The following is a 68,196-nucleotide window of genomic DNA, read 5'->3' as shown; positions in this document are numbered from 1 at the left end:
GGATGCGGTGCCTGGGCTTATTTCAGCATCTCAGAGCCCAGCAGAAGCCAAGCAGGGGATAAATGAACAACAACATGGAGTAATAATAGCCAGGCTCCCCCTCCTCCGGCATGCTTCTTCAGCGCGTTGCGGAAGGAAGCGTGGCTGGCAAGATGAAACAGCGTCCTCATTTACGAAGGAGCCAGCAGGCTTGTTGCTACTCACAGCTCAGGCCCTGCCCTGCTCAGCTGCATAGAGGCCCTGGACAGGGATGGGAGGTGGCGGGGAGAGAGCCGCAGAGCACCCCTGACCCTGGCACACTGCGTGGCCTGTGAAGCAATGATGTTCAGGTGCAAGAAGGACTTGTTTAGTTAGGAGCAATCAAAAAGGACTTCCTGGAAGAAAGCAGACACGGAGGCCCCTCAGCAGCCAGGCCTCTTTCTCATGATACATCCTCGCTGAGAAGGTCCTGGGGCCCTGGGCATCGGCCTTGGACAGCCCAGGGATCTGTGGGTGCAGAGCGGAGTGCAGATGCTGATCAGAGATGTCTTGCATGGAGCAGGGGAGACTGTTGTTTCTAGCCATGCCCTTGCCAATTGAGTGATTGATTGATAATAGGAAATACTCCCCAGAATGTCAAGTGAACCTGCCAGTGCTGGGGGAGTCCTTCAAGGGAGGACAGAGCATGCCTGCGGAGGCTGGGGGCTTGCGTGCTACTGGGGTGGTTTTCTCTGTGTAGAGGGACGGTTGAGGAGCAGCAGCTGGTGGCTCTGGCTGGTCCTGCCGCCCTGTGTGTCCGTGTCCCCAGCACCATCAAGGCCAGGGGCAACAAGCTTTGGGTGTCTGCTGTTTGCTTCCTCAGACACTGCGAGCTAAGAATGGTTTGTACAATCTCATGCCGTATGAGCATTCTGTGAAATTCAAATGCCAGTGCCTCCCACATAAAGTCGCGATGACTCGCAGCCACACCCTCCCTGGATGGCTTCACTGGAGACTAAGTCACAGTGATGACAGATCCCAAGGCACCAATGTGGCCATAGAGCTTTCTGGCACAGTCTGTCTCCCCAGATGGGTTGTAAAAGCCAGGGCTGTGCCAGGCCAAAGCCAGGAACTCCATCAGGGTCTCCCGCATGAGTGACAGGCGACCAAGAACATGAGCCAATTGGTGCTCTGCAAGATGCCTTAGCAGGGAACTGGCTCAGAACTAGAGCAGCTGGGACTTGAACCAGGACCCAGCCTAATACCCTACACAACAGCAAGCACCTAGGTCTGTATTCTTGAGCCGCCTGTTATCAAAGAGACATCAGCTCTGCCCGCTGTCTGGGGTTGGGAAAAGGGTTTTATGGGTTCATCTGTGCTTAGTACCTGGGAGAGACATGTTCCCAACAACCTCAAGCAATCTGCATGCAGTACGGGAAAAAAAAAATGATGATGGTATGTGTGTGGGCTGGATAGTAGGTTGGTTGGGTTGAACTAGGCTTCAATGCCCATTGACAAGTATGAGAGCTAAATGGATGTGGGACAGACTGAACAAGTCTGTGGTACATGCTGGCATGCATGGGAACCAGGGTGGGGAGTCGGCCTGGTGGGAGTTATGGGGAGTCGCCCCAGCTAGGCTGAAGTTCCCACTGGTTTGCATGAGGACCAAGTATGAAGTCGGTAGGATCGAGCTGGGCTACAACACCCATTGGTTCAAGTAGAGGACAGGGCTGGAAACAGAATTGATCCAGCAATTGCAACCACCAGCATGTGTATAAACTGATTGGGGCGCAACGGACAGTGCTGGACCCTGCACTGGCAAACTCACACAAGGATCAGATTTGGGATCATCTCAGATGAAGTTTCTCTGGAGATCCCTCCAACTGAACTGCTGATCTCAGAACCCCAACCATGAGAGACTATGTCAGACAGTGGATTCTGAATAGGTTTCATCACGATTGGAATGGTGAGATTGGCAGCAATTCAGACCTGTTGAACTATCAAAACTGCTTGAGCAGGACCCTCGGAGTATGCCTCACATCGGGGACCTGGGATGGGTGGGAGGCTGGGTGGGGCTTTTCCGTTTGTTTTCCCCCTGACCCCAGATACAAGGAAAAAAATGATGATATTAGTGTGGAAACAATGGTATTACCCACTTTCACCCTGTAGCCCTTGACCCTTTGTACCCTAATCAACTAAATAAGATTATTTTTAAAAATAATGATGATGTCTCCACTTTTTACCTTGGGCTCTCCCACAACTCCCTCTGCAAACCCCGTACCTGATGCGCAGTCAGCATTTAATCAAAGCCGCTGAGCCAGTGAGTGAGTGAGTCAGGCAGCAAGGGGAGCAGCCAGCACCTCGGAGGGTGCAAGCAGGGCTGAGGACAGAGGGCCAGCAAGCAGCCATTTCCTCAGTTGTCAGCGGCAGGTGGGGGGGGTGGCAGGCTGGTTGCTGCGGGCTCTGAGAGAGGGGGATCTGTTCTAGGTATGAGAGGGCAGATGAGAAAGTGGCTGCTTATGAAACCGAGTGAAGAGTTATCAAGCAGAGGTGGGCTGGAGGAAGAGTGGTGTGAGAGGGTGAGTGGGAGAAGTGCGAGGGCCTAGGCTGACCAGGTGTCCTGGAAGTCCCGAGCGAACACTGAACCTGTTTGCCCCACAAGATGGGAACTTATGTTTTCATGGGACATTATAAATAGAGCTCCGATGCCGCGCAGTGCCTGGCGCATGCTCCAGTGGTGGCCAAGGCAGTCCCAGAAGGCAGGGCTCAGTGCTGGTGGGTGCCTTTGTGGTGACTTGTTTCAAATATTTGTATTCTTTTTTTTTTTTTTAAGATTTATTTATTTTTATTGGAAAGTCAGATATACAGAGAGGAGGAGAGACAGAAAGGAAGATCTTCCGTCCGATGATTCACTCCCCAAGTGATGGCAACAGCCGATGCTATGCCGATCCGAAGCCCGGATCCAGGAACTTCTTCCGGGTCTCCCACACGGGTGCAGGGTCCCAATTCTCTGAGCCATCCTTGACTGCTATCCCAGGACACAAGCAGGGAGCTGGATGGGAAGTGGAGCAGCTGGGATTAGAACCGGCGCCCGTATGGGATCCTGGCGCGTTCAAGGTGAGAACTTTAGCCGCTGTATGCTTCAAGGGTCTCCAGTGACAGCTGGGAGCCTGTCCTCCTCTACAGGGTTCTGTGTGGGCCCCAGAGCCCCCAAGGGGTCCCAGACTGCTATATGAGCCCCCTATAACAGCACCTGGGATTACACGGAGGGCCAGCAAAGAGATGTGGCCACCCATGACTCTGGGTGGGGGGTTACCACGGATGTGGCCATGGCCTTCCACCGGGGACGACCTGGCTGCCAATCACATCCTCTCTCTCTCTCTCCTTGGGGTTCTCGTACATTGGCTCTGTAGAAGTGAATAGTGCTGGGTATGGCACTAACTGTGATCCAAGCTGCCTGCCTTGGTGTCCTACGGGTCAGCTCCATGGCAGAGGGGCTGCTCCTGGGAAGAGAGGCGACAGAGCCACAGCTACGCTTGGGGTTGCTTTTGACAGGGGCTCAGCATCCCCCTTCCTCTCCTCCCACGGCCCCCTTGGCTGCTAAGCCACACGCCGCCTGCCTCCTCTTTCTCCTGCTGGATCCACTTCCCAGCAGAGCTTGATGGGGCGCCTGGCAGTGCTCAGTTATGCAACGACGTGCGTGAGCCAGGGTGCCCTGGGGAGCTGCCGGCCACACCTCCCACATGGGGATGGAGACAGGGGCGACCCATCAAGGAGGCAGAGATGATACCCATCATCACGGATCAAGCCAGGGGTGTATGGCGAGGAGGCCGGGGAGGTGTCCCCAGGGACCAAAGTCACCCTGAATACTCGGGCGTTCGGATGCACGATGAGGCCTGTGATGTGGAAAACTCGCAAAGAAAAAAAAAAAAACCAACCCAGCAGCCTTGGTAATTAACTTCCATTCCCTCCCAGCACCATTTGGAGCTAATGTCTTCTTAATTCCGTGCTCATTTGGTGATTTTAATTTCCAATTAATTTTGCCGATTTCTCCTCTGAGGTGCTCATGGGGTGTGAGAGAATTGTTGCCCTGCTGCAGCCCCACCCTCTCCCCCTCCCTTCTCGCCCAGAATGGCAGGCAGCAGGCCTGAGGCGGATGTCAGGGTCAGGGGTGTGTGGATGCAGGAAGCCCTGGCGGACTCCTGGTAGGAGCAGCTGCAGAGGGCGAGGCTTGCCCTTGACCCTCTTGCCCTTGACTCTGTTTTTTGGAGGGGTGTGGGACAGGAAGGTGACCCCAGGGAAGGGCCAGGACCAGGGACAGCGCCCTCCCTCCATCCTGCCTTGGAGGCAAGCCTAGTGTGTGGGGGGAAGTTGCCAACACCCACGAGCAGCCCAGGTTGGGGCAGGGGAGGGTGGTGACACTGGTAGACTGGAGTGCTATGATGGCTCCCCGTCTTCATCCCCACCTTGCCCTTCCTCCTCTGACCTTAGGTCAGGTCCAAGGGCAGCCCACTTCCACTAGACCAGGGAGGCAGGCCAGGGCAGGGTCACCCAGGGGCAGGTGCCAGTGCACTCCCACTGTCTTGGTCTGGCATTCAGGAATGGCTATGTTTTCAGGGCATGGAGCTCTGCCGCTGGCAGCCCCAGGCAGGGTCTTGGGGTTCATTGTGCTAAGGAAGTTGTGGAGGAGAAGGGGGCCTGGGTAAGGAAGCTAATTCTGTGACCTGTAATGAAGATGACAGTGACAATACAGTGGGCCCACAGCAGGGTCTGTGACATTGAGGTGTTGAACCCCATGCACATGCTCCAGGGTCTGGCTCAGGTGAGTTCAGGGCCATCTGGGTAGTGACCTCACCAAACACACGTCACTGGTCCGGGAAGCGGGGAGGGCCCTGCACTTGGCTCCCACCCCCACTGATGCTTCCACAGAGGGTTATGTGTGTGTGTGTAACACTGTTGGCCGTGGCTCAGGCGCCAAGCAGGGGCTGCGATGGGGCTGCCGCTGAAGCACAAATTAAAGACAATTGGAACACACCTTAAAATTAAACTTGGATTTCAGAGAAACAACAAATCTTTGTGTTGGATATTGCATGGGACATCCAATGCGGCTGGGGCCGACTAGAGACCTGGAGGGGAAGGGAGCAGGCACTGTGCCAGAGACAGGCATGCAGATCTGCAGGACCTCTCGGCTGTGTGTTCACGACATGGGGCACAAGGCTGGGGAGATGCCACAAGGTCCTAGTGCTCCTGCTCTGGTGTACACCTGACTCCACTGCCAGCGGCTACCTCTTGTTCCCACAATGCATCTTGTTTGTGTGTGACTGGGAGAAAGGACGGTGGTGTGGACCCATGTGCCAGACCCAAGGCTCTTCTCTCTCTGCCCCCGTCTCTGTGGCAGAGTGAGGATGGACTTAGGATGGGCCAGGGCTGGAGCTTCTGTTGGGAACAGGAGGAAAGTCCAGTCTGGGACTGGGATCATGCCACCTGCATTTAGGACCATGACTTGAGCTGTGACGAAGATTGCTGGGACCATAAGACTGAATCTGTATTCATTTCTGCTGGGGAGAGGTTAAGCCAACACTGAGGAAGGGCCTGCTTTTGTGAGCTCACCCCAGAGGAGGCTATCACCGCGTGGAAGTTCTGTCTCCCTTTGCATCCCATTTAGCATTCCTGTGGCTCTCAGCTCCACCCAACTTGTAGCTCAGGCCCTCTGTCCCTTTGCAGGGCAGAAAGGAAGCAGACCCAGAGCATTCATCAAGGCCCTGGTTCTCACAGCATGTTCAGAAAGGGCCAGAGCTGGGAGTGAGGCCAGTGGAACATGTGCCCCGTGTGGGGAGGTCTGGTGGACTTACAGCTTCCTATAGTGTTTTAGATGCAAGCCCCAGGTTACCCTGAAGCCAGCAGGCAGGCAGGCGGGCGGGTGGCTGGAGGACTTGGCAGGGGGAAAAGTCTCACATTACAGCCCTGGGCAGAAGCCAAAGCTGTGTGACCAGGTCTCCGGCAAGCCCCATGGGCAGGTGCCAGTGATTGACTAGGCTTGAGTGATGGAGCCTGGGTGGCCCAGGAGGGCAGGGACCAACCCCTTCTTCCCCTAGTCCCTGGCAGCCATGCTTAGCCATGGAAGGAAATCCAACGTGACAGTAAGTAACAAAACCTACTGGTTTATCTCCTAAACACCCAGCAGAGCTGGGGCTGGGTTAGGCTAAAGCTGGGAGTTGGAGACTTTAAAAAGGAAAAGATTTACTGATATATATGAAAGGCAGAGCAACAGAGAGAAAGAGAGGGAGAGGGAGAAAGACATGGGAAGAGAAAGATTCAGCTACTGGTTCATTCCCCAGATGGTTGCAACAGCCAGGGCTAAGGTTGAGGACCAGGACACAATTCAACCTACAGGGTCTGAATGGCCAGCTGGAGACCCTGCATCCTGCTGCTTCTTCCGTGGCTCGGAGCAGGAGGTCTACCACCTAGCGGCTTTCCTGATGGCCCTCGCCATCCCTCCGGAGTCAGTCCTGAGCTGAGAATGCTGGGGCAGTGGACTGGCGACTGTTAGAGGTTGGGGGAGGGGTGGTTAACAGGTCAGACTCCCCACACCTCGCCGAGCTTGGTCCCCACACATCAGTTTTCTTGGACAATTATGGGTTACCACACACCTGCTGGTGTGAACCAACCACAGGTGAATTTTCCTCACCATTTTGGTGTCCAGAGTTTGTCAAGATGTCCCCCAAGTGAATATCTGACACTTTAGGGAGCTGCCCCCCGGCCCAGGTGCCGTTGAGCGTTTGTAATACAGTGTGGCTCTACTGTTGTCCCATACCCCACTGCCCACTTGGAGATTCTATTGATGCGTGGGATGAATCCAAAGCCCCTGCCATCCTGGCCTATGCTCTCCCACTCCCATGGTGTTGCTGTGACACAAATTCATTGGCTTCATGCCGGGGGCCTCGGTTGCCTTTCCCCATAGGCAAGAAGAAATTGTTGTTCCCCCTAGTCCCTGCCACCACGCCTGGCACCTACAAGGGATCCAGGCTCCTACTGGAGACGAGTCTCACAGTGGTTTGCCCAGAGACTGGTGTGTGATGGGGACTTGCCCCTCTCTCTGCCTAGAGCCCCACAGCGCAACCTCTGCTAGATGCAACACAAGAAACCAGGTGGCTGTCATATTAGTCTGTGAACCACAGAGACCCTGTGACTGTGTAGGTGCTCCCGGGAAGCCAGTCTGAGCATCTGTCCCTGGACAGGGATCAATGTAGAGGGAAGGTGTGTCAGAGAGGAAGTGGAGGAGGGGAATTGAGGGATGGCACTCCATCTTGTTCATCTGGTAGACCTCAGGGACTTGCTTCTGGACCAGCAGCCTCAGCACCCCACGCGAGGGCTGGCTCGTCTGGGTTGGGACTCCTAGCAGGAGGCACTGCCCCGGCTCCTGGAGGTCTCATCAGTGTGAACCTATCACCAAACTATACTCAACTGCAGGGAGGCTGGGGACTGAGCAGCCAGGTGGAGGCTGCAGCTGAGCCACAGTGTGGGTCAAGGCTGGAGGACACCTTGCCACAGAAGCACAACCATCCCCACTGTGACTGCCCGGGGCTCATGGTCACACCACCTGTCTTGTTCTGCCCTCGACTTTCTCGCGCTCAGCTCTGGCCTCCATCACCCAGGTCTTCTGCACACCTAGATGCTGGTTGGATGGAACACACACACACACACATACAGAGCCACGATCCTGCCAAGAACATCCTGGCAGTCTCCTCTACTCCCAGGATCGCTCTGCAACCCTCCTGCTGCGCTGGCTCCTGACTGGCTCTGAGCTGATTCACCCAGAGTGCTGGCAGCACCCCCGGAGTGGCCGGAAACAGCCGCTTCGCCCGTCAGCATGTGAATGCCTCCAGGGCCTCCAGCCAACCCCTTCCCTCCACACCACACCACCTGCTCCAAGCCCAGGGGACACCAGCACCAGCCATCTCCCCAGTGTCCCCAGGAAGTCTGGCTCTACTGAAACAGCAACTCTTGCTCAGGCTCCAGCCCCTCCCCAGAGCATCCTCCCCCTGCTGGCAGGTGGCAGGGTGCAAATCCCATCCCCACATTTCCCAACACTGGCCAAGCCAGAAGGGTCAGCTCAGCCATGGAGCTCCTGAGGACCAGTCAGAGGGAGGCCTACCCCAAGGCTGCAATTCTGTCCAACTCCTCCCCACCCAGTCCAACTTCTTGCCCTCCCATCAATTCCACTGAACCTCCTGGGGTCTCTCAAACCCAAGATGAGACCTCCTGCTCACCATCTGGGACCTGGGACCTGCACCCAGGCAGCCGCTGGATGGCTGGATCAGTGTCCCCAGCTCTCCTTGCTCATGCTACTTCCTGGAGCAGCTCTACCACCACTAGCTCAGTGACCCGCTTGTCTATAGCATCTCTCCAAACCAGAAGCCAGGAGCTTCTTTTGGGTCTCTGTTATGGGGGCAGGGTCCCAGGACTTTGGGCCATCCTCCACTGTTTTCTCAGGCCATTAGCAGGGAGCTGAATGGGAAGTGGAGAAGCTGGGACTTGAACTGGTGCCCAAATGGGACACTGACACTGCAGGCAGAGGCTTGACCTACTACATCATGATGCTGGTCCCAGAACAAGCTTTATGAGGTCTGTTGGAATCTTAGGGATCAGGTGAGGAGGCAAAATACTGGCCCAGAGCAGAGCTGGGAGCACAGACTCATGCCCAGCAGGTGCACATTCCTGCACATCATCCTGATGACTTGCTGGTGACTGCTGTGCCATTCAGGGCAGCACTGAGCTTTCACAGGCATGGGGCAGATACCAGCCTCTTGCGAAAGTTCTGAATTGTCTTGGGGGTGGCGCAGGGCCCTCGCTTTCCTCCTCCCTGGATGTGGTGGGTTTGCTTCTACACTTGGAGGAAATCCTTGGCTTCAGGGAAAGCTGTTCATGGAACAAGGAACTGCACGTTTCTGCCCCAAGAGGGAAGGGAAGCCCCCTGGAGCCTCCTCCTTCAGTCCTGGAGGCAGCAAAGGTTCTACGAATCCTTGCACACACCAGCCATCCCCGCCCCTTCCAGGGCAATAGGTGAGGCAGGATGTGAGTAGACCAGCTAGCTGTCTACAACACGTTTTATGCAGGTTACAAGGATGCTTCAGGAACTGAGAGGGTAGTTTAGGGGCCTGTGAATGGTGCAACAGTTAAGATTGGAGACCCAGCTCCACTAGAATTCCAGCTTTCTGCTAATGTGCACCGTGGGAGGCAGTGAATGATACCACACCACAACATGGGAGGCCTGGAAGGAGATTCTGCCTCCTGCCTTTGGCCTGGCTGAGCCCCAGCATTTGGGGAGTGAACCAGAGGAAGGCAGATTGTGTGTGTGTTGCTTTCAAATAAACAAACACACAAAGATTGTCCACTCCTTGCACCACCTCCCTGAGCCCATTCTCCCTGACATGACTCATCCTCTGAGCACACACCCCAGGACTGGGCGTGCAGGGCTGCAGGTTGCCTCCAACTCCTAGCTGGGTCTCCTCTGTCTGCCTTACCCCAGCACACCCCATCCGCTGCTCCAACAGTCCCAGGGCCTGGGCTCAGATGGTGTTGAATTCAGCCCCTGTGAGAGGCCAGCTTGGGGCAGGCAGCTGCTTTTCTGGGGCCTGGTGAGGGCACCGTCCTCTCTTTCTCTCTTTCTCTCTCTCTCCTCCCTTCACCTCCTCTGCTGCGTGGTCTCTTTAGGTTTTTCTGCCTGCGTGTGCATTTCTTTTCATCTCCCAGTTTCTCCGTCTGCCCCCCTCTCTGCCGCAGAATCTCATGTCGGAGCTCTCCCCTTAAAGCGATGTCACAGACGTGTCGCAGCCTGGCCCTTCCTGCACCTTGCCTGGGCTCTGAGCGAGCAGCTGAGTGCTGGCTCCCAGGCAGGGGGAGGGCCTGGGCGTCAGATAGGGCTCCTTTCACCTCCAACCCCTGCATCCCTAGGGGAGGGGCCACATTCCACACCCCCCACCCCCTTGAGTGTCAAGGCTTCTCTTCTCCGGGATCCTGGTTCCCAAGGCAAAGCAGGGGCTGGGGTTTCCCAGGTGACGGAGGCAGCAGCAGCCCAGGACCGGGTCTTTCCCTCCATCCCAGCCTAGAGCCTGCAGCCCACAACTGTTTTCAGTTAAAAAGCAGAGACTTGTGGGCCCGGCGCGGTGGCGCAAGTGGTTAAAGGTCCTCGCCTTGCACGCCCAGGATCCCATATGGGCGCCAGTTCTAATCCCGGCAGCCCCGCTTCCCTTCCAGCTCCCTGCCTGTGGCCTGGGAAAGCAGTTGAGGATGGCCCAAAGCTTTGGGACCCTGCACCCGCGTGGGAGACCCGGAAGAGGCTCCTGGCTTCGGATCGGCATAGTATCGGCCCGTTGCGCTCACTTGGGGAGTGAATCATCGGATGGAAGATCTTCCTCTCTGTCTCTCCTCTCTGTATATCCGCCTTTCCAATGAAAAAATAATAAAAATAAATCTTTAAAAAGCAGAGACTTGTAAAACACATTATAATTCTAAGACCCTGTGCTACTCGGAAAGGGGGCGGCAGGGCAGAGAAGTCTTCCATCTCCTTAGAATATGTGAGGATGACGTGAAGTATAACCTATCGGGAACGTAACAGGTAACTCATAGACAACAGACTCGAACTAGGTGGGATACAGAGATTGGCTACTCCTCACTGGGGAATGGAAGATTTCTCTGCACACCCCTGCTAAACAGTTCTACACCTCAACTGTTGACATATGCCTTGCTAGAGTTGTAAGCCAATTTAGACTATCCTAAAATCTGCCAAGTTCAGTAGAATTAGGCTTCAACGCTATGGAACTTGCATCTCATAACATGTTGGTTACTCAGTGCCATGACAATTAATTCCATAATGTTGTAAATTGTTGATGTTGTGTTGTGCCTTTTAATTGACCAGGATGATATTCTGCCAGCTCTACCTTCAGACCAGAGATGATCTCCCCAAGAAACCGATGGATTTATCTGGACAATAAGATGCTGGACTCTATGCTTGGTATATGTTTGCAATGAAAGAATTTCAACTGAATTTGATCTGTAATACTGCACCAAGGTGGAGGAATCCACCATGGGGGGAGGAGAGGGGGAGGGGTTGGGAGAATCCCAGAGCCTATAAAACTGTGTCACATAATGCAATGTAATTAATAATAATTAAAAAAAAAAAGCAGAAAGAGAGAGTCTGCCATCTGCAGTTTCACTCCCTAAAAGCCTGCATCCACCAGGGCTGGACCAGGCCAAAGCCAGGAGTTTCTTCCAGGTCTCCCACATGGCTGCAGGAGCCCAAGGGTTGGAGTCATCCTCTGCTGCTTTCCTAGGTGAATTAGAACGGAGCTGGCTGGGAAGTGGAACAACCAGGACTTGAAGTGGCACCCAAATGGAACACTGGCATTGCAGGTTTTGGCTTTACCTGCTATGCCACAGTACTGGCCCCCAAAAGAACGACTTACAGTTACCTTTGAAAAGTCATATCCGCTTGCTGAAGGACATGTTCTTGAAGACAGAGCTTGTCCTGTTGATGTTGAGTTCCAATCCCTAGGCCTAGACATGGCCTAAAGCACGGCCATGGCCATCAAACTTTGATTAACTCAAGTTAGGAAAACTAAACTCGAAATCATCAGTACCGCTTAGAAGCTTGATTAGTTTTGCCTCTTTAAACATCTGAGATGTCTGATTTTCCTGTGTAGCTGAAATAAATGTGTCATTGAGACAAGCAACGCCTCCTCATAAGGCATCGGAACACTGCCGTAAACCCAATACAGTAACATTATAAATGAGGATTTTTCACAATCCCTTAAACATTGCACTTTGGGGCAGTGCCACAGCTCGGTGGGTTAAGCTGCTGTCAGGGACACAGCATCCCATCTGGACACTGGTTCCAGCCCCAGCAGCTTCCCCTTCGGATGCAGCTCCTTGCTACATGCTGATCCCCAAAGCAATTCATCTAGAAGGGTGATGATTTTGCATCAGCATGCCCCCAACACCAGAACATCCAAAGGAAATGGAGAAATCCAATGGTCAGCACAGACCAACATTCACCCCTTCCTGACCGGTGGCAGAGGAGAGACGAGACCAGCATGCCAAACCCTCACAGCGTCAGCAGAAGGTGCCTTCATTACTGCCAGGTGGCTGCAGCTTAGGCTGTGCTCTGGGACATTGAAAACTGGAAGAATGACAAAGTGTGTTCTCTGATCACAATAGGATTAACTTAGAATAACAGAGAGATCTGGAAGTGACCCTTTCCTCCCACCAACACACACACCAGTACTGGAATTTAGCAGCATATGGTTAATTAACCCGTGGGCCAAAGCTTTGGTTGTGAGAGCGTGGAGCTGCTGACTCCAGACACTTGGCTGGGAGCCTCTTCCTCCCTGAACTCCCAGACCATGAAGGAGATTACTGGAGTCTTGGGTGAGGAGGCCGAGAGCTTTGAAATTTGCAGTGCACTGAAGGGCTTCCCCACAGAGGGCAGGACACTGCTTGTGAACAGGTGGAGCTGGAGTTGTGTGTGTGTGTGCGTGGGGGGTGTGGCAATGGGAATGGGCAAGATACATGTGCACTGATTTTGCACCGGAATTTTGCAAGATCTGTGCAAGGGGCTCACCCTACTCTTCCTTTCCTACGGTGGTTGTTGCCAATCTTCCAGGGTAGAATCCGCAGGTGCCAGGTGAGTTGGCGGGAGGAGCTTGTCTCCATCATCAGACAGGGGCCTGTCATCTCATAGAGTGGGTGTGAAGGAGAGGCTGTCATTCCCCTGGGCTTGTGAGGACAGCACCTGGGACCCACTGTCTGGTTGTCCCTGCTGCCTTCGACTCCTGACTGGAAACCTCTGCATGGTACATGCATCTGCCCCCACCTGGGTCAGTCCTGCAGTGCCTGCTGGGAGCTCCGCTGCCTGGAACACAGCATCCAGTATGATGGCCAGATGCCAATGGCCAGACTGCGGTGGGAGGAGACAACTCCTTTGACACCTTGGGATGGCAAGCACGGCACCCATGGTCAGTGACAACGATGAGGTTTGTGCTGATGGCTGCACCTTGTCTCAGGCTGAATTCACAAGCTGCTGACCAGGGCATGGGCGTTTGGGGCTCCTTAGTTTTCCAAAGCTCTGGGCTCCTGTCCCTGGGTCTCTCGTGATTCTGGCGAGAAACACAGGCCAGAGGTCTGAAGCATCCAGCTTGCCAACTGGTCCCCCAGCAGCTTCTGGGATGGCATTAATCACCCCCTATGGTACCCAGTGTGCAGCAAGCCATGTGTGTGTGCTGAGCACCAACAAGGCCAGTGCCAAGGCCTGGGCTCACCTGGCCACAGGTTTGACCCAATGCATACCATCTGTGCTTTTGTTCACGGTCTGTGGCTGAGGGGAGGGCCTGGGCTGCCCCCCAGAGAAGACTGGAAAAGAGAGAAATGCTGGCCATCCGACCTTGAGCTTAAACATGAGCCCAGAGTGCTTAGGGCTCTTTGTGGTCAGGTTGCCTTTGCTCCACTGTGGCCAAGACCCTGTTTGATTTCTTCAGAGGTATCTGTAGGATTCTTTCATCTTTTCTGAAAGTAAAAGCTTCCAGACAAAACAAAACAAAACAAAAAGAGGGCCCGGAATGATAGCATAATGGTTAAGGTCCTCACCTTGAACATGCCGGGATCCCATACGGGCGCCGGATCTAATCTCGGCAGCTCTACTTCCCATCCAGCTCCCTGCTTGTGGCCTGGGAAAGTAGTCGAGGACGGCCCAAAGCCTTGGGACCCTGCACCCACGTGGGAGACCCTGAAAGAAATTCCTGGCTCCCGGCTTCGGATCACTGCAGTACTGGCCATTGTGGCCACTTGGGGAGTGAATCATCAGACGGAAGATCTTCTCTCTGTCTCTCCTTCTCTCCGTACATCTGCCATTCCAATAAAATAAATAAATCTTAAAAACAAACAAACGAACAAATAGAAAAATCAAAAAGAGGGGCTGACCTGGTGTGTGGCCCTGGATAGGCCTCCGTGCCTCTGTGCTCACCCATGTCAGGCCCCAGTCTTGTCTGAACCTTCTGAGAAAATGAATGTCGGGCAGTAGGAGTGCCTGGCTCCTAGAAGCTGCCTTGGTTGAAAACCTTGGTTGAAAGGTGGGGTCGGGGAGCCCCTTCACTTTATGGGAAGAGACATGGACGAAGGCCCCAGTGGCATGGCACGGCGAGACCAGGGCTGACTCCTGCCTCCTGCCCGCCCGCCCGCCCAACTGCCCGCCCGCCACCCCGCCATAGGGGGCAGGCCAGACACATCAAACCTCTCCTGCAGACTTTGATGAGCCCAGATGACACCGGCAGTGTCTGTTCTCTTTGAAGCTGCAGAGACATCAAGCCAGCTTCTTATCTTAGTATCCCCTTACATCTTGTGCTGCAGGGAGTGGGTACGGGGCCAGAGCTAAGTGGGGGAGATACCCACCTTTTCTCTCCCCACCCTCCATCCTGCACCCCCGCCCCAGTGCCCACTGCACCACTCCCCCCCTCAGGGCAGGGGGAGGGAGCCCAGTTGAAGAACAGAACCAGCTGATCTTCATCTCAACGGGACTGGGGAGCCCCCTCACCTGGGTGACCCACCCCCTCTCCTTCCTGCCAAGTCTGGCTTGTTCAGAGATCTGAAGACACTGGGCTGGGCGGGGGAGGCAAGCTGCAGGCTGCCAGCACCAGGTCTGCCTTTGATTTGCTGTGTGACCTTGAGCAGGCTCCCACCCCTCACCCTGTGATGTACAGTTGCTACAAGTGGTCCCCGGGGCTCGGTGATCTCAACTCTGAATGTAGGAGCAGCCTGCGGGAGAAGAATAACCCTCTCGCTTGAGAAAACCCCCAGCGCTGGTGCAGAAATGTGCTCCAACTGGGCTTGGCGTTCCAGCTCGGGGTATGAGCGGAGCACCTACAGACCTCCTTCTGTCCCTGCTGGAGCCCAGCTGCTGGTCACCCGAGGCTCTATTTCACTTCCTTGGTGGGCATCCCCAGGGGAGGTGCAGGGGCAAGTAAGTCCTGGGTACTTGAATCTCCTGGAGGCGCTGCCCGTTCCTTCCCCCGGGACCCAGGTTGTACAAGTAAAATGTTTTCTCGTCTCATGAAAAATTCATTTTGGAGCGTTTGGCCTTCCGAGAGGCAATTAGCCATGACGTCACTTCTCTCCATTAGCGTCCCCGCTGTCTATATTCCAGCTCACTCTCCCACCTGCTTGGCGAGCTGTCCCTTCCCACATGCTCCAGGCTGAGACTGAGGAATAACCTTTGGGGACAGAGCTAAGACAGACTCCCTCACCCCCTCCCGCTGTGAGAGCATAGCTCCCACAGCCAGCAGGAGGCGAAGGGGTGAGCCTGGTGGGCTAATGAGCTTGGGGAGGGTGGTGGCGGGGAAAGCAGGTGCCTGTGGGACGGCTTCCTGTTCCCTATGTCCTGGTGGGGTGGTCCCAGGAAAGGAATTTGGCATCTCTGAGCTACTGCTGTCCAGTGTGTTCACAGCTGACATGCCCACAGGAGGGCACCTCACAGAGCTCAGGATAAACAGAACTCAAAGGTAAGTTTATTTTGATGCAAAAAGAAAACTGGGAGACTCTTACTGCAGTGTAGTACCTTAAGACGCTGTCTGCAATGCCAGTGCTGGTTTGAGTCCTGGTTATTTCATTTCTCATTGACCTTCCTGCTCTTGCATTTGGGATGCAATAGAAAGGGCCCCCAATAGGAGGCCTGGATGGAGTTCCTGGCTGATACAGCCCTGGCTGCTGCAGGTATGTGGGGAGTAACCCATTGGCCGGGAGACCTCTCTCTCCTCTCTCTCTCTGTTCCTCTGCTTTTCAAACATACAAAGAAACAAATTTTATTTTTAAAAAGTCTAAATGGGCCTGGTGGGATGGCTCAATTGGCTAATCCTCGCCTTACATGCACTGGGATCCCATATGGGCTCCAGTTCATGTCCAGACTGTTCCACTTCCCATCCAGCTCCCTGCTTGTGGCCTGGGAAAGCAGTCGAGGACGGCCCAAAGCCTTGGGATCCTGCGACTGTGTGGGAGACCCGGAAGAAGCTCCTGGCTCCTGGCTTTGGATTGGCTCAGCTCCGGCTGTTGTGGCCATTTGGAGAGTGAACCGGCAGACAGACCTTTCTCTCTGTGAATCTTACTTTCCAATAAAAATAAATAAATCTTTTTTTTTTAAAAAAAAATCTAACTTCATTTCTTCTAAATTCACCCCAACCCTGTCCATCCCACCTTTAGGCGAACAAGAGGGTAGAGCCCTAAGCTGCCGGATGTGTGTGTGTGTGTGTGTGTGTGTGAGACCTTTGGGATGCTCCGAGGTTACAAGGCCATTGTGATGAGAGTTCCGGGGATCTTGTGACACACCGCTGACTGACTCGAAGCACTGTGCCAAGTTGGAGAGGCCTGCTTCCTCTTGGGAATTCAGCTCATCCCTACCAACACACACACCGAGGAGCGCCACCGATCACTGAGCCGGAAGCCACCTAGAAGAAGGCCGGCAGCAGCCATGACCACCCTCTCTCCGGAAAACAGCCTCTCTGCCCGGAGCTCAGCCTCCTTTATCCTGGTGAGGGCTCCTGTCCACTGGGAGGAACAGGGGCTGGGACAGGGCTGCTGGGCTTGTCTGCCTGACAGATGCTGCTTTGTGGTGTGGCTAATGATTTGGGTACGCCGCCACCAGGTGGCAGTAATACTTCTGTAAGCAGGTGGTTTCAAACCCAGGATGAAGCAAGGTTTTTCCCTACAGAAAAAGTAAAGTGTGCTTGCTCTTTCCTCCTGTATCAGCAGGCACCCTGGGGCGTGGCACACCTACTAACAATTTGCAAGCCCCAGCACCTTTGTTCATCCCCTTTTACTCCCTGTACAGCATATGACTTTTTTTTTTAAGATTTATTATTTTTATTATTATTATTTTTTTAATTGGAAAGGCGGATAGACAGAGAGGAGGGACAGAGAGGAAGATCTTCCGTCCGATGATTCACTCCCAAGTGAGCGCAATGGCCGATGGTATGCTGGTCCAAAGCCAGGAGCCTCTTCTGGGTCTCCCACGCGGGTGCAGGGTCCCAAAGCTTTGGGCCGTCCTCTACTGCTTTCCCAGGCCACAGGCAGGGAGCTGGAAGGGAAGCGGGGCTGCCGGGATAGAACCGGCACCCATATGGGATCCCGGGCGTGCAAGGCGAGGACCTTAACCACTTGCGCCACCGTGCCGGGCCCACAGCATATGACTTTAAGCAGTGCTTTTCATCTTCAGTGAGGAGGGAGTTATATCTCTCTTCTGCTCATTGGCCATCTCTAGGCCCGCTTATCAGCCCCCCCCACCACCACCTCACCGCCGGAGCCCTCTGACCCCAGCACCCACGAGCACTGGGCCCACAGCTCAGCACTGACATTGGCTGTGTGACCGCCTGGCCTCCATTTATGGATCTGCACAAGGGGTTAGCAGCCATGCCCACCCCACAAATGCCTGTGAAGATCAAAGTGAGATGCACACAGGGACACAAGGTGCTTCAAACAGCACTGCACAGTCATCTGTGCTGTTGACGCTCACTACAAGAAAATACAACACATTGACTTTCAGAACTGAATATCTCTCTCTCTCTCTCCCTTTCTTTCAGATTTATTTGTTTAACTTGAAAACCACAGTTACTGCGCCCAGCGTGGTAACCTAGCAGCTGAAGTCCTCACTTTGCACATACCGAGATCCCATATGGGCGCAGGTTCTAATCCCAGCAGCCCCGCTTCCCATCCAGCTCTCTGTTTGTGGTCTGGGAAAGCAGTCGAGGACGGCCCAAAGCCTTGGGACCCTGCACCTATATGGGAGACCTGGAGGAGGCTCCTGGCTCCTGGCTTTGGATTGGCTCAGCTCCGGTGGTTGTGGCTGCTTGGGGAGTGAACCGACAGATGGAGGATCTTCCTCTCTGTTCCTCCTCCTCTCTGTATATCTGCCTTTCCAATAAAAATAAGTGACAGCAATAATAAAAGAAGAGCAGAGGTGCTGAGAGAGAGAGAGTGACAGAGATCTGTCATCTGTTGGCTCACTCCTCAAATGGCCACAATGGCCAGAGTAGAGCTGATCCAAAGGTGCGAGCTTCGTCTAGGTCACCCGTGTGCGTGTAGAGGCCAAAAACCTGAGCTGTTTCTTCCACTGCTTTTTCTTTCTTTTTTTTTTATTTTTTAAGATTTATTTATTTTTTTATTGGAAAGGAACATTTTATAGAAAGAAGGAGATACAAAGATCTTCCATCCGCTAGTTCACTCCCCAAGTGGCCACGATGGCCAGAGCTGAGCCAATCTGAAGCCAGGAGCCAGGAGCCAGGAGCTTCGTCTGGGTCTCCCGCACAGGTGCAGGGTCCCAAAGGCTTTGGGCCGTCCTCTGTTACTTTCCCAGGCTACATAGCAGGGAGCTGGATGGACATGAATTGGTGCCTTTTTGGGATCCTGGCACATGCAAGGTGTGGCTTTAGCCATTGAGCCGTTTCTCTGGGCTCCCCCCGCTGCTTTCTGAAGCTATAAGCAAGGAGCTAGTCGGCAAGTGGAGCAGTTGGGACTTGAACCAGAGCCCATATGCTGGCAATGCAGGAGGAAGACTAGACTGATACACCACCAAGCTGACCCCTCGGAACTGAAATTCTCCCAATGTCTACCACGTATCATGCTTTAGACTTTTACCAAGGCCTTGTTTTCTATAGCATTTGTTTTTACATGCATTAGATGGGAAAGGTCCTGTTCCTATACATCCCTAATTTTTAGTGCAAAAATAAAATGTTTCCTTTACTGTGTCTTTACATCTAGCAAGTCAAATTGAAGATGAAAAGCAGTGACTAAGCCACTGCCTGCAATGTTGGCACCCAGCAACCCTCTGCTGGTTCAAATCCCGACCACTCTGCTTCTGATTTGGGTTCCTGCTAAGGCACCTTCGGGTCCTGCTACCCACTGGGAGACCCGGATGGAGCTCTGGGCTTCCGGCTGCTGCCTGCTCCACTCCTGATAACACATCTGTTGATGTGGCTTCTTGGGATTCCACTGCAACTCAGCTACACCTGCTCACTAGCTGCTCTGCCCATTAAGTCACCTGTAATTGACCCCACCTGCACAGGCGCACAGGCCTCTTTCTAGCCCTGTTTTTTTTTCTTTCTTTTTTTTTACGGGGTGAGTTGGGTGGGGGAGGCAGTTCTGCTTTGCAGGTCAGCCTGACCCTGTCCTTGCAGGTAAAGAGAAAACCACCCATTGACAAGACTGAATGGAATAGCTTTTTCGACGAGAACGGCCAACTGGCCAAGTCCCGAGACTTCATCTGCATTAACATCCTGGAGCGGGTGTGGTCCCTGCGTGCCTCCCTGCTCCCCATGTGGATTGCCCTGGAGCTGGGGGTGCGGAAGGTAGGGGACAGGGCATGCCTGGACGACCTCGCACCTCCTGACCTGTCCCCTCTCCCCCCACTGTGCCAGGGTCTGCATCCCTTCGTGAGAACAGAAGCCTGGAAGTTTCTCACAGGCTACTACTCGTGGCAGAGCTCCCAGGACGAGCGGCTCACCGTGGACAGCACCAGGAGGTAGGGTGCTGCCACCTGCCCCATATTCCATCTCCTTCTGAGAACACCCCTCACTCACCTATCCCCGGGGGCAGGGAGTGGATGTTGAGCTGGCCCTGCATACAGCAGGTGCAGCCAGCCCCCACCCATGCTTTCTCCTCAGCTCCATTCAGCCCAGGAGAATAATGGAACACAAAACTCCATCTCCCCCAGGACTCTGTTCTGAGCTCTAGCTGCCAGCCTTAGAACCCACTCTCCAGATAAGGAGACAGGATGAGGGCGGGAAGCTGGCACCCCCAGGGCCTGGGCCACCAGGGGGGGCAACTGGGACCCAGTATTGAGCCGTGGGGCCAGGGTGCAGAACCCAGGAGGCTGGGCTGGGCATCTGGACCAATACAGGCAGGGGCATGGCTGGGCTAGGTGTCGCCTTCTCCACTGTGTCCCCCTGGCCCCAGGAGCTGCCCCGAGGGTTCCCCAACTTGGGCAAGGGAGCCACTCCCTTGTTAAGCCTCAGTTCTGTTCTCCCAGGAAAAACTATGAGGCCTTGTGCCAGATGTATGAGAAGCTCCAGCCGCTCCTGGAGAACCTGCACTGCAACTTCGTGGAGACTCGGAATAACATCAGTGAGCGGGCCAGCAGGGAGGGCGCAGTGGCAATGGCGGCAGGGATGGCAGGGACAGCAGGGACGGCAGGGGTGGCAGCTGGCGGCAGAGGTGGCAGCGGGTAGCAGGAGTGGCAGAGGCAGCAGCCAGCAGGAGAAGTGGTCCTATGCCCACCAGCCATGGCACATTTCCAGTGGGATTCCTGGGGTCCCAGGAACTGCCAAGGCTTGGAACCCAGTCCAACCTGAGGCAATTCCCCCACTAGGGGCCACCCCACTAGAGCCCCTAGAGCTCTATTTGGGGGCTGTCTAGACCGTCAATTGCTCTGACTCTCCATCCACCTAGCCTTGACCTTAGCTGGACAGATAGGAAAGGGGTAGTGGGTGTTTCTGGGCAAAAGAAATGTTTAGGGGTGCAGAGAAATGCTGCCAGCTGGGAGAGGGGTGGTGAGGAGCTGAGCCTCAGGGTGCTGGTGTGCCTTCGCCCACCCCTTCCCCATCCTGTGCTCCTGGGATGATGGGAGGGGATCCACTCCTCTGTGGTTCCTGCTACTGCTCGCCTGCCACCCCCTGACCCAGGTTGTGACATCAAGAAGCTCTATGACAAAGACCCCCTGGGTAACGTGCTCATCGACAAGAAGAGGCTGGAGAAGGTCCTGCTCCTGGGCTACGTTTGCAACACACAGGCAGGTGAGCTGACAGCCAGGTGACCTGGGGGTCAGGTTAGTTGGGGATCAGGTGAGCCAGCAGCCAGCTGAGCTGGCAGCCAGGTAAGCCAGTGGGCAGGTGAGCTGGGACGCAGGTGAGCCAGCAGCCAGGTGAGCCAGCAGCCAGGTGAGCCAGCAGCCAGGTGAGCCGACAGGCAGGTGAGCCGGTGGGCAGGTGAGCAGGTAGCCAGGTGAGCCCTGCACTGCCCAGCCCATCCTGAGCCCTGGTCTCCTCCTCCACAGAGTACCAGCAGGGCTTCCACGAGATGGCCATGCTCTTTCAGCTGATGGTGGAGCATGACCATGAGACCTTCTGGCTCTTTCAGTTCTTCCTGCAGAAAACGGTGAGCTCTGGAGCCCTGGTTCGGGCAAACAGGCATTAGCTCCAGCCACACCTCAGCCACACCCTCCAGCTATGCCCAGCCACACCCTCCAGCTATGCCCCAGCCACACCCTCCAGCCATGTCCCCAGCCCCTCTCCCCTTATCTGCCCCGGGAGGTGCCCGGGAGGGCCATGCCAAACCCAGCTGATGTGTTCTAGGGGGAAGCAGGTATGGAGTTGAGAAGGGGGTAAAATGCTGCTGGCCAGCCGCTCTCCCCCAAGGAAGGCACCTACTCTTGCAACTGCTCCCCAGGGCCCCCAGGATGAAATCCAGTAATGTGAGCAGGCCTAACATTACTCGGGGCCTCCTCTTGGGACTTGCCTCTCACTGCTCCTGTCATGGAGCCAGCCCTTCCAGCACACGTTGACTCAGGGATGCCCTGTGTACTCTCTACTACCCAGATTGGGGGGTTTGAAGGCACTGATGCCTGGGGCACCCTCCCTGGAAAACTGCTCCTCACAGCCTCCCTGAGGCTGCCAAGAACCCCCTCACTGCTGTGTCCACACCACAACAAGATGTTCACTGTACCTTCCCCTGTGATGACTGGCTCTGTCCCAGCAGGGTATGTGTGTGTGCGCACGCTGTGACGAGAGCCACGTTGGAGACATTCCTGTACCCCTACCACATGCACAGACACACACACACCTGCACACTCACAAGTACCTACACAGCCACCCAGAGGTGCACACATAGGTGAGCTGCATTCCCACAGTTAATGAGAATGGAATTCAAGGGTTAGGTCAGGGGTGGGTACGTAGCCTGGGACACCTGCATCCCATATCTAAATCTTGAGTTTGAGGCCCGGCTACTCTGCTCCCAATCCAACTTCCTGCTAACGGACACCCTGGGAGGCAGCAGGTGAGGGCTCAGGCGCCTGTTTGTCTGCCAGCCACGTGGGAGATTTGAATGGAGCTTTGGGCTTTGTCCTACCCCTGCCCTGATCACTGTGGCTATTTGGGTAGGAAACCAGCAGATGGAAGAGCTCTCTCTCTCTCTCTCTCTCTCAATAGACAAAAGAAATAAGTAAAAATTCTAAAAACTGTATTTTAAATCATTTAATCTGGCTGTAAAGAAATGTTTGAAATCCATGCATACCCTAGGAATCTTTCAAAAGTTCATGGCAAATGTACGCACAGGGATGCTGAAATACTTCTGCACCAAAATGAGCCGCTGCCTCAGTTCCGTGTCCCGTCTGTGACCTCATTGCCATCCTCTGAGACCACGCTTTCCTCAGCTTCTGCAAAGAACCTGTGGGTCACAGATTCATGGCTAGAGCAAGGGGCCCACACGCACACACCCAGACTGCTGCAGAGACCCTCCCACCCAACCTGGAGATAGAGTGGAAGCTGGCGGGATGCGGCAGGGCTGTTTCTTCTGGCGTCCCCAGCACAGGAAGGGACTTGGTGCCTCTTCCTCCCCCATCACTGCAGGAGCACAGCTGTGTCATCAACATCGGGGTGGGCAGGAACCTGGACATGCTGAGCACCCTCATCAGCTTCCTGGACCCTGTGTACGCCGAGCACCTGAGTCAGTGACTTGCCCCAAGTCGGCCCTCCAGGGCGGGCACTGGGAGTTGGGAGGAAGGATCCGGCTAAGGCCTAGGCTGCCTGGGCGAGGGAGGAAAGATCATGGGAGAGGAGGATGGGCCCAGAGTTGAAAGTGATTCCCAGCCATCTCCAGGGTCGAGGGAGCAGCCGGACAGTAGCACCCTGGACTTCACCCTCCCCGCTGACACCCCACTGCCAACCCGCCTCACATGTCCCTGCCTGTCCCTGACCCTGGCCTGTCTCTGCTGCTCTCCCCACAGAGGGCAAGGGCGCCGGGGCGCTGCAGTCGCTATTCCCCTGGTTCTGCCTCTGTTTCCAGCGTGCCTTCAAGTCTTTTGATGACGTCTGGAGGCTCTGGGAGGTGAGGAGCTTGGGTCCACGCCCCCAGGGGTAACCTCTGGAAGCTCCGAGTCCTTCCTTGCTTTCCAGAGGCTGCGTGTGGCACAGAAATCTGGCTTTCATTCTGTTGGCAACCCTGCCCTCCCCATCCCACACCAGACTGTCAACTTTTCAATCAGTTCATTCATGCCAGGGGGTCCTGGCCTTCTGCAAGGCAGCTGGCAGTCCAACTGCCCACTCTCTACCTCAAGGGTCATATCCCATTCTCATTCCCCTGCTGCTCCATAGAGCTGGCTGCTCTTTCCTGGAGAGGATCAGACTGCACCCCGCCCCCCTTGACACACACACACACACCACCACCACCACCACCACCAAGGACACCTGTAGCCCTTTTAGTGCAATTGCCAGGACCACCAGCAAATGGAGGGGCATAGCTTCCATCACTGCCCTGCCCAGGGCCTGTCTATCATCTGATATACCATCTGTCAGCTCTCACCTGCTGGGCCTCCTGGTCTCCATGCCCAAGTCCACTGCCACCCACAGGCCTTGGTGGCACCCTGGAATGCTGAATTCCCAGCAACCCTTGCTTTGTCTTTTCCTGTCTAGGTCCACACTAGCTAATGCCATGGCTGAGTGAGGCAATGGGTGGGTGGGTAGGTGTATATATGGATGGATGGGTGGGTGGGTGGTGTGTGGATTGATGCGTGGATAGATGGATGAAGGATGGATATATGAGTGGGTGAATGGATGAATGAATGAATAGGTATGTGGGTGGGTGGATGGGTGAATGGGTGAATGGCTGGAAGGGTAGATGTGGCTGGATGTGTGTGTGGCTGGATGTGTGGATGGTGTGTCAATGGATGAATGGGTGTGTGGATCAGTGGATGAATGGAGAGGTGGATGGGTGGATGGGTAGATGGATGGATGCATGGATGGGTGAATGATTGATGGATGGATATATGAATGGTTGGATGGGTGGGTAGATGTGTGTGTGGATAGATGGATGGATGAGTGGATGGATGGGTGGTTGGATGGATGGATGTGTGTGTGTGGATAGATGGACAGATGGATGGGTGGGTGGATGGATGAATGTGTGGATGGATGGATGGGTGGGTGGGTGGGTGGATGGATGGATGAGTGGATGGATGTGTGTGTGTGGATTGATGGGTGGTTGGATGGATGGATGGATGGATGGGTGGGTGGCTGGATGGATGAGTAAGCAGTGAAGCCCTTGCTTGGGCTAGGGGAGCTGGGCACCCCTAGGGCACCCCCAGGCTTGGGCTGCAGGGCCTATTTGAAATACCCACCTACAGGTTCTGCTGGCAGGGAAGCCATGTAGGAACTTTCAGGTGCTGGTGGCCTACAGCATGCTGCAGATGGTGCGTGAGCAGGTCTTGCTGAACAGCATGAGCGGTGACGACATCCTCCTGGTGAGTGCCCGCTGGAGCCCCAGGGAGGATCCACAGGGTCCCCACCATGGAGCTCTACACCCAGGGGCCCTGGGCAGGTGACACGGCTGCAGCGTCTCCAGGAGTCCCATGGCAAAGCACAAGGGAAGCCGAGAGGTTGCCATGCCTCAGTTAACCAGCAGGTGCCCCAGGTGACAGCCCGCGAGTGCACAGAACACCTGCCCTGATCTGCTCCTCTTCCCGCCAGGCCTGCAACAACCTCATTGACCTTGATGCTGATGAGTTGATCTCTGCCGCCTGCATGGTTTATGCTGAGCTCATCCAAAAGGAAGTGAGTTGCCCAGGGAGCTCTCCTCCTGTACCTCCTCTCCTCTTCCCTCTTCTATCTCCTCTGCTTCTTCCTCCTCCATCTCAGCGTCCCCCTGACCTTCCCAGCTAGTCCATGGCAGGTGCACCCAATTAAGGCCTGGCATTTGTGCCAGGTTCTCAGCTACCAACCTGTAGAAATCGATCTGTGTAATCTTCTCGCTGTTGGCTTGTGTGTGTCACGGGCCCGTCCTCCTTCAGCAGGCTGCACTTCCTGGTATTAAGGCCCTTACCCCCTCCCCCATCCCCTGTGCGCATCCAGTGGGGTCTGGGCACCCACGGGGTTCAAGGGGAGGCAGCCAGCTGGGTAGGTGCAGTGAGGAATGAGGACAGCAGGCCAGCATCTCCTGCCTTGCACCTGCTAGAACCCTTCTTTCCTTCCTCCCCTCTCCCTAGATTCCTCAGCCGCTGAAGGATTTCCTTCTCTGAGAAGGAACGGGTCATGGAGGATGGATGCGCTCCGTGGGGACAGAGGAAGGTGCTTCCTCAGCCGTGGGGTCAGGACAAAGTCTGCCAGAGCTCAGGGCAAGGAAATAATACAGCACAAAAGAAGCAGCCTCTGCAGTGGTGGCTCGTGGTGGGCGATGTGGGGCCAAGGCAGCGTGGGACATGAAGAAAGGGTCCCTTGGGAGGCTGGGGGTGGGGGGTCAGAGGCTGGGGGCTGGGCTGAATGGTCAGCTACTTGTCCCCCACTGAGCTCCATGGCTGCAAGGCATCCACAATGACAAGTAAATGTTTAAGGGAAGGACCAGTGCTGGTCCAGGGAGGTGAGTCTGGCTCCTGTTCCACCCCTCCCACCGCTGCTCCCCTAACTCCCCACGTGCCCAACATCCTCTCTTGAGTTTGCCTCCGCCTGCCCCGGCTCCATGGTGGGACAGGGCCCAGACCTCTGCGGTTTCTCCCCAGAGAACTGTCAGCTTCCAAGCCTGCTTCATCATGGCACCTTCTTCTCAGCCCACAAATGGAGCTGAACAGTACCTGTCTCCCCAGGCTAAGGCACAGCCCACACCCCACCCCTGTCCTGCTGCTAGAGGAGCCTCCCAGGGGTGAACGCCAAAACTGCCCCGGGCCTCGGCTACTCAGCACCTCCCACCTGCCGGCTTGTCAGTCCCCAGAGTTCAAGTGAAGAAGTGAGCACTGCTGGCCCCACAGGCCACAATCGAGAGCTCTCATCACGCAACCCTGTGCCACCTGCAGCCAGCCTGAGTCTCTTCCCTTGGAGTACCATCTTAAATACCTCTATTTGTTTAAAAGGCAGAGTTACAGATAGAGATCTTCCATCTGCTGGTTGACTCCCCAGATGGCTGCCATGACAGGGGCTGGGCCAGGCAGAAGCCAGGAGCCAGGAGCTTCTTTTTGGTCTCCCACATGGATGCAGGGGTCCAAGGACTTGAGCCACCCCCAGGCTGCTTTCTCAGCCCATTAGCAGGGAGCTGGACGGAAGTGGAATTGCCAGAACATAGGCTGGGTTATAAACCCCCAGGGTGCACAGGTGTCTGATGAGGGTAAGAGTAGACAGGGCTGGGTTAGGCTGACCATGGCCTCCGTCAAGCAAGGGTCTGAGACCCCCAGGGAAGGGAAGATGAGGGTCTTCCAGCAGGTGGGCCCTGGCCTAGGGGACGGCAGTGACCACACCGGGGAGCACAGCATCCTGAGTGCTCCACTGGGCCCCCCTGCACCCCTCCAGGGCTCACCTCCCCACCTTAGAGCCCTCCCTCCCACTGAGTGAGTTTAGAATTGAGCTTCCAAGTTAATTTCTGAGCCTGTGTAGAAAGGAATCTCTTTAGGGAATTCATAAGCATCCAAGTCCCCAGAGGCCGTGACAGTGATGTCACCTATGAGGGCTGGGGTCAGAGCCAATAAGGTACAAATATATACAACTATAATGCAAATAAGGGCAGCCCCCGCTCACGACCCCCACCCCTCAGCCAGCATTCGTTGCCTCTTCCGAAGCAGGTGTGCCTGAGGGCGAGTTTCCAAGGAAGGGCTCCAAGGTCAATGCCAGGTTCTCAGCTTTGGGGAGAGGCGGGAAAGACACCCCAGGGTGCCCCTATGCCGCAATCACTCTGCAGCTGGCCGGAAGAGGAGCCTGCAGGGTACACAATGGCCTGCAGAGGGCGCGTGCCCCCATGCCAAGCACAGCACCGGCGGTTGGCCAGCAGGGGACTGCAGAGGCTGCAGTGGAGGACAGGGGGTGTCCCAGGGAGAGAACCTCCCGGGTCAGATCTGTTCTAGGGGGGTCACAATGGTGTTGGAGAGGAGAGTTCATACCACGGACGCCCTCAGTGGGGCTGCGATTGCCTCAACCCCGATAAAACATTTAGTGGCCTGCAGGCATGCTCCATTTCCTCTGGAGGCCAGAAGAGATCCAGGATCAGCCGCACCGGGTTGACGTTGCAGTGTGGGCAGGGCTGGCGTCCTCTGGGCACCCTCCACCTCAAGGGTTCTGTCGCTCTGCTTGTCTGTTTCACTCCTTGATGATTGCCCTGTACCTTCCCGCCTCCTCCCTGCAGACCTGTAGGATTGCATCAGGGCCCACCCAGGGCTGAGTCCCATCTCGACACCTGCATCTTCATCACACCTTCCCCTTGGCCCTGGCCCTGGAGAGCAGCGTTCACAGGTGCTGGGATCAGGATGAAGCTCTGAGGAGGGAGGCCACTTCTCAGCCCTCCATAGCCAGGAGCCCAACCTAAGCAACCACCAGCTGCTTACTGTGCCACCTGTTACTGACACCCCTCTCCTGATCCCTCCCATGTCCAGGGGCCACAGAGCCCCCAGGCCTGGAGTGCGTGCTATCAGGGGAGGCCTGGATCAACTAGAAGTTTTCCACACGTGGGGATGCTGGCTTTGCTGGTCATTCTCCCCAGGCAGTGGTGCCCCCTGCTGTTCTCTCTCTCTCTCTTCCTCTCCCTCTCTCTCCCTCTCTCTTTTTCTCTGTCAGATGACTGCCTGCAGAGTTGGGGCATGCCCCAAGCCACATATCCCAAGGACAAAGATAGCCAGCAGGTGCCAGCCCAGTACCCTGGCCCCGGGGCCAAAAGCAGGCAGGCTGGCGTGCACTCCGCTCACTGTGGCCCGGTCCCAGCAGCTCCCCACCATGTATGCCCAGGTCACAGTAGTGTCTTTGTCTTGATTCAGCCTCTTCCCCCAAAAGCCTGCCCCCTCCCCAGGGTCACCCAGGACTCCATGCTGCTCAGACCTAGGGACTTCACTTCAGCCTCTTGATGGCACCCCTGCCAGCACCCTAACCTCCCATGCCACATGGACACCCTGTGGACCTGGTTCAAACCTGCCTTGGAACACACCGAGGGCTCTCTTTCCCTGCCCCCTCCCCACTCCTGCTTCCTGGCAAGGTCCCCCAAACAAATGACACCCCCCAACCCTCGCCCCTGCCCCAGTGCACAGGGGAAAGCAAGCAAACGCTGCAAACCCGATCCCGCCTGCCAGGCCATGGCTGTCAGTGCGTCTGTCTCGCTGATCCTTCTCTGCTTTGCGTCTCTGGTCCCTGCAGCAGGCGAGGGATGCTGTATAAGAAGAGGCTGCTAAAAGCCAGATGCGGGCCCGGCACGGTGGTGCAGTGGTTAAGGTCCTCGCCTTGCATGCCCGGGATCCCATATGGGCGCCGGTTCTAATCCCGGCAGCCCCGCTTCCCTTCCAGCTCCCTGCCTGTGGCCTGGGAGGGCAGTCGAGGACGGCCCAAGGCTTTGGGACCCTGCACCCGCGTGGGAGACCCGGAAGAGGCTCCTGGCTTCGGATCGGCATAGCATCAGCCATTGCGCTCACTTGGGGAGTGAATCATCGGATGGAAGATCTTCCTCTCTGTCTGTCCTCTCTGTCTATCCGCCTTTCCAATAAAAAAAATAATAATAAAAATAAATCTTTAAAAAAAAAAAAAAGCCAGATGCCTGGGGATTGCAGCTTGGCAAGCTGAGGAAAGACAGCATGCGGGAAGCCTAGGGCAGAGGCATCCAGCCCTGGGCTAACACTGTGGTACAGCAGGGAAACCCACTGCCTGCTGCGCCAGCATGCCCTAAAGGGAGCAGGTGCAAGTTCTGGCTACTCCACTTCCCACCCAACTCGGCTGGGAAAGCAGAGGAGGATGGCCTAAGTACTCAGACCCTTGCAAAGAAGCTCCTGCCTCCTGCTTTGGACTGGCCCAGTTCACGCGAGCCCCTGGCATATAGGGCAGCTTCTGTGACCCCAACCCAGCCATCTGTGATGCCCCTGGGGAGAAACCTGTGAGCTAACAAGAGACTCGGGCAAGAGACAGCTTCTTCCAAATTCACAGTAATTCAATCATACTTTGCCCGGTAAGTCACTCAGCAATCAATTGTGAATTTTTTTTAAAGCAATTAAATTGCTAATTGATTTGATTTTCTCTGAAAGGAATTCCCTCTCATCACTCCCTGAAGTTTTTATTTTTTTAATTTTTAAAAATTTTTCCTTCTTAGATCAACATGCTAAGAAGGCAGGTGCAGCCTTACACAGGACAGCACACACACAACACACATGCCACACAGCCTGACGTGCACACACAGCAGGGTGCGTGTGTCCACCGACCCGTGTGCAGGTGCACAGGTCAGAGCCCAGGCCGCAGGAGGAGAAGGGGGCAGCCCCCACGGTTCTCCCTGCTGCCTGGCCCTCGGCCCCCACGGTTGTCCCTGCTGCCTGGCCCTCGGCCCACACTGTTGTCCCTGCTGCCTGGCCCTCGGCCCACACGGTTCTCCCTGCTGCCTGGCCCTCAGCTCCACTGCAGGATCAGGCCCCAGCCCGGGGCTGTGTGGACGGGCTCTGGCGCCCTCTGCTGACCACAGCGCTGCCTGCAGCCACAGCCACCTCGCTCCTGGGAACGGAAGGAAAAGGCAGATGAAAAGGAGAGGTGGGGAAGGAGTGTGTGTGTGTGAAGGAGAGATGGGAAGGATGCCGTGTGTGTGTGTGTGTGTGTGTGTGTGTGAGAGAGAGAGAGAGAGAGAGAGAGAGAGAGATGAAGAGATGAGAGCCAGGGCCACTCTGGCCTCAGAGCTGCCTGGACAGAGGACCCGAGCACATGGCCATCCACTGACCACAGCACAGCCACCCTTGGAGACCTGGCCATGGCCTGCAAGTCCACGTGACTTCCTCCTGTCGAGTCGTGTGATCCTGGGCGTCAGCCTCCCCAAGCCTTCCCCACAGCCCTTGCCACCTTGCCGAACGGGGTGGGAGGACTGGGCTCAGCTACTGTGCCTGCACACAGCAGGTGCATAAGCAGTGTGTGCTGACCTTGTGCCAGGCCCCAGCTGAGCCTCTGCTGCTGAGGAGGGAAGGGGGCTGGTGGGGTGTTGAGAAGGCCCCCCGCTGTGAATGCCTTAAGACCCAGGCAGCCCAAGCACCTCTTTGCTCCCATCTCCAACCCATTCCACAGCTAGCACACCCAAACCCCACCGCATCCCCCCAAAAACACCCTCCACAAACCTTTGGTGCCTAAGAAGATATTTTCAAAGTATCATGTATTGTAGCCTCCGTTGGATAAAGGTCTCAACATGGGGGAGGTTTCCTACCTACACGCACCTCACTTGCTACTCTAGGCAGTGGGGACCCCAATGACATCATAATACACCTCACAGCCCCTTCCTGATCAGCTCATGGAAATAAACAATTTACCTTGGTGCAAAAATTTTGCAAACTCATGCAGTCTTTTCATGATAATGGATCTTCCATACACTTAAAAAAAAAAAATGTGGCTCGACTTGGTGGCCTAGCAGCTAAAGTCCTCGTCCTGAACGTGCTGGGATCCCATACGGGCGCCGGTTCTAATCCCAGCAGCTCCACTTCCCATCCAGCTCCCTGCTTGTGGCCTGGGAAAGCAGTCGAGGACGGCCCAAAGCCTTGGGACCCTGCACCCACGTGAGAGACTTCAAACAATTTCCTGGCTCCTGGCTTCGGATCGGCGCAGCACCGGCTGTTGTGGTCACTTGGGGAGTGAATCATCGGACGGAGGATCTTCCTCTCTGTCTCTTCTCCTCTCTGTATATCTGACTTTGTAATGAAAGTAAAATAGATCTTTTTAAAAAAAAATCTTTTTAAAAAAGAATAGGTATTGATTTATTTGAAAGGATAACAGAGAGAGATAGACTTTTCCATCCACTGGTTCACTTCCCAGAGGTCACACCAGCAAAGTCTGGGCCAGGAGCCAGGAGCTCCTATCCCTCCCCCCGGGGTAGGAGGAACCCAAGCACACTGACCATCCCATCGTCTGCTGCTGTCCCAGGGGCTTGAGCAGGATCTGGATGGGAAGGGGAGCCAGCGGGACTAGAACCGGCGCTTCAGGAGGGGACGCCTGGGCCCCAAGCAGCAGTTTAACCCTCTATACCAAATGCCAGCCTCTCCCATGAACTTCAAGCAAGCAAACAAACAAGCAAAAAGCAAAACATTATCTTGGAACTCTTTCCTGGTCTTCCACATAGTACAAAGTCCCAAGGCTTTGGGCCATCCTCTGCTGCTTTCCCAGGCCACAGCAGGGAGCTGGATGGGAAGTGAGCAGGCAGGATACAAACCAGCATCCGGATACCAGTGTTTGCAGGTGGAGCTAAGGCCAATTGAGCCATTGTGCCAGCCCCTCCCATGAGGCTTTTTGTTTGTTTGTTTGTTTGTTTGTTTTAAGAATTTATTTATCTTCATTGGAAAGGCAGATTCTAGAGAAAAGGAGAGACAGAGAGAAGTATCTTCTGCCGACTGGTTCACTCCCCAAGTGACCACAATGGCCAGAGCTGAGCTGATCCGAAGCCAGAAAACAGGAGTTTCTTCCAGGTCTCCCACGCGGGTGCAGGGTCCCAAGGCTTTGGGCCGTCCTTGGCTGCTTTCCCAGGACACAAGCAGGGAGCTAGAGAGGATATGAAACGGCGCCTGGATGGAATCCCAGCAGATGCGAGGTAAGGATTTAGCCACTGGCTTTTTGTGCCAGGCCCCCTGCCAAGAACTTTTAAAAGATCCCGTACATGTATATAATTCTGAAGGTTTTTTTTTTTTTTCCATCAAAATAAACTTGTCTTTAATTTTCCGTGAACTTTTTGAAGTCCCCTCCTAGGTCATGGGCAACTTGTGTTCACAGCTAAGTGGCGATGTGTTTAAAATAGGACAGGGCGAGCTGAGACTGAGGCAGGCCGTCTCAGACTGGGCCTCGGCACCTGCTGCCAGGCACAAGGCCCAAGGTTATGAGCAGGCCTGGTAGGGGAGCCTTAAGGATTCTCCTGCTGGGCCACCACTTCCTCTGCTGGGCGTGAGAGCCAGGGCTAGGGGCAGGCGGTTCTGGTCAAGGCAGCAGCATCCCTGTGTGGTCCAGGTCTGGGTTCAGGGTGGGCGGAGCCATACTGCGGCCCCATGGGTGTGCACAAGAGGCAGATGGGATGTGAAACAGAGTGGGTTAGGCTGTAGCACATGCTGACACGCACCGAAACTGGGGGTAGACCTGTTGGTGGTTTGGGGGCGTATCCTTGGCTAGGCAGAGGCACCCAGCGGTATGCATGAAGCCTGGGCCTGTGGTAGGCTGGGCTGGACTAGGCTGCAGAAGCTGTCAGTTCCTGTGACAGGTGCGGCACGGCACAGAACTGATCAAACAGCTGCATCCGCCAGTATGTGCACTGGCTGGTGCAGGTCACAGAGCCTGACCCTGCACAGGTCGGGGCACATAAGAGTTAAGTCTGAAGTCACCCCAGCCAGTGTTTCTTGGGGGACTGTCCAGCTAGATGGCTGGACTCAAATCCCAGTCACAGAGAAAGATCACAAGACAGGGGACCCAACCTTGGAGATGCTATACCGGGACCGGGCCTTCTCAGTTGTCGATACGTGTGCAGTGGACAGCATGTCCAGATGTACGTGGGGGGCGGACACGACAGCCAGGTCATCCAGGCCAGCAGGGAACAGCCAGTGCCTCGTCGGAGGATGGAAAAAATAGTTTGGACCACTCTCCTGGCCAAGCTTCATAGCAAGTGCCCAGGCCTGTGGATGCACTAAGACCTTGGGAAGATTTTCTCAACCCTGGTACAATAAAACCGATAATGTTTCAGAATGATCAAAACCACTCAAGTACCAACACCCTCAGAACGCTCTTCCCCGCACCGGGCTCTCTAAGATGTCATCAAATGATGGGCTCCCATCCCTGGGGGCCGATGGAGCTTGACAGTGAGGAACGGCCCCTCCTGCCCCCAGCAAATGAGAATGAACAAAGAACGGAAACATGTACCCCACCCCCTTCATTCCTGCACCCTACCCATCCCCATCAGAGGCGCACATGGGTGTGCATCCCTCAAACTACGTAAATATTAAAAATTAAGTAAAAAAAAATATGACAGGGCAGCAAAGCCACACACACACACACACACACATAAGTACGTGGCATCTTTGGGAAGACCCTTCCTCATAAAAGGAAGAGAACGCGTCCCTCAGACTGGGCACAGAAACAGAACTCACAGGGGCCAGCTTTGTGGTGCAGTGGGTTAGTCCTCCACCTGCGGCACAAGCATCCCATATGAGCGACAGTTCCAGTCCCAGTTACTCTACTTCTGATCCAGCTCCCTGCTTATGGTCCTGGAAAACAGTAGAGGATGGGTCAAATCCTTGGGACCTGCACCCATGTGGGGGACCTGGAAGAAGCTTCTGGCTCCCAGCTTTGGAGTAGCTCAGCCCCTGGTCATTGAGGCCATGTGGAAAGTGAACCAGCTGATGGAAGTTATCTCCCCAGAGCGCCCAGCACGGTAGCCTAGTGGCTGGGGTCCTCGCCTTGCACGGGCCGGGATCTAATATGGGCACTGGTTTGTGTCCTGGCTGCTCCATCTTCATTTCAAGCTCTCTGCTTGTAATCTGGGAAAGCAGATTAACATTTATTTTGTATTTTATACAGAACAACCTGAAGTCTGCGTTATGACTTGACAGTCGCCCAGGGGTTTACAGTGTGCCCATCTGCACAGTGTGGTTCTGGGGTTTGGGGGTCCACACAGACACTGGCAGGCGTCTCGAGGGGAGACGGGCGCACACTGGGAGTGTATCGTAACCCTTCCTTACCGAAAAGGCAGTGGAGCATTCTGAGTCGCTGGAAAGCTGTGCAAGTGAGCCGGGCTTCTACCACAAACACTGTAACGGGAGCACCAGGGGAGGGACAGGGCAAGGACACTGATAAATAAGGGGATGAGGAGGGAGCCTCACACTTTTTAAATGCCCCAGGGCCTGAAACTCAGACAGTCCAGTCTAATCCTGGTTCATTTCCCTGTTCATGAAGAGCTGGTACCCTGGGACAGACCATGAAGATGCCATGCGGCTCCTTCCCGAGCCCCTGATCTAAGCCCCGACATACCAAAGCAAGGGGGAGGTCAGGGGATAGTGGCTTTATAGCCTATGGGAGTAAAAAGTTTAGTTCACGTTATGCACTGATAAAAAGCCAAGTGATTTGGAAAGACCACAGATCTGCTGAAGCAGGTCTCAAGGCCCAAAGCCTTGGGACCCTGCACCCACTTGGGAGACCCAGAAGAGCCTCTGCCGGGTGCTGCCTTGGGGGACTGTACCCCAGGCCTCTGCCCTACAGCCGCGGGCCGCAGCCGGCAACCTTGGATCGCTCCGAGGCAAGCCCCTCCCCCTCAGCGGATCCTTCCATCCTCCCCCGCGCCACACACCCCTCCCCCAAACCGATCCCTCCCCCAAACCGATCCCTTTCCCCTGGGGAGGCCTCCGGGTCTGTCCCCGCCCCCCATCCCCTGCTGCTGACCCCGGAGCTGCGGGGGCGCCAACTGGGAGGAGGGGGAAGGAGGGGAGGAGGGAGAGGGAAGAAGGGGAGGAGGGAGAGAGAAGGGGAGGAGGGAGAGGGAAGGGGAGGAGGGAGGGGAAAAAAGGGGAGGAAAGAGGGGAAAGGGGAAGGAGGAATGCAGTAGGCTCCAAGGGGGGCCCAGAAGGGCCGCCCACCCGCCCCCGAGCTGGTAGCTCCAACCCGAGGTGAGAGGCGCAGGGGAGGAACTAGAGCTGGGAGGAGAAGCAGCGGGGCGGAGAGAGGCCCCCCAGGCTCCCAGGGTCGTACCGAGGGGTGGGCGCCTTCCCTTCCATCCTCTCCGTCGCTGGATAAGGGCCCTGACCTCGCTTCCCTCCCCCTTGCCCGCGCTCTTGCGCCAGATGTGGCTGTGGGGGAGAGGCTGGCGGGGGCCCAGCTGGCAGCGGCGGCTGGTGGTCGTCTCTGCTTGCGTGGTCAGCGCTTTCTGTGCCAGCCAGCCAGCTCACCCGGCCTCGCAGCTCAGCAACCCCTCCAGCGGCTTTGCTGGATCCGAATCAACACAAACTCAGGGCAGGGGGTGCAGGCTGGTTGCAATGGCTGGCTGGGCAGCCCATCCTGGGATGGAGGCTGGGGGACCCAGTGGGCAGAACGACCCACCCAGGCTCCACATCCATCCACAGCTGACCTGGGCAGGGTTGCACCGGCCGGGCTCCACCAGGGGAGCACACAGTAGGTGCTTTAGAGAGCCCTGCAGTCTTCCCTTTTTCTTCCAGCCCCCTTGGGCCACCAGCCCGCCAAGGCTTCCAGGAAGCCTGTCTTGGTGCTGGGAACTGTCAGCTTAGTCTCCTGCTGCTGCGTGCCTGGCCTTTAAAAAATGTGGGTGTGACCCCCAGCTTACGGGGTCAGGGCCCAGAGAGGAGCTGCCCACCCCCACACCCAAAGACACCCTAATCCCCACACAGCACCCTCCGAAGCCTGTCCCCGCCTCTTTGAACTCTGTCAGCTCAGGCAGAGGCTGCTGGGATCCCTGGCCCTCCCACCCCAGCCAGGAAACAGAAAAATGGAAGGAGGGAGGGAGAGAGACCTGGTTAGGGTCACCCTGGGCCGAGGGCACAGGCGACAGATCAAGCCTGGAAAATGCCAGAGAACACCCACCCTGGGCAGATCCCCCCTCCCTGCTTCTCTCTAGAGCCAAGGATCTGGGCTGGCCTGGGGAGTCCCGCTTGTATTCCATCCATCCTCTGCAACAAAGGCACTGCCCACCCCCCATCCCCTTCCCCCGTCCCACCCCAGGCCACAGAGGAAGGCCGGAGGCTCTGATCATCCGCTGGCTTCCCAGGAGGCAGCTGGAAGCTGGCCAGGCATCCCGCAGGCCTGGCACTGGGGTCTCAGTGGGGCCGGTGCCTGGCAGGCAGGCTTTGCAGTCACAGGCCAGGAGTTTTCAGAGCAGAGTTTATTCAAACTCAGCTGGACAGGAAACTTGGCTCCCGCTGACTCACTGGACTGGGATTCGACCTTATTAAGAAAAGAGCAGAGCGGTGGGAGCCGGGGAAGCTGGGTTCCGGGCCAAGAGCTGGCCTGGGTCCTCCCCTCTCATCTCTCCCCCTCCCCATCCCCCAAGCTCCAGGAGGAGAGGGGGCCCTGCTTTCGGCACTACAGGCCACTGGGGTCCCCCAGCCTCCAAGTAATGCCCTCACCTCCTCCTGCCCTTCCCTGGCGGGGGTACCCTCTCCTCTCCCGCTGGCAGGCAGCAGGCAGCAGAACCCCTGGGATTCCAGGCAGCTCAGGCCAGCGCTGTGGGGGGCATAAGGGAGGGGACGCTTAACCCTGTAGGTCCCAGCATTGGCTGGGCCAGCCTGGCTGCATGAGTGTCTGGTTGAGGTCCAAGCCAACGGGTCCTGGGGTGAAACCCCTCTTGGCACTGGGATCAGATACCAGCTAGAGAACTGTGGGTGGGTGCAGGCTGGGGTACCTCCCCCAATTCCCCACCTCCCACTCTCCAGCCACACTAGAAAGATGCATGCTGGAACCCTGAAGTTGAGTGGATGAGGATTCCCCCCTGGCCAGGATGGGGGTGGGGTCCTAGGTCCTTAGGGAGTGCCCAAGTTTGGCAAGATGGAGGGGGCATATGCGGGGACCTAGTAAGAGGCAGGTGTCCCCCAGCTGGTTTGAAAGCCATTTCTGCCTCAGCCCCCAGGGACAGGCTGTGGGCAGCAGGCTGAGCGGAGTCACACGCAGGGTCACTTCCTAGGTAGCTCCTCTTGCCATGTGCCCAGAGGACATCGTCCTCTGGTCAGATGTGGCATGGCAGAGCGAGGACCCCCAGCTGAACTGCCCCCCAGGAGCTGGCCAGTCCTGCTTCTGCCCTCCCTTAGCAGCTGTGCCTGCCACAGGCCTGACAGTTCCTACTCCTGCCTAACTTCTTGGGTCTCACTGACCCCTGTGTGGGTGCCACAGTACTTCCCAGGCTCCTGTGGACTTTGGACATGGGAGGAGCAGCTCGCTCACGGGATTTCACAGTCCTGGTCTTCTAGCCCATTTCACAGACTCAGAAGACGAGGCCCATGAGTGTGCCAAGATCAAGATGCTCGAACTGCAGCATTTTTGTGCTCAGGAATGGGTGTGTGTGTGTGTGAGTCAGGGTTGCCTCTGGGGTCCAGAATTAGGAAGTAAACTTCACACTGGAAGACCCAGAAATAAGTATCTCTGGTGTTGTGGCATAGCAAGTGAAACCTCTGCCTGTGGTAACCTGCTAGCATCCCATATGAGTGCTGGCTGCTCCGCTTCCCATCCAGCTCCTTGCTAATGTGCCTGGCGAAGCATCCACGTGGGATGGGCCCTTGCATCCATGTGCAAGGCCCAAGAGAAGCTCCTGGCCTTTGTGGACATTTTGGAGGGATGATGGAAGAGTCTCTTTTTGTGTGTGTCTCTGCTCCCCTCACTTTGTAACTCTGCCTTTTAAATAAAAAGAAATGAGGCTTCAAAGAAAAGTACCTCTCCAGGGTTGGGGAGGAGGGAGGTATAGAGGGTCAGTGGCCCCTTCCAGCCCAAGCAAGAAGCCAGAGGGGTTGCAGCCAAAGGAGAGAGGGGGCAGACTGGGGGGAGGGTGTAGCTGACACCCCCTTTTCCCTCCTCCTAGCCCTGTTCTGCCAGCCCGGCCAGATGCCTCACTAGCCCCCCCACCTACTCCCGGCCTCTCCTCTTCTTGCGGGCCTGCGGCTTGGCTGGGAGCTCAGAGGACGGAGCGAGCCCGGCAGCTGAGGGGGCAGGCCACATAGCTAAAACCCGGCGGACCATAGGGCCCCGCGGACGAGGCCCCAGCGGGCGGACCCCGCAGCCTCCCCCGCTCGCAGCCCGCTGCTGGTTCATTCAGAGGGGGGAAGCGCCCGCCCAGCGGCCAGCCAGTGCGGGGCCTTGGCCATGTAAGCCCCCCTCGCCTCCCCCGGCGATCCTGCCCGCGCGCGCGTCCTCGAGCGCTCCTTAGTGCGTGCCCTGCAAACCGAACCTCGCGCAGCCCCGGGCACCGCCCCTGCCCTGCCCTGACCCCCTGGCCTCGACATGCTGTCATCGGAGGAGCCGTCCCGCTCGGGACAAGGCCAGAATGGACAGAGATAGAGCCAGGGGCAGGCGAGGAGCCGTCGTGTCGTCGAGCCGGTGCCAAGAGAAGCGCGCTCAGGGACCCGTCGTCCCGTCCTGGTCGGTGCAGCCGGCCTCTGCACGCGGACCATCATGGCTCTGGCCCCCGCCGGCAAGCAACTGGGGGCCCTGGTGTGGGGCGCCTGCCTGTGCGTCCTGGTGCGCGGGCAGCAGGCACAGCCGGAGCAGGGCTCAGACCCGGCGCGTTGGCGGCAGCTGATCCAGTGGGAGAACAACGGGCAGGTGTACAGCCTGCTCAACTCGGGCTCCGAGTACGAGCCGGCCGGACCAAGGCGCGCCCAGAGTGGCTCCCGGGTGCTGCTGGCCGGTGCGCCCCAGGCCCAGCCGCGGCGCAGCCACGGGAGCCCCCGGCGTCGTCAGGCGCCGACCCTGCCCTTGCCCGGGCGCGTGGCCTCAGACACGGTGCGCGGCCAGGCGCGGCACCCGTTCGGCTTCGGCCAGGTGCCCGACAACTGGCGCGAAGTGGCCGTCGGGGACAGCATGGGCATGGCCCGGGCCCGTACTTCGGTTTCCCAGCAACGGCACGGGGGCTCCGCCTCCTCGGTTTCAGCCTCGGCCTCGGCCTTCGCCACTACCTACCGCCAGCCACCCTCCTACCAGCAGCAACAGTTCGGCTACCCGCAGGCGCCCTACGTCAGCCAGTACGAGAACTATGACCCCGCGTCTCGGACTTATGAACAGGGCTACGTGTATTACCGCGGCGCTGGCGGCGGCCTGGGCGCAGGGGCGGCGGCGGTGGCCTCGGCCGGGGTCGTCTACCCCTTCCAGCCGCGAACGCGATACGAGGAGTACGGCGGCGGCGGCGAAGAGCAGCCGGAGTACCCGGCACAGGGCTTCCAGCCGGCGGTGGAGAGGCCGTACGCGCCGCAGCCACAGCCCTCCGACGGCCTGGACCGCCGCTACTCGCACAGCCTCTACAGCGAGGGCAACGGCAACGGAGGAGGAGGCTTCGAGCCCGTCTACCCCGATCCCGGACCAGGACCCGAGGCTGTGCCAAATGGAGCTGGTGGAGGCGGCGGCGACCCCCGCCTGGGTTGGTACCAGCCCTATGCCAACGCGCCACCCGAGGCCTATGCACCGCAGCCGCGCGCCGTGGAGCCTCAGCCGCCTTTCCGCGTGCTGGAGCCGCCCTACCTTCCCGTGAGGAACTCGGACTCGTCAGTGCCCAACGGGGAGCGCGACGGCGCGCAGCAGGGCCGCCTCAGCGTGGGCAGCGTGTACCGTCCTAGCCCGAACGGGCGTGGTGAGTATGGGGACCCCGGGCTTGCCCTGTGCTGCAAAGCTAACACCCTGCCAACCATCCCAGTGAATGGATGCAGGCTCCCACAGTGCGTGCCACCTCCCTGCACATTCATGCTCCTCCAGGGCCAGGCGCTGGCCAGGTCAGCCTGGGGAGGAACACGGGCACTGAGGTGTTGGGAGCCCGAGGGGATGACCAGACTGTGCCAGGAGGTACCTTCCACATCTGGCTCTTGGGTCATCTGGGGTCATCAGAGCACACCCCAACACACACACACACACACACACACGCAAACATTTCCCCGGGTGAGGGGTGAGGCAGAGGGGGCTGCCCCCTCCAGGCCAGAGTTAATACAGAGAGAAGGAGAGACAGAGATATTTCATCCACAGGTTTACTTGCCATGTGGCTAAAAGTCAGGACTGAGAGTGGCGAAAGCCAGGAGCCAGGAGCTTCCTCTGGGTCTCCTATGTGGGTGCAGGGGCCCAAGCACTTGGGCCATCCTCTGCTGTTTTCCCAGGTGCCTTAGCAGGGAGCTGGATCAGAGGTGGAGTAGCCGGGATTTGAACCGACGCCCATGTGGGGTCCCCCGCATTGAAAGCCACAAAACTGGCCCTGTATTTGATTTTTTTTTTTTTTCATATAGTGTCTTTAATACAGCTTTTTTTAGTGGCACTGTTTTTGGGGTGCCTTCTTAAGTGTTCTGCCTGAGACTAGGCAGGCAGTAATGTGGCCTGAAGGGTGGTGGGGCATCAGGCAAGAGGGCCAGTCTGTGGGTGAGGCCTGGGACGCCTGTGCAGAGGTGGACAGCCCACCTCTCGCTGGCTCAGGACTCCCTTCCCGCCCCGCCCCCCCGGGCTGAAACAGGGGTGGCCATGGTGGTGGCTGCTTCATGATCTGTGTCTTCTGCTCGGCTCCGAGTGCACATGCAGTCTCCCCACTCCTTCCCGTGACTCTCTGCTCCCCAGCTTGTCTCGAGCCCAAATGGCCAGGGTTGCGGGGCAGATAGGGCTGTTGAGGGTACCCCAGGATCCTTACAGCTGCTGGACCCCAGGCCAAAAAGAGGTATATCCAGGGGCAGCTACACCAAAGCTGGGTGCTGATCTCACTTGATGAACCCGATGGGCTTCCTGGAGGAGGTGTCCACCCATCTGCAGCTGTGTACTGGTGTGTACTGGCCCTGCAGGCTCAGGAACAGTTCACCCCAAAGGGACTCTGCTTTTGCAGGATTTTTTTTTTTTTCCTTCGAATGCAAGCCCTGGGCCTGAGGCTTGGCTACAAGCGCCGTGCTTTGTGGGCAAAGAGGGAATGAACGCTTCCAAGGTCCTGCGGGAGCTGGCAGAGCCAGGCCTGGGCCTCACGTCCGGGCTCTGGGCCAGCAGGCGTCCCAAGGCCCCTCTTTGGCCCGTCCATACTCAGGTTTCTAGGAGCACCGGGAGAGAGAGCCAGGCTGTGCTGTGGGGGCGCCTGCTTGGGCTCCATCGGACGGACGACGATTGGTGCTCTGGCGCTGGCCCTGGTGGGGGTGGGGGGGTGTTGCTTCCTGGAGGAGGAGGAGATATCCAGGCATTCTTACAGGGACCGTGCTTAGCAGTGTCCCGATGACCTAGTTACGGAGGCACGGGGTGTGGGGTGACAGCAGGACGGGGGTGCGGGGACAGAGGGGGAGCACCCTGGATCCTTAGTGCTAGCTCAATGCCATGGAAAATCCCAGCCCAGAGAAGGCCTAGCCGCTCCCCTCCCCCCCCTTGGGCCAAGTGTGGGAGCCTGGAGTGGGGGGGCTTCTCCTCCCATGGAGAGTGAGTGACTTCATCGCTCCTGGCCGTACACCCAAGGGCCTGAGGCCTGGTTTTTGGCAGCCGGCGTGAGTGTGGGTGTGGGCGCGTCCTCACAACACCAAACACATGCGAACATCGCCCACGCATGTCTGTCTGTCCGGCTAATCCAAATGCCTTTCCCCAGCGAGGCATCCTCCCCTGCAAAGCGGCCTCTCCCGCGGCCCACCGTGCCGTGCCATGCCCTGCTGGGTCAGGAAGGAAAGAGGCCCAGAGAGCCTCAAGTCCTTTGCCTAGTGTTTGCTTAGCAAGATCCTGGCCGTGGGCCCGGGAGGGCCCCCTTCCCCTCAGCTCCAGCCCCTGCCCGCTTCCCACCCCCCTCCCCGGGTCACCCTTGGCTGCCCTGAGCTGGGAGGGTCTTAGTGCTGACAGATTTCCTCAGCCCCCAGAAAACCACCATGTCCCAGCCATGGCCTCCTCCTCCCACCCCTGCCTGACTCACTGGCCTGGCTGTGCTGACCGAGCAGCAGGAGTGGAGTGGGGTGGGCAACTCTGGTAGCTGCTGTGCCAGCCTTGTCCTGACATGGAGGCACCTGCACTTCCTCTCCATCCCAGCCTGCCCCCATAGCTTCTCCATGTTACATGTGAGCATTCCCAAGGGGGCCTATGCTGCCTAGATCTTCTCTGTCTCTGGGGGTGCACCTTCTCCATCCTGCCATCTGTACCAGGATCACGAGTCCCTGAGGGTGGCCCTGTCTGTCCTTCCCCCTGTGGGCCTGGCCTTCCCTGTCACTTGCTCTGGGAATGGTTGTATCACAAGACAAGGGTAGACACATCTAGGGAGCCAACAGTGGCCCGGCCTGAATGCTCTGTGGGGCTCATTGGCTTGTGTGTGTGTGTGTGTGTGTGTGTGTGTGTGTGTGTGTGTGTGTGTGTGTGTGTTTCTTGTGCCCTGTACTGAGGACACCCCGCCTCAGGGTCTCAGTCTCCTTTCACTGGCAGCTGCCGGCTGGAGTCCTGCCTGCTTGCTTGTGGAACCAAGAACATATGGAAACCTGGACAGCAGCAGTGGTGGCTGGACAGGGCCTGCAAGGGCGGAGGCTGCCACACCTGCTTCCACTTCCTGTGCCCGGCATTCCTGCGGGACCACGGGCAGGGCCCAGAGGCCCAAGCAGAGCACCTCCTGACCACAGGCAGCTGGTCTTAGGGGACTTTGGTTGGGATCCAGGATAGTGCAGGATAGGAGCTGAGCCTGGGTCTCTCTCCCTGTCACTGATGGCTGCCCCAGGAAGTACATGTGTGGGTCACCTGGAACGCTGGATTTTCCAAACTCAAACCTAATCCGCTTGCCAAAGAAAGGAGCTTTGAATCACGCTCACCACAGCTTGGTAATGCACTCTGCTGTCACCCAGGCAGAAGGCACCCTGCGAGGGGCATTTGGGCATGTGACCCCAAGCCAGGCACAGGCAATTTGGAGATGCCCTCACTGGGGACTCAGCCCAGCCCCTCGTTCCCTACACCTGCCTGTGGGCAGGGACAGTTCCATGAGACTGGGAACTGTCCCTGCCCACAGGGAAGAACTTCAGGCTGGGCAGGAACATCCTTGAGAGAGAGATGTGCAGAAGTGGTGACAGAGGTCTGGCCTGGCTAGGGTGCTCACATCTCCAAAGGGCAGCCTGGGCCTGCTCCCTGACCGGCCAGCTGCCTCCTGGGCCACCCAGTGAGTGGAGCGGCATGGCCACAGGCCTCCCTGCTGTGTGAGGAGGGGGTGTGGGAGAGTTGGATGTGCAAAGGAGGATGAGAGAGCAGGAGCAGCGTGGGGAGGGGGAGCATGGTGGCGGTGAAGGGGTGGTCAGCACTGACAAGATGGACTCTGAGGCCTGAGTTCTATAGGCACCTAGACCCCATGGAAGGTTCTGGACCTTGCTTTAGTGTCCTGGTAGCTCCACTGCCTAGGCCAGGATTGTACCCTTCCTGTTGGGAGCAAAGCTGCTGACCGCTGGCCGACTCCCCTCTGTGCTCAGGCCCTCTGGGGTGGGGGAATGTCTTGATTTAAGAATACCCCCACTCCCTGCCTCTGGTCTATGTAACACCCACCTATGGGTGGGGGAGTTAAGGTTTTTTTTTTTTTAATTAAAGGTCTGTGTATTTCTGTTGGAAAGGTAGATTTTATAGAAGAGAGACAGAGAGGAAAATCTTCTATCCTCTTGGCTCACTTCCCAAATAGCCACAATGGCTGGAGCTGAGCTGATTCAAAACCAGGAGTCAGGAGCCTCTTCTGGGTCTCCCACGGGGGAGGATGCAGGATCCCAAGGCTTTGAGTCAGCCTCTGTTGCCTTCCCAGGGCACTGGATGGGAAGTGGAGCAGCAGAGAGATGAACTGGTACCCATATGGAATCCTGGCACCTGAAGGAAGAGGGTTGTTAATGGAGCCACTATGCTGGGCCTGGAGTTCAGTGGTGGGGGCGCCAAGGACTCAGGGAGCACCTGGACCCCACTGTGGGAGAGGGGCTGGCTGGGCGCCCACAGGTCTCCAAAGCCAGGTGGGCCTAGGGTCCTGCTGCCTCCAGGGTCCTGCCTTCACCTACCGGGGACAGGGGGCAGTCATGCCGAGGTGGCTAATCCTGCTTGCTGGCTGGCTGTTTAGGGGATAGTGGTCACTTAGGAAGTGAATCATCGGACCGAGATGTACAAGGAAGAAAAACCAAACCACAAGGGCACCTGTGGCTCCCTGCATTCCTGGAACAGTTGTGATTCACCCGTGGCCATTCAAAATCTCACCCAATTGACAGACCTCAAATCTGTGCATTTGATGGGTAGAGATTTTTGCTTTCAAACTCATTATAGTCAACAATGACTTGTGTGTGTATGGGGTACTGGACAGGGGTCTTTGGCCATGGGGTCTTGCAGGACTGCGCAGACTCATGGTGTGTGACCGTGGACAAGTTCAGCACTTCTTCCTACCTCAGTCTCCTGCCCTGTGGCCAGGGAGCAGGGCAGTGTGCCGCAGAGTCCTTGGAAGCTTGAGGCTGCCCGCTGCCCATCACACAGTCGAGGACAAACACTCCTGAGGCCACAGCCTGAGCAGGACCCGCTAGCCCTTAAGGGGAATCCCATCTGCCACAGGGAAACAGACAGGACTGCATATGCTGAGCCTCACTGCCAGTCACTGTGGACTAGGAACACTTCCTTCCCAGCAGGTATTCCTCAAAAGTAACAGACAGAAGATGACCTGGGCCAGCACAGTGTTCTAGTGGGTAAAGTCTTCACCTTGAAGGCACTGGGATCCCATATGGGCGCCAATTCTAATCCTGGCAGTCCCACTTCCCATCCAGCTCCCTGCTTATGGCCTGGGAAAGCAGTCGAGTACGGCCCAAGGCCTTGGGACCCTGTAAGTACCCATGTGAGAGACCTGGAAGAAGTTCCTGGCTCCTGGCTCCAAATCGGTGCAGCACCGGCCGTTGTGGTCACTTGGGGAGTGAATCATCGGACAGAAGATCTTCCTCTCTGTCTCTCCTCCTCTCTGTATATCTGACTTTGCAATAAATATAAATAAATCTTAAAAAAAAAATAGAAGATGACTATGAGCAGGCTCAGGGTTCAGAGTGTGAGCAGAGTTAGTTTCAGGGTATGAGCAGGGTCAGGTCTCAAAAAAGTGTGAGTTGGGTCAGGGCTCAGGGTGTGAGCAGGGACAGGGCTCAGCGTGTGAACAGGCTCTGGGCTCAGGGTGTGAGCAGGCTCAGGGCTCAGTGTGTGAGCAGGCTCAGGGCTCAGTGTGTGAGCAGGCTCAGGGCTCAGGGTGTGAGCAGGCTCAGGGCTCAGGGTGTGAGCAGGGACAGGGCTCAGGGTGTGAGCAGGGACAGGGCTCAGGGTGTGAGCAGGCTCAGGGCTCAGGGTGTGAGCAGGCTCAGGGCTGGGGTGTGAGCAGGGACAGGGCTCAGGGTGTGAGCAGGCTCAGGGCTCAGTGTGTGAGCAGGGACAGGGCTCAGTGTGTGAGCAGGGTCAGGGCTCAGGGTGTGAGCAGGCTCAGGGCTCAGTGTGTGAGCAGGCTGAGGGCTCAGGGTGTGAGCAGGCTCAGGGCTCAGGGTGTGAGCAGGCTCAGGGCTCAGTGTTAGCAGGGACAAGGCTCGGGGTGTGAGCAGGCTCAGGGCTCGGGGTGTGAGCAGGCTCAGGGCTCAGGGTGTGAGCAGGCTCAGGGCTCAGTGTTAGCAGGGACAAGGCTCGGGGTGTGAGCAGGCTCAGGGCTCAGGGTGTGAGCAGGCTCAGGGCTCGGGGTGTGAGCAGGGACAGGGCTCAGGGTGTGAGCAGGCTCAGGGCTCAGTGTGTGAGCAGGGACAGGGCTCAGTGTGTGAGCAGGCTCAGGGCTCGGGGTGTGAGCAGGCTCAGGGCTCAGGGTGTGAGCAGGCTCAGGGCTCAGTGTTAGCAGGGACAAGGCTCGGGGTGTGAGCAGGCTCAGGGCTCAGGGTGTGAGCAGGCTCAGGGCTCGGGGTGTGAGCAGGAACAGCACTATGCTTTGCTAAGCTGCTCTCCTATCCCCCCTGCCCTGTGATCCTGTGAATAAAGCCGCCTGAGGAGAGAGGGTCGGGCAGAGAGCTACATGGAGCCATGTGTGAAGGGTTTGTTGGAGCAGGGCCTGTGGTGGGGGCCGGCGGCTGTCTGTCTGATAGGGATCTTTAGCTGTCCTGCCCCCCTAGAGCGCCAAGAACCAGGCCCTGGAGGACAGGGGAGGGGGACACCTCCTTTCTTCCTCACCCCCATTCCCATGGCTTCTGGGAGCTGAGTGAGCGTGGGCTCCCAGCTGGTTTGGGGGCCTGAGGGTCCCTTAGGAGGGACTGCAGACATTCCTGGGGGCTCAAGTAATGGGGCTGGACTGGCCAAGAGGTCCCCATCTGCCAGAAACCACCTCATCGGCACCCACCCTGTGCTGCAGGCTCCCCCCTCTTCCTAGTAGGTGTGGTCAGCTTGGCTGACTGACCAACTGCCCAGGAGGCCCAGACCCCAGGGCTGTGCGCAGGCTATCCACCAGGAGCCTGTAAGCTTCTGGGGCATTTCCTCAGCCCCTCTGCCCTTCACAGGGTCGGGGGGGATGGGGAGGCTCTGTTGACTGAGCCCCCACCACACACTCATTCCTTCCTTATTCCCAGGCAGGATGCTGCGGTTAAAACACCTGCATCTGGTTTCTGCTGATCTCTTAGGAACTCTGAGCTGGGACCCAAGAATGCACCCACAGGGGAGGGAGGAGGTGGCAGGGGGCTGGTGGGGAGGGCACAGCCACCCCAGAATTCACAAGGATTGGAGCCATTCTTCCAGGCCTGCCCTGTATACTTAAACTCTGGGCTCTGAGGGGCAGAGGGAGGGGCCAGGCCCTCTGGCAAGTTGAACTCCAGATGTGGTCAGGGTTGGAGGCCTGGCAGGTGTACCCCCCACCTCGTGGTGGGGAGGGACACAGGGAAGAGGACCTGGCCTGGCTTGAAAGGCAGTCCCAAAAGGTGAGACTGAGCCTCCAGGCCTAGGACTCTGGCTACAGCGCCTGCTTTCCTGCCCAGCCCTTCCTGCCCACCCCTCCCACCAGCCAGCCCCTGGCGCTACCCCTGAGCCTTCTGGGACCCACTCCAGGCCAGAACCCAGCCTGGAGGTGGCACAGAGGCAGGGAGTAGCTCAGACAGGAAATGGATGGCTTCCAGGGTTCTGCCTCCAGGCCTTTGTTCACACTGCTCCCTGGACAAGAATACCATCTTCTACTTCCGCTCCCCCTTCCATGTTCCTCCTTCATTCTGGCCCTTTTAGGTCTTTGGGGACCCCAGAGATGCTCATTGCTGCCTCCCTTCTCCCAACTACACCTGAATCCCCCTCAAGGGTGCAACGCTGTGGGGGGCTGGGCTGGGCTCTGGGGAGGTGGGATCGGGTGATCTCCCAGCATGCACACGATGGCGGGGGTGGTGACCTCCGGATATGCACACAGCTGGCCTGATGCACATGTTCCTCCTCTTGTCTAACTCTTCCTGCCACCACCCGCCCCCGCCCACTGCAGGCCTCCCTGACCTGGTCCCAGACCCCAACTACGTGCAGGCGTCCACGTACGTGCAGAGAGCACACCTGTACTCGCTGCGCTGCGCCGCTGAAGAGAAGTGTCTGGCCAGGTAAGGCAATGGAGGATGCAGTCTCCACAAGTGCATGTCCCAACCAGGTGGGCCACAGGCTGCACGACCTTGGGCAGCCCAGGGCCTTGGCCTCTTTGTCTCAGAGGGGAGCAAGTGTTCATCACTACACAGCTAGACTGGCAAGTGGAGCAGCTGGGACTGGTAGGTACATGTGGCTGCCAGTGTGAGGGCAGGCAGGGAATACACACCGGAGGGTCACACAACCAGCTGTGTTCTTTGTTGAGAAAAGCCTGACATAGGGACTGGCTCAATTAACTAATCCTCAGCCTTGCAGCATCAGCATCCCATATGGGCGCTGGTTCTAATCCCGGCAGCTCCACTTCCCTTCCAGCTCCCTGCCTGTGGCCTGGGAAAGCAGTCAAGGACAGCCCAAAGCCTTGGGACCCTGCACCAGTGTTGTGGAGACTCGGAAGAGGTTCCCAGCTTTGGATTAGCTTAGCTCTAGCCATGGTGGTCATTTGGGGGAGTGAATCAGTGGATGGAAGATCTTTCTCTTTGTCTCTCCTACTCTGTAAATCTGCCTTTCTGATTTAAAAAAAAAAATCTTAAAAAAGAAAGAAAAATCTGACTTAGAGAAAGAAGCAGCATGTGTAACTGAGCAGGGTGATTGGACCCACTCAGAGGCTGGTCACCTGCAGGTGGCCTGGACGGCTTGCACAGTGCAGTCTGTGTCGGGCTGCCCCCGCGGGTCCATAGCCAAGGCCTGGCTCTGAGGCTGGGCTTTTTCCCACGGTGAGCCTCAGGCAGGGCGCCATGAGCACAGACACGGCTCAGACACAGACAGATTCCCAGACGTGGCCGGCCTTATGCCCTGGCAGACGGGAGCCTGGGGCCTGCTGCCAGACATCCTTCCCGAAGCTAATCCACCATGGCCACCTTCCACTGCTGGTCTCGGGTCCCAGACCCTCCTGACTGCCAGAGACACGCCCCTGAAGCTAGCCACGACAGCTGTCCCTGGTCAGCCGTGGGAGGGAGGTGCAGCTCAGTAGCCCTTCTGTCCCAGTGTGTGTGTCTCTGTGTGTGTGTGTCTCTGTGTGTGTGTCTGTGTGTCTGTGTCTGTTTGGCAGCTCTGTTTGGGACTGAGGACTTGGGCGGTGTGCTGTGAGCAGGCAGTCCACACGAGGCCTGTACTTCCTGGACGGAAATGGGCAGATGGCCCCGGGGAACTGTGCTGGTAGGGCTCACAGGTGATGGGACAATCAGAAATCAGAATGGACTCCCCAGAGGGTGGAGGCTAGCTGAGCTCTGGAGGCCTGGGTCAGGCTGCCTGGGCAGCAGCCGTGTGCGGTACGGAGAGAGCCACTTGTTTGGAGAACAAGACTCTGGTGCTGGAATGGCAAAGGCTGCAGCTCCCCAACTACATGAGTATCTCCCGTCTGAACCCCCAGCACTGCCTATGCCCCCGAGGCCACCGACTATGATGTGCGGGTGCTGCTGCGCTTCCCCCAGCGCGTGAAGAATCAGGGCACTGGGGACTTCCTCCCTAACCGGCCGAAGCACACCTGGGAGTGGCACAGCTGCCACCAGTGAGTGGGGCAGGGCCCCTCCTTCTCTGGGCATCGGGTAGGAGGGGTCCCCTCGTCCCCTGACAGGGGCAGCTTTGCAAAGGGGTTGGGGTCGGGGGAGTGTCGCACAGTGAAGGGGCATCCTGCAGGAGGGCAGAGGGAGAGGTGCTGCCTATTAAGGTCCCGGGGACCCAGGAGCCTAGGTGGCTGTGGCAGGGGCCCACAGAGACCCCTGGGGCTGTCCCCTCTGGGTGGAGACAGGCTCCCAGGCCCTCCTTCCTGCCTCTCCTCCGACCTCGGCCGGCAGACATTACCACAGCATGGACGAGTTCAGCCACTACGACCTGCTGGATGCAGCCACGGGCAAGAAGGTGGCCGAGGGCCACAAGGCGAGCTTCTGCCTGGAAGACAGCACCTGTGACTTCGGCAACCTCAAGCGCTATGCTTGCACCTCTCACACACAGGTTGGGGCTGGAACCGATCGGTCAAGGGGTCTGGGGTACAGGGTGTTGACACTGGGCCCCAGGCCAGGGGTGTAAGGCAGGCCAGCTGGGGCGGGTTGACCGCTCGACTCTCTCTTCTCTCCTGGCCTCAGGCTACCCTGGGGTCCTGTGGGGACAGCCAACCCTTCCTTCCCTCCTAGCCCAACCCCTCTTCTTGCCTCATCTCTGGGGCTGGCGCAGCAGCAGCTGGGTGGCACATGGTGCCTGTCATTTTCTCTTGCCTTACACCAAGACGCAGGGAGCAGTCACACAGGAGGGCAGGGGTTAGTCTCCTCCCCTAGTTTGGAGCTGTCGGCATCCAGTGAGGCTGAAGAACAAACTGAGTCAAGCTCATTCCACTGCCTAAAGCCCCTCACTTTGCTGGGCCTGCCCATCTCTTACACCCTACAACAAGATCAGAGCTCCCCCTTTCACTGTTAACCCCAAACGCCTAAGACTGGGGTGTGCCTGTCTGTATCCATGGGGGAAACCAGGTCCAGGTGAATCTATAGCCTTTCCATTCACATCCAATGCAGCCCACCTGGCCTGTCTGCCTTCTGGCCCCTCCCACCGGCCCCCCTCCTCCTCCCCGCCCCCTCGTTACCCCCTACTCAGTGGCCTGGGGGGGGGGGCAAATCCATGCCCAGCAGCTGCCCCTGACAGCTGGGAAAAGCAGGAGGAGGGGTGCAGATAGCGGGGACGGCTGGCTCGAAGCAGCCCCCAGCCTCCCTCTCCTCTCTTGGCCAGGGTCTGAGCCCAGGCTGCTACGACACCTACAACGCTGACATCGACTGCCAGTGGATCGACATCACCGATGTGCAACCTGGGAACTACATCCTCAAGGTGAGGCGCTGCTGTACCTGCTTTCCCTGCCCAGCACTCCCCACCCACACCCCCTGATCCTCAAGGCAGCTCCAGCCCCTGGGTGTGTGTCCCGTCACCTCCTGGCCCTGCCCACGGGCTGCCCCTCCACAACACTGCCTGTTTCCATGACGACCATGAGGGACTACCTTCAGATACCTGAGGCAGGAGGGCCTGCAGGCCATGTGGTCCATCCCTCCCCCCCCCCCACCTCCACCCCGAGGTCCTCTGGCATGGGACAGACCTTCTGTGCATCACTTAGAAAGGGACATGGGGTGAGCAGCAGCGGCTGCAGGCCTGGAGTTGGCAAGATCCACCTTGCCAGTGCATTCCCTGGGACAGGTTCCTACTTCCTGGGCTCTGAGCTCCCCATGCTGGTCAGGCTGACACAGGCCCTGCTCTTGGATGTGGAAGAGCAGATCTTGCAGTCTTGAACTCTGAACTGCCCTTTTCTCTCGTGTCCCCTTCTCTCGTGTCTGCCTCCATTCGCCTTCTCCTGCATGGCCATTCTGCATGCGTGTGTCTCTCAGTCTGGCAATCAGTCAACTGCCTTGCTAGTGACACGAGGCCTCCAGACTCACATCCCCCTCCCTGCTCTCTCCTGGGTGCAGGTGCACGTGAACCCCAAGTACATCGTCTTGGAGTCTGACTTCACCAACAACGTGGTGAGATGCAACATTCACTACACAGGCCGCTACGTCTCCACCACAAATTGTAAAATCGTCCAGTAAGAGGCCCCCAACCGCCCCCCCTTCCTGTCCTAATCCCTTACGACGAAGTCCCAGAATTCAATTGAACCTCTGGTCCACTGCTGGGGGACATGCAGTGAGAGCCCCCCAAACCTCTGTCCCCCAACTGTGGGCTCATTAATGGATGGTAGGGGAGGAGCATAAGCCTGTGAGCTGGCTTAGGGCTCAGTGTGTGAGCAGGCTCAGGGCTCAGGGTGTGAGCTGGGACAGGGCTCAGGGTGTGAGCTGGGACAGGTCTCAGGGTGTGAGCTGGGACAGAGCTCAGGGTGTGAGCAGGGACAGGGTTCAGGGTGTGAACAGGCTCAGGGCTCAGCATGTGAGCAGGCTCAGGGCTCAGGGTGTGAGCTGGGACAGGGCTCAGGGTGTAAGCAGGCTCAGGGCTCAGGGTGTGAGCAGGATCTGTGCCCATTTACAGGCCATCCTAGCCTTATCTGTCCTCAGAACACTCCCAGTGTTCCCAGGATTCTCTGCCCATTCTAGGGTCCCCCACTGTGCCTCCTCCTCCTGAACCCCTCCTTTCAGCTCCCCTGAGTGTGGCTGTGTCCCGATGGCCCAGTCACTCTAGGCCTCAGCATGTTCACCTCCTGCCCTGTGCCCGGGAGGCGTGGCTGCAGCCCTTCCTCTCCCAGGGCTGTGTGGGGCATCTACCATACCAGATCCCCAGGAGGTTGTGAATATGGAAGAAGAGGAGGAGGAAGAGCAAGGGGGCAGGCAGGAAACCCAGGGGTTTTCTGGCTGCTCAGGGCCTGCAACAGCCACCCTGCAGCTGCTGGGAAAAGGAGCCAGGACCAGTGTCCCCCACCCTCCCACTCCCCGGAGGCCCTCGGCAGGGCCAACGGGAGGAGCAGCAGCTGTGCCTCCTCCTGTCCGTCCCCAGGGGCCTGTGGGCAGTGGCTGGCGGCCCGGGTCCTTCCTCCCAGAGCTCTTTACATAAGTGTTTGGCCAGAACCAGGCCTCATTAGTATGTCCCAGTGACCCTGACCACAGGCGGGCAGGCAAGCTGGACCAACCGGACACAGAGTTCCCAGCAAGGACGCCTGTGGGCTTCCATCACGTTTTTGAGCAGGAAAAATAATAAGGAAGAATTTGTAAAGAATGTGCAGACAGTAGAGCAGTAGTTTTGCTAAAGGCCCCCATGCCTACCCCCACCCTGGGCTAGGGGCTGGGAGCGGGGTGAGGTGGGGTGGGGCGGGGGGAGGCATGGGGAGACCCTGACCTTGCAGCCAGTCCTTGACCTGTATCTTGTTTCTGCAGATCCTGATCCCCACAGGGACCGAAGGCCCATCTCTCCCCATCCCAGGAGGTCTCCACGAGGGGCCCAGCCCCCACCCCAGGTGGGGGTGGGGTAGTGAGAAGGCCACGCCTTCCTGCGGGCCTCAGGGAGTTGTGGTGGGCCCCTGAGGCCATGGGGCCTGTGCCAGCCAGGCGCCTCCTGCCCTCTGCAGCGTTGGGTTGGGTTTTTATTTTCTTTTGGTGTTATTTTTTTGTTTGTTTCTTTTATATTTGGACCACCGTGGAATGAGATTGCCTGGCCATGCTGAATAAAATGAGGGTTTTCTACTCTGGGGCCCTGTGTGTGGTCCTGGGTGGGCTCAGAGACCCTTCTCTCCTTTGGTCTGCAAAATGCGAGGACGGGACCCCCATCATCCAGAGAGACTCCCATCCCACAGCAGGGCCCTGGGGTAGCCAAGCGCATTTCCCTGGGGAAACAGACAGGAGGGGTGTACAGCAACCCCCACCCCACCATGCCCTAGCCCTCATCCACTCCTCATGCCTCCCAGCCTCACCACTGCTGCAGGCCAGGTCGGTCAGGGTCCAGGAGCCCTTAACCCTAACCCTGGGAGGGGCCCCATTCCAGGAAGCAGAGCGGGGTTGGGGATGGCAGAGCCTGCAACAAGGGCAGCATGAAGGAGCAGGGGTCAGCCAAAGCCACATGTTTCAGGGTACCCTGTGAAGTGGAGTTGTGGACCCAACTCCCAGAGGGCAAGAACCAAGAGCACAGGAGCAATGGAGGGGCTGTAGGGGCTGGGCCAAGCTGTCCCCTCCAGACCCAGGGCCCTTCCAGGGACACAGTCCCCAAGAACAACCCCGGGCCAGTGGCTACCTGCTGGCACGACCCTCTGAGATGAGATCTCTGGGGAGGGGCTTCCATCCGGGTACTGGCTGGAGAGGGTAAGACAGCCATAACATGCGGGTGGTGGTTGGGTTGCCACAGCAGCCCCCAGCCTCCTTGGCAGAGCCATCTCAATGGGGCTTCTGGGGGGTTGGCCAGGGTTGGGAGCTCCCCCAGACTCTCCTTGCCCTGCCTCAGCCATGCCGTGCCCCTTCCTCTGGCCCTGGGAGTGGCCTAATATCCCCCACCTGCTCAGAGTACCTCTCCCCCAACAGGCTGGGCAGAAAGCAAAGCCCAGAAAATGCCAGTGAGAGGAAGGATGAGGAAGGGTGCTGACTCCTGGGTTTTGAAGCAAAAACATTTCAACTTTATATGAAAGCTAATTCCAGTGCTTATTGGGGCTAGGAGGCAGTTTTTAAATAATTACATATTTCATTTGAAAGTCAAAGAGAAGGGCCTGGTGCAATAGCATAGCGGCTAAGGTCCTCGCCTTGAAAGGGCCGGGATCCCATATGGGCGCCGGTTCAAATCCCAGCAGCCCCGCTTCCCATCCAGCTCCCTGCTTGTGGCCTGGGAAAGCAATTGAGGATGGCCCAAAGCTTTGGGACCCTGCACCCACGTGGGAGACTCAGAAGAAGCTTCTGGCTCCTGGCTCTGGATTGGCTCAACTCTGGCTGTTGCGCTCACTTGGGGAGTGAACCATCCGACAGAAGATCTTCCTCTCTGTCTCTCCTCCTCTCTGTGTATCTGCCTTTCCAATAAAAATTTTAAAAATCTTTAAAAAAAAAATCAGAGTGAACAAGAAAGCTCCCATCCATTGGTCCACTCCCCCAAATATCCACAATAGTCCGGGCGGGGCCAGGAGCCTAGAACTCCATCCAAGTCTCCCACCACATGGGTGGCAGGGGTCCAGCAACTTGGGCTGCCTTCTGGGGTGCAAATCAGCCTGGAGCTAGATGGAAGCTGAGCAGGGACTCGAATCGGCATCCATGTATGGGACGCTAATAACACTGCAGATGGTGGCTTTAGCCAGCACGTCACAGCGCCGGCCTCCCAAATTTCCAAGACAATCTGAGCGTGAGTTCTCCCAGGCTGAAATGGAAGGTCATTGTAGGATGATTTCAACTACCCAGGCAGACACCGTGGGAGGGTGGGGGACAATGACACCCTCCCCCTGCATCTGACAAAGCCTCACTTGGTGTGGATGTCCAATGTCACTCCTGGCTCTCCTGGGGGGTGGGGACGGGCTCAGGGACCACTCCCTGCTCAAGGTGACGCACCACAGCCCTCTGCATCCCAGAACTGGGCCAGGCCCGCCCTGGAACTAGACAACTGGATGTGTCTGGGCTGTGGGGACACCGTCCCCACTTCATGGGAGTCTCGTGTGTGTGTGTGCGCGCATGCACGTGTGTGTGTGTCCACAACCAAAAAACACAATAAAAAGCCGAGGCCCAGAGCGAGGTATGGCTGCTTGCCTGATTTGCACAGCTGATAATTTGTCATTTCTTTGCCTCTTAGGGGGAGCTGTTGACCTTGCTTTGCTCTGCTCTCAGAGGTCACTCTCCCTGCCTTCCCCCTGCGGGGCGGCTCCAGAACATCCAAGCAAATAAGCCAAAAATCCCACTGTGTGTTTGCTCCAGGCTCAGCGCAGGGGGCCTGCCCTCGCTGAAGGTCCCTGCATGTGGCGGCCACCAGGGGGAGTAGGATGGGACTGTTGCAGGAATAGCGGCTGGTCCAGCAGGGGTGACGTCAGCTTGGTTCAGATCCAAGGCCTCTCTTGGCGTTTCTCAGAGGTGGGTCCAGGGGCAGTTTACATGCAGCGAGAGCCTGAGACGCAGCCATCTGCCCACCCCACGGCGCACATGTGGAACACCACCCCCTCCAAGTACACGACACTGATGTCCCCGCCCCCGTGCCGGGCTCCTCTTGCTGTCCCTAGGCTAATCTCATGCCTTTTGTCCTTTCTCCGCGTGCGTTTCTTAAGTTCATTCCATGATATACGGATGAGTCAGTTGTAGAGCTTGCTAGGATATGTTGATGCTGTAACTCACCCACACGGTGTTCAATGAAAAGACCAAGCTAGCATTCTCATTGCCTCAGATACTGGTGAGAACATCTGAAATTTATTCTTGGTTATTTAAAAATATATATATATATATTTATTTATTTATTTATATCTGAAAGGCAGAGCTACAGAAAGGAGACAGAGAAAGAGTAATCTTTTACCCGCTGGTTCACTCCCCAAATATCCCCACAGCCAGAGGTAGGCTGGTCTGAAGCCAGGAGCCAGGAGCTTCATCCAGATCTCGCATGTGTGGGTGCGAGGGCCCCGGGGCTTGAGCTATTTACCACTGCTTTCCCAGGTGCATTAGCAGGGAGCTGAATGCGAAACGGAGCAGCCGGGATTCGAACTAGTGCTCAGATGGAGTGCTGGTGCTGCGGCTTGAGGCTTAGCCTACTGTGACACAGTGCTGGCCCCTCACATTGGCTTTCATCTTCATCTCCCTAATGACTACCAGTGTGCTTGTTGGCCGTCCCAGCCCCGGCCTGAGGACGCCGGGGCCCAAGTCCTTGGCCCCATGTAACTGCCCTGTCGCCACCGAGTTGGGAGAGAGAGGATTCAGCCCCATCCTGCTATGCTTTGTGTTTGCAAATATTTTCCCACTGCTTGCTGCCTTTCCCATGGTCTTGCTGGAAGTGCCTTGTAGAAAAGGTTTTGATTTCACGGAAAGCCACTTTACCAGCATTTCCTTTTCCTCTTTATTTACGGAGTGTGCCTTTTGTCCTGAGGAATCTCTACCCAGGGGCCAGCGTGTGACACAGCAGGTAAGTCTGCCACCTGGGAGGCTGGCATCTGTATTGTGTCCTGACTGCTCCACTTCTTTTTCTTTTTTTTAAGATTTACTTCTTTTTATTGGAAAGTCAGATATACAGAGAGGAGGAGAGACGAACAGGAAGATCTTCCATCTGATGGTTCACTCCCCAAGCGGCTGCAATGGCTGGAGCTGAGCCAATCCGAAGCCAGGAGCTTCTTCCAGGTCTCCCACGCAGGTGCAGGGTCCCAAGGCTTTGGGCCATCCTCAACATTCCCAGGCCACATGCAGGAAGCTGGATGGAAAACAGGGCTGCTGGGATATGAACAAATGTCCATATGGAATCCCAGGCATGCAAAGTGAGAACCTTAGCCACTAGGCTGCGGCGCTGGGCCCGGCTGCTCCACTTCTGATCCAGCTAGCTCCCTGATAATGCAGCTGGGAAAATAGCGGAGGATGACCAAGTCCCTGGCCCTGAAACCATGTAGGAGACCCAAAGCGGTGCCTGGCTTTGGCCTGCCCAGCCCTAGTCATTGCAGACCTTAGGGGAGTGGGCCATCTGATGGAAGATTTCTCTTTCTCTCTCCCCTTTCTGTGTAACTCGGTCTTTCAAATAAATAATGCTTTAAAAAAAGAAATGAAGCAATTTCCTGAACAAGGTCACAGAGGTTTAATTGCACCCTGTGATTGTTATGTTGCATTTTGCTTTTCACTTAATGAAGATATTTCTAATTGTCCTAACTTCCCTCCTGAACCCCAAAGTGGCTTCACTTGGGGTGTTGTTTGATTTCCAAAGTATCTGGGGATTTTCCAGATGGGCTTATAGTCTCGTGTCATTCCGATGAGAGCACTCTGTGTGATGCCATTGTTTTCCGATCCGTTAAGATTTGATTTAGGGCCCAGAACACAGTTTGTCTTGCTGAAGTCCCACACACCCTGGATGAGGAATGAGAGTCGGCTGGCGCTGGGTGGGGCTGATACAGCTGGGGGTTACACCGAGGGGACCCCGCCTGTCTGCGCCCTGGGCTGGCTCCCAGCCTGCAAGCCCTGCAACCCCTACCCCCAGGAAGGCTGTCCCAGGGTTCACGTCTTCTTATGCAGTTATTGACACTGGAGGGTTTTGTTTTAAGTTGAAAGACTGAGTTACACAGAGACAGGGTCTGAAGGGTGCACCATCTTACGGCTTCCTGGGGTCCCATGGTGTCACTCCTGCAGGTGACAGTTACCCAGCCCCTGCTAGGCTTCAGGTAGTCAGCATGCATCAGCCCCTTCAATACCAGGGGGTTGGTGTTGCGGCATAGCCACTTAGGACACCACATCCCATATCCCTGTGCCGGGATAAACCTCTTTGTTTTTTTTTTTTTTTTAAGATTTATTTATTTATTAGAAAGTCAGATATACAGAGAGGAGGAGAGACAGAGAGGAAGATCTTCCGTCCGATGATTCACTCCCCAAGTGAGCGCAACGGCCAGTGCTATGCTGGTCCGGAGCCAGGAGCCAGGAACTTCTTCTGGGTCTCCTATGCGGGTGCAGGGTTCCAAGGCTTTGGGCCGTCCTCGACTGCTTTCCCGGGCCACAAGCAGGGAGCTGGATGGGAAGTGGAGCTGCCGGGATTAGAACCGGCGCCTCCTGGCACGTTCAAGGTGAGGACTTTAGCCGCTAGGCCACGCTGTCGGGCCTAGGGATAAACTTTTTAAAAAAATCTTGAGAAAAGCAGTAGCCAGTGGGATGTCGACCACAGCAGTGTAGAGCGTAATCTGTAGCCAGCTCTTCCTCCCATTTTCCCTCCCTTGCTTCTTTTCTGAATGACAGATAAGGACAGAGAATCTCCCAGAACCCTCTTGCCAAAACCAGTAGCCATTCAACCCAGGTCTCCCGACTACTCAAGCTACCACCTGTGTCTTCCTGGAGCGCGCATCAGTGAGAAGCAGGGGTGGGCAGTGCAGCCAGGAAAGGAAGCACAGCACTGGAATGTGGGATACAGGTGTCTGGCCAGGATCCTGTGGGGACCCCAGCCCCATGGCCTAGCTTCTGGGGAAGACCCCACCAGCAGAAGCCCCTGGGGAGAGGGGTTGAGCATCGGTGAGACTCTAGGGAGGGCCTCTGTGGTCCCTTCTGACCACGTGCCCATCACCGCCTTGTGCCTCCTGGTCCTGCTCTGTCCGTCTGGAAGATGCTCTGATGTTATCCCTTGAAGCTGGAACCGTGAACCTGGCCAGCAGCGAGTACCCACCCACCCACACAGCCCAACCTCGGCCTCCAGGGCAAACCCGCGTTGCTTTCCCTGCACTGTTTTTCTGGGGAGGCCTGCAGAGAGGGCTTACCTTTAAGACCCCTAGGAGCAGCCCAGTGGTTGGGTTTTATTGTGATGGCTTCCTTCCTTAGGGCCTGGTGCAATGGCTTTCCTCATCTTGTAAGCAGCAGGATCCCCATAAGGGCGCCGGTTCGTATACCGGCTGCTCCACCTCCCTTTCAGCTCCCTGTTTGTGGCCTGTGAGGCAGTAGAGGATTGTTCAAGATCTGGGGACTCTGCACCTACATGGGAGACCCGGAAGAAGCTCCTGGCTCCTGGCTTTGGATTGGCTCAGTTCCAGCCATTGTAGCCATTTGGGGAGTGAATTAGTGGATAATCTTTTCCTCTTTCTTTCTCTCTGTAAATCTGATCTGCCTTTCCAGTAAAAAGAAATCTTAAAAAAGAAAAGAAAAATTGGGCCCAGCAGCATGGCCTAGCAGCTAAAGTCCTCACCTTGAACGCGCTGAGATTCCATATGGGCGCCAGTTCTAATCCCGGCAGCTCCACTTCCCATCCAGCTCCCTGCTTGTGGCCTGGGAAAGCAGTCGAGGACGGGCCAAAGCCTTGGGATCCTGCACCTATGCGGGAGACCTGGAGGAGGTTCCTGGCTCCTGGCTTCAGATCAGCATAGCATCGGCCGTTGCGCTCACTTGGGGAGTGAATCATCGGATGGAAGATCTTCCTCTCTGTCTCTCCTCCTCTCTGTATATCTGACTTTGTAATAAAAATAAGTAAATCTTAAAAAAAAAAAAGAAAAGAAAAATTGTCAGTCAAAAGACATCTGGAGCCTGGGGCAGGGTCCCAAGGCCCCCGCCCCTTGTCACTGTGTCTCTGCCTACTTTCTCTAGTTCCAGGACCCCAATCCCTTCTCCTTTTCCTCTCTCCCGTTTGTCTCAGCTAAGGAGCATCTGACACAACTCCCACTTTCAATACTGGCCAGTGCAATAATAATGTGAATTTTATCTGAAAGGCAGAGAAATATGCACCGATTTTTTTTTCTAGTCTCTGGTGCATTCCTCACATGTCCTCAACAGCTGGGGCTGGGCCAGGAGCCAGGACTTCCATCTGGCTCTCCCGCATGCATGGCAGGAACCCCAGAACTTGAGCCCTTGCTGCTGCCTCCTGGGGTATGCGTGTGCGGGGAGCTGGATCAGGAGCACATGTGGATGTGGGACATGGACGTGGCGGGTGGTGGCCATGCCTGCTGGATTGGATGCAGTTCTACACCTGGGTCCTTGTGAGAACAGAAGCAGGAGTCCACACGGAGATTTGTCCGGTGGCCATCAGAAGAGCTCAGCAGCGCAGACTGCAAACCCCTCGGGTGTCCATCAAGAGTTGCAACCATCTGTCCTATCCTACACCCAGCCGTGACAACCAACAGACTGCTGCCAGTGTGGTGGCACAGTGCATGAAGCCCCCACTTGCCACTCAGATGTTCCAGTACGGAAGTACTGGATCGAGTCCCAGCTGTTCCACTTCCAACCTGACTCCCTGTTAAGGTGTCTGGGGAGAGAGAAGAGGATGGCCCAAATGCTTGGGACCCTGCATCCACATGGAAGACTGGGAAAGACCTGGAAGAAGCTCCTGGCTTCACCCTACTGAGCCATGTGTGAGCTGCATGTGGGTGTGGACCAGCCATGGCTGGGCTGAAACATACAACAGTAAGACCCAGACTGGGTTGAAGGCCAGTCAGGAAAAGCCAATGTTCCTGATGGGAAGGAGGTGGACTAAGCAGGGCTGGCCCATGGATCCACTGGCTATGCACGAGGTCTGGCAATGGGAGAGATTCTGATGGAGGAGCCTGGGCAACTTCTCTGGCAGGACACAGACCCGGCAGGTGAGTGCAAGAAGCATGATAGGAAACAGCCCAGAATAGGCCATGGAAAGTTACCCACTGGCATACAATTGGCAGGGGTTGGGGGCAGACCAGGCTGAATCAGTTCACATCATCCACTGGCAAATCCAAGCACCAGAACAAGAGTGTGGGTCGAGCCAGGTTCGGTCACGACAAAAACCAGTGCACAATACAAAATGCCAAGGTGAGGTGACCTGTACCAGATGTGACCGCAGTGCCCAACCAGCATACGTGAGAACCAGGAAGGGAGGGTGTGGAGCTGGCAGGAGGAATAAGGAAGGCCCCCTGCCGGACGGCTACTCCCACTGGAGAGCATGAGCTGGGATGGGGGCAGACCAGACTAGGCAGGGCTACAACACCTGTGGGCCTCATGTGGACTAGATCAGGGAAAAGCCAGGCTGGGCTGACTGTTCCTACTGGTGCAAGCAAAAATTAGAGTGGGTGAGTGTTGGTTGGGCTTAGCCGCATCATCAGCTGGCAGAAGCTGGCACTGGGGGCTCATTCTGTCAAGTTAAACCACAAAACCACCTGGAGAGTGCATACTCTGGGAGTGGGAGTGGCCTAGGAAATAGTGGGATCCTCCATCTTGAGTTACAACTCCCACTGAAGGGCACGAAAACCAGGACAGGGGGCTGGGCTGGCTAGACAGAAAGGTACGCACCAGTATGTGGGTGGGCTGGATAGTGAGGCAGGTTAGGTTGAACTAGGCTTCAATGTCCATTGACATGTATGAAGGCTGAATGGGATGTGGGACAGACTGGACTAGTTTGCTACACATACTGGCAAACCAGGATAGGGTGGGAGACTAGGCTGCAGCTCCCACTGGTTTATGTGAGGGCCGAGTGTGTGCTGGGCAGAATCGGGCTGCACTGCAACACCCATTGGTTCCAGTGGAAGACAGGTCTGGAAGCAGAACTAACCCAGCAATTGCAACCACCAGCTGATTGGGGTGATGGGTGATGGACTGTGCCGGGCCCTGTACTTGCTAGTACACACAAGAATCTGGTTTGGGAACACATCAGACAAAGTTTCTTTGGGGATCTCCCCAATCGGACTGCTGGACTCAGAACCCTAACCAAGAAAAGACAGAGGACAGAACAAGTCAGTCAACTACCTCAGCCATGTGTTGGCAGCAAAAAACTGGGCAAATGGAGACTCTATGATGGACTATGTCAATCAGTGGATTCTTCAACGACCTCATCGTGCTTGTAGTGGCGAGATTTGCAGCAATTCATAACTGCTGAACTATCAAAACCTCTTGAGCAAGAACCTCGGAGCATGCCCCACATCAGGGACCTGGGATGGGTGGGAGACTGGGTGAGGCTTCCCCCTTTATCTTCCCTTTTACCCAAGATACATGACGTAAACAATGTGAAAATAATAGTCTTACCCACTTTCCTGTAGTCCTTGAACCTTTTTGCCCTAATCAACCTTGTAAAGAATGTCAAAAAATAAATAAAATTAAAAAACAAAGCTCCTGGTTTCAGACTAGTCCATCGGCCATTTGGGGAGTGAATCAGAGGGCAGAAGCTCTCTCTCCCACACTCTCTATAACTCTGCTTTTCAAATAAGTAGATACATAATTCTTTGGTTTTTTTTTTTTAATCATTCATGGCCAATGTGGCTTGTACAAAATTCAGAACTCTTCCCTAGGGAGCCCCGGCGCCAGCTGTCCCTCACAGGAGGAAAGGGAACGGCTCACTGCGGTTTTGGCATTCCCGACTCTGGGAAGCAAGAGCTGTTCTTCACCTGGTGCGTGTTCCCAGCCCCTCTCCTGGCCTGCCTGGGCTGGGCAGGTGTGAAGCTGCTCCTGGCCCCAGACCCTCTTCTGAACATGCCCCCAAGCCCACTCTCCCTTCCTCCTCCTCCCTCCTTGGCCACATGTCGTACAGACCACATTTATTTATCCAAGGTTTCCACAGGAACACAGGGCCTTCCTACATGCTGCCCTGGCCAGCTTGTTGGGCATGCAAAACAGCGCTGGAAGAGGCGTCGGGGTGTCCACTCTGTCCCGTACCCACCCCCAGCTGGGGTCCCCTGGGGCCCCTCAGAGTTCGGGGCCTTAGCCCTGTGTCTCAGATGCCCACACAGGGACAGTTGCCATCAGGCTACGTACTGTGCCTCCCACCTGTCCGGTCAGGTGGCCAGCGGGTGGGCGTGGCTCACCTCCCAGGTCCTGCAGGACAAGAGCTGGCCCTGAGAACCACTGGAGGCTGGTGAGGTGGGCGGGCTGGGCTCAGAGTTCCTGGCGGTCGCCTCTCCAAGGTGCAGAACGATTGGCAGATGCCGTCTCCTCCTGGAGGCCCCCGTGGCTTGCATCCAGACCCAGGGCCTGGGCTGCAGGTCTCAGTGGCTGGGGCTGCTACTTGAGGGCCCTGAGCACGGCCTCCAGTTTCATGGCCACCGCCAGGTCACCCTTCACCTTCAGCCGCCCACTCATGTAAGCCCCCAGGGGCCGTAACTCCCTGCACAAGAGGGCCCGCAGATCTGCCTCAGTGATCTCCACCACCACGTCGGGCACACCATCGGGCACACCGCGCCCCACCTTCCCTGGGCCTGTGGAGGAACGGGAGAGACAGCTCTGGCATATCCCATTGGGCGAGCTGCAGGGCACACATTCTTTGACCACTCAGTGCCTCAGGCTGCCCATCTGTGAAGTGGGAAGGCACCCAGGGTTCGGCACAGAGCCAGCCATGTGCTCTGGGTCCCTGCTAGAAGAGACCTGGCCTGAAGACTGGCCCTGAGCCCGACTACCCAGGATTCACCCCCGGAGTGGGCAGGGACCTGGGTGGGTCCGAAAAGTCTCTGGCAGTGGAGGTGGAGGTGGAGCACCCTACCTGTGCTAAGGTCGAGGAAGTAGATGCTCTGGGTGCCACCCGGCAGGCCGATGTTGAACTGGTAGCAGGCGCCGACCTGGCTGACCAGGGCCTCGGACAGGAAGGGCTGCAGGGCAGCCAGCAACCCCTCAGCCACGGGCAGCTTGGGGCTGGGGCTGGAGCTGGGGGCCTGCGGGGCCTGCGGGGCCTGCGGGGCAGGCGGTTCCACTTCACTCACCATCTCCAGGGTGTCTTCTGGGGAGCAAAGCATGGCGGGGTTGGGTGGGGTCACAGTGTGCTCAAGGCCAGGGTTGCCTTTTGGGCAGGGAGCAGGTTCCTCTTCTATCCCCTCCAAGCCTCGGTGGTACTTCTTCCTGTTCTGCTGCCCTTTACACTTCTGCCTGAACCCTCCCCAAACACTGTGGCTGGCATCCCCCGTCCACCCAGCCTCCCATGCAAAGTTCTTTCCAGTGCCTTTCCTGTAATTGTGGCTGCCCTCCCAGGGGATGCAGTCAGAGCCCTGTAGCCGTGACCTTAGCTCTGGCCAGCTATACCGTGGGTGTGCCTCCCTCCTTCCGAGCCATGTCCTCACCTGGCCCCGGGGGAGGGGTGCCTGCCCCCAGGATGTGCAAGGCCAGCTGCTGGAGGGTGCTGTCTAGGCTGGGCCCGGCTGGGCTGTCCTGTGGCGGCTGGAGCACTGACTCCACTGCCAGCTCCACACGGTCTACCTCCAGCCCCCAGGCTCTGGTCACGTCGTTCATTTCCAGCTACAGGTGGGGAGGTGTGGGGGACAAGGGAGCCACTCGGGTCAGCTGGAGGAGCTGAGGGCAGAGATGGGGGGGGGCCGTGCAGGAGCAGAGGGAGTGGGAAGGGGCCCTGAGTCCTAAAGGGTGAGAGAAGTAGCAGCAGGACCAGGACAGTGACCTGAGAGGGAGGCCAAGGCTGTCCCCAGGGGAGGTGAGGGACCTGTGGGCCAGTGAGACAGAGATCCCTGGGTGGGCTGGCCACGGTGTGAGCTGCCTCGGGTCCACAAATCTGGGAGAGGCAGGGGAACCTTCTAGAAGGACAGGGGAGGGGAGAAAGCCTGCAGGTACCTGGGGAACACATCTCTTCAGGAAGCAGAGAGAATAAGTAGAGGGAGGGAGGGAGCAGCCAGAGGGAGGAGGTGGCGTTGCACCTCCAGTTTCTTGAGCCCCTACTGTAAGCCCAAATGCTGGGAGCCACTGGGACCACAGCTTGGGTCTGCCCAGGAACTGCATCCAGCTGGCCACTGGCCAGTTCATGTGCTTTGAGGCTGCAGGGACCTCCAGGACTGGCACTGACCTCACTCCCTCCCTGTCCTTGAGTTCCAGCACCCCTGGGGAAAGCTTGTCCCTCCACATACCCCTCCACCCCTGGACATGCTGGCAGCAGGGCTGAGTGTGGCTGCCAGGGCTGGGCATGCCGGTGTGTGACCACTTCCACCTGGCCAGCAGCACAGAGTTGCAAGGTGCTTATGGGCCCAGCCCTTCAACACACACACATGGACATACACAGACACACATGCACACAAACAGCAGGCTGAGAAAGAGCTGGACATTCCCCAGGCCCTTTGCCCTGCTCGTCACAGAGGGTAAGACAGTCCCCAGCCGAATGCCTGGCTCCAGTCCTGGTCCCTCCACTTCCAACCCAGCTTCCTGCTGATGCCCGCCGGGGGGAGGCAACAGGTGATGGCTCCTGTCCTTGGGCCGCTGCCACCCATGTGAGAGACCCAGATGGCAATCCTGACTCCGCGGCTCAATCCCAGCTCTTGTCCTCGCAGGGAGTGAAGCAACGGATGGAAGATTCTTTGATTGCCTGTCTCTCTCTCTCTCAAATGCAAGAAAAATCCAAGAAGGGAAATAGAAAAACAGAAAACCACAGAGACGCCCCCTGCCTGCCTGGTACTTCCGGCCTCGGAGGGTAGGGCCCCTGGAGGAATCCTGAGGCATCACAGCAGGGGAGGTGTGTGGGCCTCAGCAGGCAGAGGCATGGCTCTGGGGGTTCCCAGGGGTACAGCCCCCCCCTTCACCTGCCTTGAGCCAGCCATGCCCAGGCTCTGGCCACACTCTGAGGGTGCCACATAAGGAAGCAGACGCCCCAGTATCGCTGCCAGCCCCCGTTCACCCCTTGCCAGGGCGCTGCCTCACCAGGAGCTGGTCACTGATCTTGAGCTTCTCCGTTTGGATCTCCCGCAGCGGCCGCTTGAGCAGGGCCTTGGTCATGGCGCTCTGGGCTGTCATGCGGGTGGCTGTGTTGAGGTCCCTCACGGTCATCACCGACAACACTGGGTCCCGAATGTGGAACTGCACGTCGGAGCCCACGGACAGCAGGGCCCCGTCCTTGGAAGCCAGCTGGTGTTACAGGGTGGGAGTGGACACTAGAGGGCTGCACAGGACCCTCCCACCTCCTCCCCTACCCCACCCTGACCCCACCGCTTCCACCAAGGTTGCTCTCTGGTAAGCCCCTGACCTTGCAGGGAGGGACGCTGAAGGCTCGGGTGCGCAGGTCCACCCTCTGGAAGGAGTCGATGAAGGGCAGCAGCAGGACCATGCCCGGTCCCTGGGGCGTGCGGAGCCGGCCCAGCCGGAAAACAACCATGCGCTCATAGGTGGGCACAATCTGTGCATGGCAGCCAAGTCAGGGACGGGAGGTGATCAGCCCAGACTGGCCAAAGATGCCCATCCACCCATCCATCTATCCAGGGCCCCTCCTCCTGGGCCTGTCCCTTGCCTCGACAACCAACAGGCTCCTGGGAGACACTCTATTTGAAGTTCCACATGACTCATGCCAGGTGACCAGCTGTCCCCGGAGTCAGCCAGGGAAGGGGTTGGGCTCTCCAATGGTACCCCTAGCCCGTCCTCTGTCCTTCCTTCTCCCCTCTGTGCCACCTCTTGGCCTAAGTCAGGCACCACCTACTGGGCCCTGAACAACCCCCCCCAAGAGGGTGACCTAGTCAGGACCTATGGGCATGGCTGGCTCCAGTTGGGGTGGGGAGCCTTCCTGGCTCCCGGGCACTGGAAGTGGGGTCAGGAGGCCTTACCTTCAGGGCAAACCAGCCGGAGATGGGAAAGGTAAACAGCAGCAGGAGGAAGCCCAGCAGGCTGACCAGGCCGTGGCAGAGGCAGGAGGGCCAGCTCTGGGGCACCTCTGGGGGCCAGAGGAGAGGCAGTTAGGGAATGCCAGCAGGTGCCTGGTCCAGAGCCCCTTCAGGGGGTCCTCCCTGCTCAGGGCCACCTGGAAGTGGTTCCTTGCCTGCAGTGTCCCTGTCCTCAGGCAGGTTACAGCTGGGATGCTCTCCTCCCCAGGGTCCAACGACCCCTTATCAAGCCTTATTCTCTACTGACCAATGGTGCTGAGTCTGAGACCCACACACAGGGTGCTGCTCTGCCTGGACCGAGTGGGGGGCTGACCCACTTGCCCAAGGCAGATGGCTGCCTGCCTGCCTGCTTACTCACACCTGGCCCCGGCCAGGGACACTCCATTTCTTCTCCACCTGCAACCCACAGGGGGGAAAGGGGTTTCTACCACCAAGAATCATTTCAATCCAGTCCACCAGGCTTGTGGAGGACAGGGCTAGGAAGCCCAACTGGACAGCCAGGCAGCCCTGGCATCCACCTGTCCAGGGAGCCCCCTGGGCTCGGGGACTCCTCAAGGCAGACCCAGAGTGTCCAGAGAAGGGTCCGTGTCCAGGCTGACAGGCACCTGCCTCTCCCCCCACTCTCCCAGGAGGGCGAGGCAGGCCTCCAGGGCACACCCTGCCTTCATGCATCTTCATCAAACACTGGCGGAGCTACCCTCTGCCCTCGGGAGCCCTCCTCCAGGGCGATTCCTGGGAAGCAGAGGGAGCCCGGGCATGCATGCATGCATGCTGGACGGCCCACTCACCAGCTCCCGGCCCCACGCCGCCCCGCTCCGGTGACCAGCAGCCTTTCTGTGAGCCCAGAAAGCCGAAGCTCGACTGCTGGAAACGGTCAAAATCCCCCAGCGGCAGCGCCCGGTAGCCGGACCTGCCCAGCATGGCTCTGGCTTGACAAGGGGGCGCGGCCAGCCCGGTCAGCCGCCAGCCAGCCCCTCACTCGCCGGCCCCGCCCTGCCGCCCGCCGCCGCTTCCGGTTTCACCGGCGCCCTCCTGCACTGGATTCTGCAGTCGCACAGCGCCCCCGAGCGCTGGGAGGACCAAACTGCGGACCTGGCCTGGGGGGCGTGGCCTCTTCCTCTTGGAAGTCAAGATTTGCACTGCTTGCTTGGAGAGTGGTGGCTTAGGCATGTCTCTCTTGCAGTAGTTTCTGCAGATCCCCAGAAGTGAGCTGGCTTGCCAGATGAGCACAGTCAGCCGGTCGCTGATGGCGTTAGCGTAGGGATGCTCTGTTAGGCAAGGAGACAGACGCTAGCCTAAGTGTTTGATAGGGGCCCAAGGCAAACAAAGGCAGCTATTCTGGAGACCTCAGAAGCACATCTTGGAAACAGCCCAAGTCTTACTTCACCCCAATTACTTTACCAACGGTCTCACCCTCCCTGTCGTCCCTCAAGGAAGATGTCTTGGGGGAGTCTGCTCCCTAGCCTGGTGACACCAGGCGGTAAGACCTTGGCAGAGATTTCACCACCAGCAAACACTTTGTCCAGGAGAAGTGGAAGGGGCTGGAGCAATGGTGGGGAGACCTGGACTGCATTCCTTTCTTTAAAAAAAAAAACATTTATTTATTTGAAAAGCAGTTACAGAAAGAGTAGGAGAGACAGAGAGCTCTTCCATCCACTGGTTCACTCCCCAAATGGTCGCTGGAGCTGAGCTGATCTGAAGCTAAGAGCTTCCTCCAGGTCTCCCACGCAGGTGCAGGGTCCCAAGAGTCTGGGCTATCCTCAACTGCTTTCCCAGGCCGCAAGCAGGGAGCTGGATGCCAAGTGTGGGAGTGGCAGCCATACACCACCCCCACACAGGTAAGATGGTACAGCTGTGGTGGTCTTTACAGAGAAGTCACCACACAGGTATACTGAATGTCTTCATTTATTGGCAATCATGCACATGCTTATTATATAGGATGGGGCAAGAAAAACAATCCTCAGGGGAGCAATAGCAATTCTATAGGATGGGTATAAGTACATATCATGCATGACAAGCCTAGCCAATCAGCTTAAGGTCACACATTTCTCTGGCTGGCACCGTGTGACCTGCCCACATCCTGAAGTTGTTTTTAACAGAACAGCTTACCAGAAAGAGTGGATGGAGGAGGGAAGTACCTTGGAATCCCTGGCCTCCTGCCAACCATGTAGGCTGCTGGTGGCCTTG

The 68,196-nt window shown here is 57.1% G+C and overlaps 3 protein-coding genes across 8 annotated transcripts; 2 read left to right on the top strand and 1 right to left on the bottom strand.

The window, feature by feature from the left end:
• The first annotated feature begins 16,468 nt into the window (after positions 1-16,468).
• TBC1D21 (TBC1 domain family member 21) lies at positions 16,469-25,397 on the top strand. Of its 2 annotated transcripts, XM_040969338.1 has the most exons (11): positions 16,469-16,528; positions 19,170-19,277; positions 19,410-19,513; positions 20,021-20,115; positions 20,673-20,783; positions 21,044-21,144; positions 22,614-22,710; positions 22,991-23,091; positions 24,383-24,499; positions 24,726-24,809; positions 25,241-25,397. In XM_040969338.1, exons 1-11 carry the CDS (start codon positions 16,469-16,471, stop codon positions 25,271-25,273), a joined length of 1,011 nt encoding a protein of 336 aa, XP_040825272.1. In that variant the 3' UTR covers positions 25,274-25,397. The 2 variants fall into 2 exon arrangements, with proteins under 2 accessions (XP_040825272.1, XP_040825273.1); XM_040969339.1 differs by lacking the exon at positions 19,170-19,277.
• Positions 25,398-38,086: 12,689 nt separating this feature from the next.
• LOXL1 (lysyl oxidase like 1) lies at positions 38,087-50,983 on the top strand. The gene is made up of 6 exons (XM_040969459.1): positions 38,087-39,474; positions 47,275-47,383; positions 48,793-48,930; positions 49,217-49,373; positions 50,139-50,234; positions 50,864-50,983. Exons 1-6 carry the CDS (start codon positions 38,304-38,306, stop codon positions 50,981-50,983), a joined length of 1,791 nt encoding a protein of 596 aa, XP_040825393.1. The 5' UTR covers positions 38,087-38,303.
• A 10,696-nt stretch (positions 50,984-61,679) lies between these two features.
• On the bottom strand, positions 61,680-66,958 carry STOML1 (stomatin like 1). 5 transcript variants are annotated; one of them, XM_040969520.1, is made up of 7 exons: positions 66,798-66,958; positions 65,953-66,059; positions 65,382-65,531; positions 65,060-65,263; positions 63,484-63,658; positions 62,913-63,146; positions 61,680-62,631 (listed from the first exon to the last, which is right to left on the bottom strand). In XM_040969520.1, exons 1-7 carry the CDS (start codon positions 66,928-66,930, stop codon positions 62,438-62,440), a joined length of 1,197 nt encoding a protein of 398 aa, XP_040825454.1. In that variant the 5' UTR covers positions 66,931-66,958; the 3' UTR covers positions 61,680-62,437. The 5 variants fall into 5 exon arrangements, with proteins under 5 accessions (XP_040825454.1, XP_040825455.1, XP_040825458.1 ...); XM_040969521.1 differs by having other exon boundaries at positions 62,913-63,143; XM_040969524.1 differs by lacking the exon at positions 62,913-63,146.
• Positions 66,959-68,196: the final 1,238 nt, after the last annotated feature.

The sequence above is a fragment of the Ochotona curzoniae genome, unplaced genomic scaffold, assembly GCF_017591425.1.
Source record: "Ochotona curzoniae isolate NIBS_2020 unplaced genomic scaffold, NIBS_Ocur_1.0 scaffold_4701, whole genome shotgun sequence".
NCBI classification, from domain to species: Eukaryota; Metazoa; Chordata; class Mammalia; order Lagomorpha; family Ochotonidae; genus Ochotona; species Ochotona curzoniae.
Note: the sequence above shows the minus strand (reverse complement) of the source record. Positions and strands in the feature narration are given on the sequence as shown.

Bases quoted from the DNA above. Each gene is read 5' to 3' on its own strand.
- TBC1D21 (XM_040969338.1), top strand. From the start codon at position 16,469: ATGACCACCCTCTCTCCGGAAAACAGCCTCTCTGCCCGGAGCTCAGCC. The intron at 22,711-22,990 runs GTCAGTGACTTG...CTCTCCCCACAG, and splicing joins TGTGTACGCCGAGCACCTGA to AGGGCAAGGGCGCCGGGGCG. The intron at 24,500-24,725 runs GTGAGTGCCCGC...TCTTCCCGCCAG, and splicing joins GCGGTGACGACATCCTCCTG to GCCTGCAACAACCTCATTGA.
- LOXL1 (XM_040969459.1), top strand. From the start codon at position 38,304: ATGGCTCTGGCCCCCGCCGGCAAGCAACTGGGGGCCCTGGTGTGGGGC. The intron at 39,475-47,274 runs GTGAGTATGGGG...CGCCCACTGCAG, and splicing joins TCCTAGCCCGAACGGGCGTG to GCCTCCCTGACCTGGTCCCA. The intron at 50,235-50,863 runs GTGAGGCGCTGC...TCCTGGGTGCAG, and splicing joins CTGGGAACTACATCCTCAAG to GTGCACGTGAACCCCAAGTA.
- STOML1 (XM_040969520.1), bottom strand. From the start codon at position 66,930: ATGCTGGGCAGGTCCGGCTACCGGGCGCTGCCGCTGGGGGATTTTGAC. The intron at 65,532-65,952 runs GTAAGGCCTCCT...TGCCATGCACAG, and splicing joins CCGGCTGGTTTGCCCTGAAG to ATTGTGCCCACCTATGAGCG. The intron at 65,264-65,381 runs GTCAGGGGCTTA...CTGTAACACCAG, and splicing joins TCAGCGTCCCTCCCTGCAAG to CTGGCTTCCAAGGACGGGGC.